This window comes from Oryctolagus cuniculus, chromosome 7 (genome assembly GCF_964237555.1).
Source record: "Oryctolagus cuniculus chromosome 7, mOryCun1.1, whole genome shotgun sequence".
In the NCBI taxonomy this organism is placed as follows: Eukaryota; Metazoa; Chordata; class Mammalia; order Lagomorpha; family Leporidae; genus Oryctolagus; species Oryctolagus cuniculus.
Genome location: NC_091438.1, coordinates 57380973 through 57452316, shown reverse-complemented (window position 1 = coordinate 57452316; position 71344 = coordinate 57380973). Strand labels below are relative to the sequence as shown.

General features: G+C 45.9%; 1 protein-coding gene and 1 non-coding gene across 4 annotated transcripts; one reads left to right on the top strand and one right to left on the bottom strand.

Moving 5' to 3' along the window:
* The first annotated feature begins 6132 nt into the window (after nt 1–6132).
* On the top strand, nt 6133–6239 carry LOC127493789 (U6 spliceosomal RNA). Its single transcript, XR_007924333.1, has one exon. It is a non-coding gene; the product is annotated as a U6 spliceosomal RNA (small nuclear RNA).
* A 12144-nt stretch (nt 6240–18383) lies between these two features.
* On the bottom strand, nt 18384–60888 carry SLC16A1 (solute carrier family 16 member 1). Of its 3 annotated transcripts, none has more exons than XM_070077853.1 (5): nt 60750–60888; nt 33709–33969; nt 27041–27184; nt 22585–23451; nt 18384–20168 (listed from the first exon to the last, which is right to left on the bottom strand). In XM_070077853.1, exons 2-5 carry the CDS (start codon nt 33923–33925, stop codon nt 19891–19893), a joined length of 1506 nt encoding a protein of 501 aa, XP_069933954.1. In that variant the 5' UTR covers nt 33926–33969; nt 60750–60888; the 3' UTR covers nt 18384–19890. The 3 variants fall into 3 exon arrangements, with proteins under 3 accessions (XP_069933954.1, XP_069933955.1, XP_051712112.1); XM_070077854.1 differs by having other exon boundaries at nt 60649–60767; XM_051856152.2 differs by lacking the exon at nt 60750–60888 and adding an exon at nt 60223–60369.
* Between the last annotated feature and the right edge of the window lie 10456 nt (nt 60889–71344).

Below are 71344 nucleotides of genomic sequence, written 5' to 3'. Positions count from 1 at the left end.
CGCCCACCCCTCCTATTTCCTTTTTGGACTTCCACGTGTCGAGAGAGAAAATTACAACACATGTAGTTATAGATTAATTGGTTTTCATTCACAATTCTCGAATCTGGCAACACTCATTCTGTAACATAGGGTGAGCATTCCAGTGAGCTGAGCGGGGAGGCTGCCCTTGTAGACAGACAGGGGCTGGGAAAAGCAGAAATAAAGAAGAAAACGGGGACTCCAGGAGCGAGCGTTTAGCCTAAGAGGATGCCCGTGTCCCACGTGGAGTTACCGGGGGTTCAGTTCTGGCTCCTGACCCCAGCTTTCTGCTAACACAGCAGTCAGCAGGTGTACTCAAGTACTTAGGTCCCTGCCACCCACGTAGCGACCTCGATTCAGTTCTGGGCTCCTGGCTTTGGCCTGGCCTAGTCCCAACTGTTGGGGGCATTTGGGGAGTGACCCAGGGATGGAAGCTCTCTCTGTCTCTCTTTCTGTTTGTCTGTCTGCTTCCAAAGTGAGTTAACTAATTCATTATCTCCAAAGTGGCTGGTTGGGGTGGGTTTTGTGGTGCAATGGGCTAAGCCACTGCTTGGGAACTCCATATCCTATATCAGAGTGCTTGTTTGAGTCCCAGCTACTCTCTATCCAATGCAGCTTCCTGCAGAGAGGATTGGAGCCACTGAAGATGGCCCAACTACTTGAGTCCCTGCCAGCCATGTGTGAGACCAGGATGGAGTTCCTGGTTCTTGGTTTCAGTCTGGCCCAGAACTGGCTGTTTCGGACATCTGGAGAGTGAACCAGCACTCTTTCTCTCTCTCTCTGTCACTCTGTCTTTCAAATAAATAAAGACAACAGTGGATGGTTGTCTCAAGGTTACTTTCCAAAGTGGAAGTAAGAGGGGACTTCCTTATCAAGCAGCCTGTTTAGTGCTGGGCCCTTGTCACTCTCCCGGTCCCGACTTCTTACAAGGGCAGAGACACAGGGACTCCATTTCGGCCTGGGTTCTGGGGCGGGGAGCAGGAGTCCCAGCCCATGGCGCCTACACCTTTAACACCCGGAAGGGCAGACGACTGGTGCTCTGTGAAGGCCCACGGAACCTAGAACTGCCGCTGGCGTGAGAGGTTTGGGTTTTTCTTTTTTTGTCTTTTTCACTTCTTTGAAGAAGGGCCTTTTGCGTGGGGAGGCAGAGAGAGAGAAGCAGGAAGGAAGCTCAGCTAAGTGAACGGCCAGCGCAGCCAGGTTCTCTGTAAGGACGCTCATTCCATTGCCTCGGCACTCACGAAGTCCCCACCACAACGCCAGCAGGGCCCGATGCCCGCACTGTACCGACGAAGCCATGGAAGGCAGTGGAGCCAGGGTGCTCGGGGAGCCGAGGGCGAGGCTGCAGGGCCGCTCCGGCCCACACGAGGGCGCCCCGCGCTGCCGCATCTGGGGCAGGAGGCTGGGGAGAGACCCTCCAGCGCGCCCAGGCTGGCCCCTCTCCCTGGGTGTCCCCCAGGAATGAGGGCCCACCGGCCGCTGGAAACACGGGCGGCTTCGAGGCCTTGCGACGTGCATGGCTCTGAAGGTCAGGGCGGTCTGCGTGGGGAGGGAGGTGGTGTTGGCCACGGAGGCGTGCGCCTCGTCGGGTGTGGCCAGCACAGGGGTGGATACAGTGGCGTGGAGAAGGGTGCGGTGGGCGGGGCGCTGAGGCTGGGGCGGACAAGGAGGAAACCTTAGGCAATGTCCAGCCCGTGGGACTCAGGCCTTCCCAGCAGAGGCAGTCCGGGGCAGACAGAGCGGAGCTGCTGGCGCCCCCCCCCCCGCCCCCCCGCAGCCCTGGCCCCTAGGCGTCGCCGGGGGGGGGTGCCCCCTTGGGTTTGTGCCCCCCCCCCCCCCCCCCCCGCCAGCCTCCAAGTGGTGGTTCCCGTCCCAGCAGGGGTCAGATGTTCAGCAGCAGCCAAGCCCTGGAGCCTGACCATTTTTGTCACTCAAGGATCTGTTGTCACTAAGATTTGCCCAGGGGCACAGCTGAGGTCTTGTGACCCAAGAAATAGCACTGTTCTCAGCTGAGACCTAAACTTTTTTTTTTTCTCCCCCTCTGAAAGCTACAGGAGGAGAGTGGCAGGGAGCCCAGGTCTGGGGGTGGGGAGGCTTCCCCCAGCCTCGCTGCCACAGTGGTCACCAGACAGCCTCTTCACATGAGTAAGCTCTGCAGGCCGTACCCTGGCCTGCTGTCTCAGCCGGGGATTTGAGGGCATTAGACTTGGTGGAAATTAAACCCAGGGCGGGAGCCTCGGGCCTGGAGGCTGAGGCTTTGGACAGGGTCCCAGGGCAGGGGCAGAGGAAGTCCTGAGGCTCCTCACAGCCAGACGGGGAGCAGGAGAGCAAAGCCCAGGAGGCCGGGGGGTTCTGGAGCTTGGTGGGGACAAGAGCAGAACTCTGCAGTGTCCAGGAGAGCTCCTCCCGGGGCAGAGAGAACAGGCAAACAGCCCCAGGAGTCGAGGACTCCCCAGGCTTGTTCCTCTTCCTTGGCCAGACTGCTCCCAGCAGGCCTCCCCCTCAGCTTCCAGTCCTGGGCCCACGAGGGTCACAAGAGGAGCCTGATACAAGGCATCTTCCTGGGACCTGGCTTCTCCAGGAAGCAGCGGGATGGCAGGGAGCCGGGCATCCGGGGAGCAAGTCTTAATGACCGGATAGCCACAGAGGAGCAGCACTGGGTGGCCATCGCGGGGCAGCAGGTTAAGCCACCACGTGTGACACCTGCATCCCACATCGGAGTGTCCATTTGAGTCCCGGTTGCTCGGCTTCTGATCCAGGCTCCGGCTGATGCATCCTGGGAGGCAGCAGAGGATGGCCCAGGTAGCTGGGTCCCTGCCACCCACATAGGAGACCCAGGTGGAGTTCCTGGCTCCTGCTTTCAGCTGGGCTCAGCCCAGGCTGTTGCAAGCACTGGGGAGTGAACTAGTAGACAGAATCTCTCCTTCTCCCTCCCTCCCTCCCTCCTCCACCCCTCCTCCCTCCCTCTCTTCCTCTCTCCTGCTGCTCTGCCTTTCAGGTAGATGAAAATAAACATTTGAAAAACAAAAGAATCTTTGTTATTAGGCCCAGATGATCAGTTCAGTTGCCTGGAGGCCATGTGACCCTGAGGAGCAGGGTTGATTTCCCTCAACCTCAGTTTCATTATCCACAAAATGGAAAGAATAATTTCTTGGCAGAAGTGTGAGGATTCAGCAGTTGGAAGGAGGGGCAAGCATTTGGCCTCGAAGCCATTGGGATGCCTGCATCCCATGAGCGAACCTGGGTTCAGTCCTTGACTCCCACTTCCACTTCCTGCTAACGCAGACCCTGGGAGGCCACACTGAGGGGTCCTTGCCAGCCATGTGGGAGACCTAGATTGAGTTCCCTGCCCCTGGCTTTGGCCAAGCTCAGTCCTGGCTGTTGCAGGAATTTGGGGGAGTGAGACAATGGATGGGAGCTCTCTCTCACTAGCTGTCTCTCTCAAATAAATAAATAGGAAACCCTTGATCGGTGCTAAGTGCTGTCACTGTCAGTTTCTGACACCCAGGCGATGAGAGCAGTCCCGTGTCCCCTCCCTGTGTGACAGCGAGCAAGCCGCTCAGCATCTCTGCTCCCGGGAGACCTCTGGGGAAGTGTCTCGGTTCCAAGATTGCTTACTGGACAGCTGGCACCTGTGTGTACCAGGCAGGCAGGCAGCAGCAGGAACACAGAGCTCAGCCTCCCCGAGCAACATAGGCCGGGGTGGCTGCTCTGGTTCCAACAGGGCTCTGTCGAAGGCCTTGCTGCTGTCGCTTCCTTTTCTCTCTTCTAACCTCGGGGGTCAAGTTCCTCCCATGCTGGAGTCAGAGGGAGAGGGCATGGTGCAGAGAGGTCCAGGCCAAAGCTTGTCCCTGTCCCCTGCCCACCCTGAGCGCCCATCTCTCCCCCAGAGTCCGCCATCCAGGTGAACTCCCCCAGTCCCGGCGCCTACTGATTGCTGGTGCACCTGCAAGCAGGCACGGAGTGGATGAGAAGGAAGGGGCTTTCTGTGACGTCAGTACGGAGCAGGGAGCCTGTGGGTGGGCACCATCCCCAGAGTAAAGAGCCCAGGGTGGATGGGGGCCCCACCCTACTGGGTGTGCCGGCAGCCGAAACCTGGCAGCTGCCCCAGGTCCCTCCCCGCCCCACCCCCACACCCCTCCTGTTGGCTTACTCTGCCTCCTCCTAAACTCCCTGGAATCAGCTCTGCCTTTTCCCATCCTCCCCTAGGCCACTATTATTTCCGGCCCAGATGGCCGAATTACACATGAAATCGTTGCCTGCAGCCCTGCCTCTTCCAGCCTGTTGCACAAACCGCATCAAAGAGACATTTCTGAAGGCAGAGCGGTGATGAGGCAGCTGGGTGCATCATGCCTTCCAAGGAAGGCCTCGCCAGCCCCGCAGCTCTGGGACTCTGAAGTGAGCCCTCCTGCCCCTGCCCTCGCTGGCCCAGCGCCGCCGCGGGCCAGCCCCTCTCGGCTGGAAACCATCGCTGCACACGCACCCCTCGTTCCCCGGCTTACTCTGGCTCATTTCTTCCTTCTCCCCGGAGCCTCAGGCTAGCCCTGCCTTCCTGCAGAGCCTCCGCTCACCTCTTCGCCCCGCCCCAGGCTGGCCCCCGTTGGCCCTCAAGGCTCGGAGAGTTTGCATCAGTTTTTTGAGTTTTTTTTTTTTTTTTAATTTCCCAATTCACTGGAAGCCCCCACTGCGATGACACAGGATGGGGCCCACTCTGCTTGCGGTGGCGGCTCCCGAGGACTCAGCGCCCGGCGGTCGCGGGGTGGGCACGGGGCACGCGGGGCGCAGAACAGCCACAGGTGCTTCTGTGCGCCCGGCTGCGCCGCCAGCTCGCAGGCATGCGCAATGCAACCCTCAGCGACCGAGCCCCTGTTCCGACCACCTACATCCTGTGTTTGAGAGACAGAGAGCTGAAAGCTGCATCTCCCAGGCTGACCCCGTCCGCAGTGACGGTGCGTCCTGGGAGCCCAATGCTTAGACCCTCGACAGTCAGACCATGTGCCACGTCGCTAACAGAGTCCAGGGTTAGCGTTGCTTATCATTAGGTAGTGCTCCTCTGTGGAATAAGCCTGATTCGTTTCCTATCTGTTTTTATAGCAAGAGAGAAGAAACTCTTTTCAGATGTTCAAGGGGACCACCTTGAAAAGTCCCAGAGGAAATTTGGGGTTGGTTAAGAAAAGGACGATTTAGAATTTCATTTTAGAAAGCTTTTCTCTTTTTTTTTCTTAATATTTTATTTATTTATTTGAGAGGTAGAGCTACAGAGAGAGAGAAGAAGAGACAGCAAGGTCCTCCACCCGCTGGGTCATTCCCCAAATGGCCAGGACAGAACTGGTGCCACGGGCAGAGGCTTAACCTACTCTGCCACAGCACTGAGGATATAGAATGCTTTTCAAAAGTATCTAAGGTTTAAAACACTTGATTAAACGTAATCACAGATTATCATGAAACAACACCAGAATGACAAAAGAGCTCAAAAGCAAACACAAAAAGTCACAGACTTTTAAAAAACTTAGCTCTTTTAACACTGAGAAAACTCAGTTCCTAAGTAATCAAAAGACCGTATAACACAATGAGAAGCACAAGAAATTATCCTGATAAAACAGAATTACCTCTTACCCCCTTAGGCTGGTCACTTAAAAAGTATAAGAAACTTTTCAATCTCTTATCAATATGCCAAGGGAATCCTGTTTTAAGGACCAAATTCTGGTTTTGCATCAGTGTAACCTTGATATTAAGACTCACTTTATTTTTTAAAATTTTTTAAAGATTTATTTATTTATTTGAAAGGTAAAGTTACAAGAAGCAGAAGTAGGGAGAGAGAGAGAGAGAGGTCTTCCATCTGCTGGTTCACTCCTCAGTTGGCTGCAACAACCAGAGCTGTGCTGATCCGAAGCCAGGAGCCAGGAGCTTCTTCTGGGTCTCCCACACGGGTGCAGGGGCCCAAGGACTTGGGCCATCCTCTGCTGCTTTCCTAGGCCATAGCAGAGAGCTGGATCAGAAGAGGAGCAGCTGAGACTCGAACCTGCACCCATATGGTATGCTGGCACTGCAGGCGGTGGCTTTACCCGCTATGACATGGCGCCAGCCCCAAGACTCACTTTAAAAGCTCCTCCAGTGCTCGCTTTGGCAGCACATGCAGTAAAATTGGAAGGATACAGAGAAGATTAGCATGGACCCTGTGCCAGGATGACATGCAAATTCATGAAGCGCTCCATATTTTTTGCTTCCTTCCCCAAAGGAAGGATATGGCGCCAGCATCCCATATGGGCGCCAGTCCTGTCTGCTCCTCTTCCGATCCAGCTCTCTGCTATGGCCTGGGAAAGCAGTAGAAGATGGTCCAAGTCCTTGGGCCCCTGCACCCATGTGGGAGACCCGGAAGAAGCTCCTGGCTCCTGGCTTCGAACAGGCCCAGCTCCAACCATTGTGGCCATCGGGGAGTGAACCAGTGGATAGAGAGGACCTCTCTCTCTCTTTCTTTCTCTGCCTCTGCCTCTCTCTAACTCTGCCTTTCAAATAAATAAATAAATCTTTACAATATAAATAAATAAGTAAAATAAACCAATGAACAATAACAGCCAGAGCTGATATTTACTATTTTAGACACACACACACACACACACACACTTGAGCTCACAGAGCCACGTGTGTGTGAATGTAAAACCTGAAAAGATGATGAAGCAATTATAGAGGAGCAGGCAGTCAACCTGCAGACATGAGGAAGCATGCAGAATTCCTTTTGGCTGAGAATGAAAGATTCAGGAAGGAAAATAATGAAAGGTTGAAAAGGCCAGATTTCTACAAGACTCAGAAGAGCTAGGGGTTAGGTGCTTGGTGCAGAGGGTCAAGTCATCGCTTGGCATGCCCACATCCCAACTCAGGGCACCTGGTCGGAGTCCTGCTGCTCCTCTTCGGATCCAGCTTCCTGCTAATGCACACCCTGGGGGGGAGCAGGTGATGGCTCAAGTACTTGGATCCCTGAACCCTTTTGGGAGTCCTGCAGTGGTCCTCAGCTTCAGCCCCAGCCATAGCAAGCATTCGGGAAGTAAACCAGAGGATGGAAGTTCTTTCGATCAGCCTGTCTCTATGCCTCTCAAATAAATAAATAGACAAACAAATAAATAGAGGATCATAGGAGGAGGCAGAAGACAAAATTGTACAGTAATACAGTTAATCCGGGGGAAAAAGAGAAAGATGTGGGAAGCTCCTTGCCGGGAAAATCCCAGAAATGCTCCATCATCTGGCAGATTGAGGAGGAAGAGGCATTGGCCAGACCTGGGGAGCGTGGCTGTGAGATAAGTTGCATATCTGATTCACAAGCTTGAGTGAATGATTCCAACGTGGCAGACACGAAACTCTGGGAAGTTCACCTTCTCCTGATACCAACTGATGGCCTCAGATGAGCTTCTCAAGCTGCAAGTATTTTCCTTAGTGCCCAACTGATAAAGCAAAAAATAAATGATATGGTAGCCAGAGGGTTGCCTTGCTTTTGAGGCATGATTGCTACTGTGAACTGACTGAGTGCATTTGGCTTGTTTAAATATGTACACCCTTATAGATTAAACTGTACTTGTATGTGTCACACTTTGAAGTGCTTATATTGGTAACCTTGGTACTATCAGGGGAAATGTTTAAACTTCTGTTTTATAAGGAAAGGAACCAAATTATTAGTTATGCTTTTAAAAAAGATGTTGCCCAATAACTTTTTTTGGCAATACATTTTATTTTGTTAAAGACTTATTTTGTTTATTTGAAAGTCAGAGTCACAGAGAGAGAGGCAGAGACAGAGAGAGAGGTCTTCCATCTACTGGTTCATCTCCCAAATGCCAGGCTAAAGCCAAGAGCCTGGAACTCCATCCAGGTCTCCCCAGTGGGTGCAAGAGCCCAAGCAGTCAGGCCATCTTCTGCTGTTTTCCCAGGAGCACTGGCAGGGAGCTGGATCAGAGTGGAACAGCCAAGACTCCAACCAGCGCTCATATGGGATGTCCCAAGCGGCGTCTTAACCACTGCACCAAACGCCCACCCCAATTAACGCCACTTAAGAGCTTCTAGAAGTATGCTTCCTCATAGGACAGTTTCTCCCATCCAGGTACTAACCAGGTCCAACCCTGCTCAGCTTCTGGGATGAGACAAGCTCAGGTGCGTTCAGGGTGGTATGGCCAAGGACAGGCCATAACAGACCATAATAGCTTTAGTTCTATAATAACGTCAAAAACAGATACGCTTAAATTTATGTGCAGTTATGAATGTTTCAGCATTTTATATTTTTTAAAAAAGATTCATTTATTTACTTATTTGAAAGGCAGAGTCACTGAGAGAAGGAGAGAGAGAGAGAGAGACAGACAGACAGAGAGGGAGATCTTCCATCTTCTGGTTCATTCCCCAAACCTACACAATGTCCAGGACTGGGCCAGGCTGAAGGCAAGAGTTTCCTCCAGGTCTGCTACGTGGGTGCAGGGCCCATGCACGGGGGCATCCCCCACTGCCTTCCCCGGGCCATCGGCATGGAACCGGACCACAAGTGGAGTCTCAAAGGCAGCAGCTTTATCAGCTGCACCACAACGCAGGCCCCAGCCTTTTATCTTAATTGGGAATGATGTAGACAATTAACACACATCTATAATTCAATTTTAAGTTGAGATAACCTTAAGGTTGCAAATCATGAAGAAAGATTTTTAAAACTATTTTAAATAGCCGGCGCCATGGCTCACTAGGCTAATCCTCCGCCTGCGGCGCCGGCACCCTGGGTTCTAGTCCCGGTTGGGGCGCCGGATTCTGTCCCGGTTGCTTCTCTTCCAGTCCAGCTCTCTGCTGTGGCCCAGGAAGGCAGTGGAGGATGGCCCAAGTGCTTGGGCCCTGCACCTGCGTGGGAGACCAGGCGGAAGCACCTGGCTCCTGGCTTCGGATTGGTGCAGCGTACCGTCTGTAACAGCAATTTGGGGGTGAGCCAACGGAAGGAAGACCTTTCTCTCTGTCTCTTTCTCTCACTGTCTAACTCTGCCTGTCAAAAAAAAAAAAAAGCTATTTTAAATAGCTATGTTTTATAGCATGAGATCATTATTGAAAGTTTCATTTATAAACTTTATCCCACTTACCCTTACCTGATTCACTTCAACTCTTCATGAAAATTTCTTGTGACATTAAACAAAACTAGCCACCACCTCATGTTACTTTATTTTTGTTGACAAATCAGATAACTATTAGGCCGGTGTTGTGGCAAAGTAGGTTAAGCCATGGTTTGTAGTGCCAGTATTGGCATCTCACATTGGAGTGCTTACCAGTAACTTAAAAATTAGCTTTATTTACCAAGAATTACCCATATCATATAAACTCAAAGGCACTTGGGTTAGTTCCTATATTTCTGAGAGCTTTAGGAATTCATTTAATTTGTATGAGAGCTCATTTATTTCAATAGAGTTTTTTAAGGAATTTATTTGATAAAGTAATGCTATTTGGAGTTATAAAATAACACAAACATAATATACATACATATTCAAATGTGTATATACATATAGATAGAAAATAAAGATAGCTTTCATTTTGAATTTTTAAAAAATATTTATTTGAAAGTCAGAGTTGCAGAGAGAGAGGGAGAGACAGAGAGAGAGATCTTCCATTCACTGATTCACTCCCCAGATGGCGGCCACAACCAGGGCTGGGCTAGGCCAAAGCCAGGAGCCAGGAGCTTCTTCCATGTTTCCCGTGTGGTGGCAGGGGCCCAAACACTTGGACCATCTTCAGCTGCTTTTCCCAGGCTCTTAGCAGGGAGCTGGGTCAGAAGTGGAGCAGCTGGGACACCCTCAGTGCGTATATGGGATGCCGGAGTCTCAGGCAGCAGCTTTTCCCACTGTGCCACGCCTGCCCTATCCTTGTGAAATTTTGTTGGGATAGGTGCTGTGGCATAGCCAGATAAGCCACTGCCTGGCACACCCGAATCCTATATTTGAGTGCCTAGGATTGCATCCTGCCTCCAAGCCTGATCCAGCTTCCCCATAATGTGCCTGGGAGGCGGCAGGTACAAGTACTCAGGTTCCTGCCACCCACATGGGAGACCTGGTTGGAGTTCCTGGCTCCGGCCTGGTCCAACCCTGGCTGTTGGGAGCATCTGGGGAGTGAACCAGTGGATGGAAGATCTCTTTCTCTATTTCTATCATCAGCATTTCAAATTAAAAAAAAGTTCAAATAAAAACTCCAGTTATGAATTAGTAAAATGAACTTATTTATATTTTATCCAAATTGTATTTCTGACAAAAATGAGACAAGTTAAAGCCACTGGCTAAAAAGACAAGATTTGTCATTTGCCAGTTTTCACCCTCTCCTGTTTTAGACAGAAAGATCAAGTTTCTAAAGAAGATCTGGAACTTTTGAGTTTACTAATTGAATTAGATAGGAGTTTTCTAACTTAGCTTCTGTTTTTAACCAGATTACTGAGCTCAGGGTGGAGCCCATTACAAACTGGGCTGACAAAGCATTTTCTGTGCCAGGACCCAGCATGTTCAGCCCTGAGCTCAAGAATTTGACGAGGGCGGAAAGATGTAAGAAGCAAACTTGTTGACCTGAGGGTTTAACTAATTAATTTGGAAGGGAGGGAGAGGGGGAAAGAGAGAGAGGAGAGATGATAAGAGAAAGAGGGCTCCCATTCACTGGCTCCTTCTCTAGATGTCTGCTAGGGCCCCTCAGCCCCATCCAAGCAGGAACAGGGAACCCAATCCAGGCCCCCAGGTGGGTGGCAAGCCCAATTGCTTGGACCATGGCTGCTGCCTCCCAGGGTCTGCATTAGCAGGAAGCTGGAGTCAGGAGCCAGACCTGGATATTTTTGTTTGTTGTTGTTAAAGATTTATTTATTTATTTGAAAGGCAGAGAGAGAGAGAGAGAGAGAGAGAGAGAGAGAGAAATAAGTATCTTCCAACTGCTGGTTCACTCCCCAAGCAGTCACAACAGCCGGGTCTGAAACAGACTGAAGCCAAGAGCCAGGAACTCCATTCTTGTCTCCCACATGGGTGCAGGGGCCCAAAGACTTGAGCCATCCTCTGCTGCCTTCCTTCCCACATGCATTAGCAGGGAGCAGGATCAGAAGCGGAGTAGCCGGGACTTGAACCAGATGTGGGCATCCCAAAGGATGGCTCCCGGACCCAAGTATTGAGCCTCGGCACTCCAACATGAAACATGGACGACACCCTGTTCAGTTCCGACGCCAGCCCTGTTCAGCTTTGAATCCTCCTCACGGAGCCCAAGCAGGGCGCATAATCTGTCTTTAACACAGGCTTGGCAGTGGCTTCCACAGTGGCCCTGCACAACTCTCTCTGGATGCTTTTCCCGGGGGACAGACAGCCCGCACCGTGCTACCTGCCAGGCCATTTTTTTATGATTCTGCAGAACCGAAAGTCAACCCGGGGAGGGCTTGTGTCGGTGCACGTCTGTCTGCAGTATGATGCAAGAGGCAAAAGGTTCCTGCCCGGGACAGTGAAAGTGCATTTTGTCCGAGGGAGGCGGAATCTTTGAAAACCTAATTCTCATTTGAAGCAGTTGTAAAATCTTCCTGGTTCCCTTCTTAATGAGTTAAGTAAAGGGAGGTCCATTTTTATACCTGTATGAGTCACGACTTTACCACTTTGAAAAGTACCCTTTAACAGGAGTATCCGTGACAGAGGTAGTAGTAACACTTACTATGGAGCATTTATTCTGGGTCAGGCACTATGCTAAGGGTTCCATGGACTTTAACTTGTTTAATTCCCAGAGCAACCCACGAAGTTAAGGTCTATTACAGATGTAGAAACTGAGGCCCAGAGGTTACACAACTTGCCTAAGCGCCCTATTTTGTACCCAGACCTGGGACTTGACAGAAAGATTCATCCTCTGACTGCAACTGTAGACATAAAGGCAATGGAAATAAAGTAGAGGGGTCAGATAAGGTTTCCTATTAGAGGGGGCATGAGCCAAATTTCAGAGGGTGAATAGGAGAAAGCCAGGTACAGGTCAGCAGGTGGGAAGGCAGAGGGGTCTGAAGCAGGGTCCTGCACTTAAGCAGTTGTGCTGGGCTGAGAGCAGTGTGGGCAGAGGCCTGGCAGGTGATCAGACTGAGGAGGTGAGAGCAGGTCCAGCAGGGCCCCAAGGGTCAAGCCGAGGAGTTTGGACTTTATCCTCAGGCTACAGGATTCTAAGCAGAGGAGCAACCTGACTTGAGTTTTATTATTTTTATCTTTATGGCTTTTGAAGTTATAAAAGTAGCCTAAACTTGTTTGTATTTTAAAGTGATGATGTTGAGATATTTGGTGTTTTTGGAAAAGTCATTTTGGCAGCCGTGAGGTGGGGGTGGATAAGGTGAGTGAGAGCAGAGACGGGCAGGATGTTTTAGAAAGCAGGGCTCAAGGACGGGAGGGCTGGGCAGGAGAGCAGCGTGGGGGCTGGCAGCTGCGGGGGCCAGGGGTGGAAGGACACAACGCCCAGCTCAGAAAACCCCTGCCATGGGCCTGCTTGCTTGTTCTTGGCGTTTGGGAAGCAAAATGGTACCAGGAATTGAATAGGAAAAAGATGGCTATCAAAAGTCTCCCCAGCTCCCATTCTGAAAAGCATAGACAAGTAGTCTCTCTCCCCAAAGGCTGGGAGCTCAAGGTGGCTGGACAATAAAGAGGAGTGAGAAGGGGACGGCAAGGCAAATCACAGTGACGGTAAGCCTTGCCTTGATCATCGTGCACATACAGATTGTTAGCACACCAGGTGACTTTTAATCTCCGGCCAGTTCCCCTCCTGGCCCTCTGGATGGCTTCTGGCCACTTCCTCTTGGGATCTGGCCAGAGCAAGCTCAGGAAACGCAAAGTTTTAATTCTGGAATCAGTAAAGCATATTAGGGAAGGAAATCCACACGTGAAAAAAAAAAATCACATTATGGATTTCAAAGCCAAGGGAAGGGATTGGAGTTAGGCTGTGAACTTGTTGGGGAGGGGGAGCCATTTTCCACATTTTGGTGCAGTGATTGGCTTGGCCACAATTCGCGTTCCCCAACACCCAGGATTTGGCCTCGTCCATCGTCGTGTTTCCAAAGCTACTTCCAGTGCGGCGGGCAGCTGGGCGGCTGGCATTCTTGCTTTGTGGGACGTCCTGCCGGGATGGGTGCCTAGGAAAGGGTCAGGATTTTCAGTCATGTCCACCTGCCTAGGAATTTACACTCAGAGAATGGAATTGAGAGCCCTTTGTCAACTCGATGAGCGATGCCATTGCCAGCTGTTCTTTATTCATTGTCGTTAAGCTTGGTGACTTAACTGGCCCACCGCCCTGCATTGCAGACTGCTCAAGCACAATTCAGATTTTAAAGCTACCGTGCACTCCACAGAACGCTGTACCCTTTCAGATTTAATCCTCGCAATCATTTTTTTCATGTTGACCAAAACAACTCAAAGAAAGTAATTTGCTCAAAAATAGTTTTTGATCTTTTTATGCTTTTCCAAGCAAGCATGCAGTTTTCTCCACACACTACCCTGCTACAACAGTTATGACATAGTCCTCTCCACAAGACCAGAAGCTGTGGGTGCCAGGACTCTAGTTTGTTCCCTCTATCCCACAGAGCCAGGTACGTAGAAGATGCTCCCCAAAATCTTAAGCTGAATGAAAGCTGATATCATATTCCTCACTTCATTCTGAAAGCTCTCTTTCTTCTAACTCAGTAGTCACCACCTATTTTCGCCTATTAGAATGCAGGTGTTCGATGTCTAAGACATTATCGTGTTGAGTTTGCTACTGGATTCTCAAAGCCTAATGCCTGGGACATAGTAAGAGTTCAATAAACACCTGTTGATAGTCATGACAGCAAATTGCACCCTGCCCTTTCGAGTCACCACTTCATGTTTCTTTGGTGCTTATCTGAGATAATGCTTCATTCAGACCCATGGAAGCCCTGCGCGGTTGGTGATTGGGCCAGGGCAGGGACCTTGGCTTCGGGAGTGGCACATTCACCTGCCGCTGACGCTCAGGAATGCTGTCTCCAAGCGCACTGCCGGCTGGAAGGAGAGATGCTGGCGGCTGGCTCAGGGGACTTGTGGGCTCCACACACCGCAGCTTTGTCCAGCACTGGCAAGATCACGACCTGAAACTTCTCTTCTATGTAACACTCTTCTCCTTTTCACCAGAGGGCAGCTCTTTGAGAAGCAGAAAAAGATAACCTGCTTGTAATAATCATTAACTTCATTTTCTTTGGAGACAAGTATCTCTTTCCAGAACCTTCTAGATCGAATGCAGTTTTCCCCTCTATAAGCCATTTTATGCGCTACATGAAATGTTTTCTGTTTGGGGCCAGCCTTGTCACCTAATAGTTAAGCTGATGCCTGCAATGCCAGCATCCCATATGGGCGCCAGTTCAAGTCCATTGGTCCACTTCTGATCCAGCTGCTAATACTGTGCCTGGGAAAGCAGCAGGAGATGGCCCAACTGCTTGGGCCCCGCACCCACATGGGAGATCTGGAAGAAGCTCCTAGCTCCTGGCTTTAGCTGGCCCAGCCCTGGTCATTGGGGTCATTTAAAGAGTGAACAAGGGGATGAAAGCTCTGTCTCTCTCGTCCACCCCACTCCATAACTTTCAAATACATAAATTTTTTCTTTAGTATAAATGTAACCATCACATTAAGAAAATTTAGAATACAGAAATCACCTTTAATTTTACTGGTCACCAAACTGGCACTAGCGTATCTGTATATTTTGTTTACCCATAAATGTACATTATATGTATTTACTCGTATATGTGTATCTCATCATTGGCTCATGTTCCTTTTTCACGTGACATTGTTTAGAATAGAAGTAACTCAGAGAGATATCTTCCATCTGCTAGTTCATTCCCCAAATGGTCACAAATGGCCAGGGCTGGGCCAGGCTGAAACTAGGAGCCAGGAGCTTCATCTGGGTCTCTCACATGGGTGCAGGGACCCAAGCATTTGGGCCATCTCCCAGTGCCTTCCCAGATGCATTAGCAGGGAGCTGGCTCAGAAATGGAGCAGCTGGGGCTCGAACTGGCACTCATTGAGGATGCTGGCATAACAGGTGGTGGCTTAACCACTGTACCACAATTCTGGCCCAGTCACATAAACTTTTTCAGATAAAACTTGAAAAGCTGGATTTTTAGGGGAAAGGATGTGAGTCATAGTGCTTAATGCATATTGCAAAACTGCTTTCCCAAATGTTATGCCAAGGTGATCAGTCACTAACTGATACCAATTTCTCTCTTAAACAATGTCAGTGATGTAGGAAGGGAAAAGGACATTGCTATGGATGAAAGACTTTTTAATTATGGCAAGATTTATTTCTTAAAACTATTTGTTTATTCAAAAGGCAGAGAGATCGTCCATCTACTGGTTCACTTGCCAAATGACCACAATGACTAGGGCTGGGACAGACCAACAGCAGGAGCTCTGTCGTGGTGTCCCACACGGGTAGCAGGGGCTGGGGCACTTGGACCTTCTTTGGCTGCTTTCCCAAGCACATTAGCAGGAAGCAGGACTGGGAGCAGTACAATCAGAACTCAAACAGCTGCGGTTTTGAGATGGTGGGCAGCAGCTTAAACCACCATGTTGCAGTGCCAACCAGGGACAGAGAACTTGCAGGATTAGTTATGAGTTGTATTGCTTCATACAGCACCACAATTACTGAGGGGGAAAGCTTGTTCTCTAGCAGGGCCTCTCTTCCCCACGGAGGATGTGTATTGTGAGAGCAGAAGGGGGCAAGGCCGGTGATGTGGCGCGGCGGGTTAATGCCCTGGCCTGAAGTGCCGGCATCCCATATGGGTGCCGGTTCTAGTCCTGGCTGTTACTCTTCTGACCAGCTCTCTACTATGGCCTGGGATAGCAGAAGATGGCCCAAGTCCTTGGGCCCCTGCACCTGCATGGGAGACCCAAAAGAAGCTCCTGGCTCCGGATCGGTGCAGCTCCAGCTGTTGTGGCTATCTGGGGAGTGAACCAGTGGATGGAAGACCTCTCTCTACCTCTGTAACTCTTTCAAATAAAAGGGGGGGGGGGGACAAGGCCTTTGGGACCCAAATCCATCTTACCACCAGGTGCTGAGGTGTTGGTCTCATCTGTTCACTCCTGGAAAACCAGTGAGTCTGTAAGATCAAAAAGAGGATGCCCCAGTGTCGTGGCATAAAGGGTTAAGCCTCAGACGCGCATATCCTTCACCTCCAACCCAGCATTCCTGCCAGTGCACATCCTGGGAGGCAGCAGATGATGGCTCAAGCACTTGGGTCCCTGCCACCCATGTGGGAGTTCCTGGCTCAGCCCCGGCTTTGGGGACATTTGGGCAATGAACCAGGGGATGGATCTTTCTGTTGCTCTGCCTTTCAAATAAATATACATAAAAACTAAAGAGGAGGATCTGATCAAAACTGAAGATTTGACCACTTAGCTAATATTCGTAAGCATCACCCTGAAACTATCCTTTTGCAAGTTAATGATTAGCTCTGGGAATTCTAACAGCCTAATGTTTTCCCCACGCCTTAATTTGATTAAGCACTTGCTTAACACGAGCTGTCACTTATCAATGTACTAGTCATTAACACCTTACGTAAGAAAACAACCCTGCTGTTAAGGGAGCCTCCTAATTTGGGGTCACACAGCCACCATCTGAACCCAGGCGGCTGACCTTGTGAAGCAAGCAGTAGGCTGGGGCTCCTTTGCTACCTACTGCTGCCTCCTCCAGCAAGCCAGGGGTGATGTAACAAACTGATGCTTAGGAGATACTCAGGCGTGTCTCCTTCCCGGCGGCTGGCATTTGATGGAGTTCACCACCGTGGTCTGGACTGAACCTGACTCTGAAGCTACAACTGGCCACAGGAGTGACAGGCAGTTCCCCAGCCCCTCACCCCCCTCCCACCCAGATGCCGCTCAACTGAAGCAGCTCTGCCTGACTGCTCATGCGGGCACGCCAGGCAGGCTCGGGCCGGCGGTTCCCGTCAGGGACTGAGTGTTCACGGTTACACAAGTGTTAGTAAGCTCTTTCTTCATGTCTTCTAGGCAAGTGCCTGACTCGATTTTTAAAGAAAGCTATGTTGTAAAGGTGGAAATTTACTGTTAATCTCCCATCTTTCCAAGCAAAAGTGTGTGTGTGTACCTATACTGATGATTAAGTTCACTAAAATGCAAACCATTTGCTTAGGAAGGTAAAACCCAGGCATGCGATCAATACCCAAACTCATCAATCTGAAATGTAATTCAATAAAACACTGATTCATATAAAAATATTAAATGGTGCTTAATTCTTCCTTTTAAAAATACAGGGCAAACAACCTTCTTTTATTTATTTATTTATTATTTTTTTGACAGGCAGAGTGGACAGTGAGAGAGAGAGACAGAGAGAAAGGTCTTCCTTTGCCGTTGGTTCACCCTCCAATGGCCGCTGCGGCCGGTGCACTGCGCTGATCCGATGGCAGGAGCCAGGTACTTCTCCTGGTCTCCCATGGGGTGCAGGGCCCAAGCACTTGGGCCATCCTCCACTGCACTCCCTGGCCACAGCAGAGAGCTGGCCTGGAAGAGGGGCAACCGGGACAGAATCCGGCGCCCTGACCGGGACTAGAACCCGGTGTGCCAGCGCCGCAAGGCGGAGGATTAGCCTAGTGAGCCGCGGCGCCGGCCACAACCTTCTTTTAAAAAATATTTATTTGAAAGGCAGAGTTGGGGGCCGTGGGGGTGGGGAAGACAATCTTCCATCCACTGGCTCATTCCCCAAATGGCCATGACAGCTGGGGCTGGGCCAGGCAGAAGCTAGGAGTTAAGGACTATTCAGGTCTCCCAAGTGGGTGAAGGGACCCAAGCACTTGAGCCATACCCTGCTGCCTCCCAGGGTGTGCATCAGCATGAAGCTGGATCAGCAGAGTGGCCAATACTCCAACTAGGTACCCTGATAGGACACGTGGGTGTCCCAAGGGGCAGCCTAACCTGCTGTGCTACCACACAGGCCCCTAGGGTTCACTAGTGAACACAAACAGGGTCTTCTGTTTAGATGCAGTTTTGACAATTGAATCCTTTATTTCCCTCAGTCCCCTCACCAACGGCAGTCCTCACTGTATGGAAGGAAGAGCCGGTACACAGATGCTACAGAACCTGGGCCTCAGCTGCTAATGCTCAGAGCAGGCTCCTCCCCTAGGATCTCTCTTGCACTCAGCTGCCCGGAGCAGGGTTTTCACTGTCTTTCAGAGGTGGTTTCAAAACTCTCTCCCGTTTGTCTTCAAGAGGAAAGCAGAAAGTCAAAATAACTCAAATATACACAAATCTCAAGGCACGTCAGCTGGGTGATTTAATCTAATATTAGCAAGGGCCAAATTGAAATTTGATAATATAAACAAAGACACAACAATATTTGTCCTCAAGAAAATAAACATTTGGAGGAAGAAATATTTTCTAAAAAATGTTTATTTGGAAAAGTCAGCCTCTTACACAAGGTTTTGTATATACTTTCACTCTCAATTACAGTGGTATTTTTAATGCACTGAATATAATTTATTGAATATATCTTTCTGCCTCAATTTAAAAGATATTAGGTTAAAAAATATTTACAGTTTTCATTCTGGCCTACCCTCCTTCCTATCTTCATACTGAACCCATTTCTCTATTTTCCAGGTAGTTTTGTAAAAAGGGTCATTTGTGTGGAGAATAAGAATGTGTTCAATAATTCTAAGAATAACATAATTTTCTTTAAGGCCCTCTCAGAAAAAAAGGAATGACTGATCTAAACTAAGCACATTTAGCAACTGCCCTCAAAATCTTATCTTTATTAGTTGCCTGGGGCCAAATTTTCTGGCCCTCTTCAATCTGCAAACAATGGGAAAAAAAAAACCCAAAAACCACCAGACACACACAGGCTATATTCTCACACAGCTCTCTACACTACAAGCAGGGATAAATGAAAACACTATCAAATATTCCAGGAAGCAGAAAGGTTCTCATGGTCTCACAGTTTAAATGAGGGTCTGGGAAAACAAAAGCTAAATTCAGCTGATGGTGAAGGTATCTGTCTACATTTCATTAGACATGTTGTATTTACTAAGGAGGCACAACGTTATAGAGTTTTGTAGATTTGAACACTAACTTTCACAGGGATTAAAAAATCATATCAAGTGATTTCAGAAAGGGCAAAGATCTATAACCACTCAAAGTATGTCTTTGAATAGGGAGAAAAAGTAGTAATTTAGTGACATCAAGCACTTTGGCTTCTAATACGCATCCCAAGAAAGGTACCCAGGAGGTGTGGACAAGGACCAGGTGACCGCAACAGCCACCCTATTTCCCGAGTTTTCTGCTCAAAGTTTCCTAAATATCTAGCTAATAGGCACATGTGCCAGGCAACTACTGATGCTAGAAAAATATTTTAGTCAGCATTTTATAAAACCTCCGGCTCTCAACTAATATTTCTATTCATAAATGTTCCAGTGACATCATCAATGTCTGAAGCTACATTACAAACAAGGATGAAATAAGATTAATTTCAAATTTGAGATTTGCCTCAGACAAGTTAGTTGCTTTTTCCTTTCAATGTGACACATAAAGTAGATGAAGTCAGCGGAAGGTTTCAAAAAGTTAAGGCTCTCTAAAGAGTTCTAAAGACTAAAACTTAAGGCACGTATCATAATCTTCATGAGAACGTTAAAAGCTAAGATTAAAACAAAACAAAACCAAACCTACTTCCTCCCCTCGTCCTTTGCCAACCCCTCCCTCCAAAGCATATGACATTTTCCACTCAGGCCATTGGTAAGGAGTGAGAACAATTCCATCACTGAACACCTGTTATAATTTCCACACCAAAGTCCACTATCTGCTCTGAGCACCACTGGAGATTGCAGGCCAGCAGAATATCTTCAAACATCTTGGGTCGCAGGCTGCTCCCCAGCCCCCAGCCCTGGGCTCAGACAGGACTCTCGGCTTCCTTGGGGTCTCCGTTGGTGCCCTTTTGTTCCGGGGATTCTGCTGCGTTAGGGATCTCCTTGGGCTTCTCATCAACATCCGCACTGGTCTCCTCCTCTTTACTTTCCTTTTGCTGCTTCTCCTCTGCTTTCTGTTCTTTGGCCAAAAGTCGATAATTGATGCCCATGCCAATGAAGAGAAAGAGGCCTGCAATAATTAGGATCACGCCACACGCCCAGTATGTGAATTTATAGTTTCCATACATGTCATTGAGACGACCTACAGGTGTAAACAAAAACAAAATTATGCAGGCAAAAGTAAACAAAGATACCATTTAGCAAACAAAGCTTTAAGATTCACACAGAAAGATGTCAGTCTAGTTTTCAAAGAGCCCACAAATGTCAAATACATGCAAGAGGAAGTATGAAGGGGCAGCACTGTGGTGCACAGGGTGAAGCTGCAGCCTGCAACACCAGCATCTCATATGGTACGCGGATACAAGTCCCAGCTGCCCTGCTTCCAATCCAGTTTCCTGACAATGCACCTGAGAGGGCAACAGCAGATGGTCCAAGTGCTTGGGCCCCTGTTACCCACTTCAGAGACCTGGAGGGAGTTCCTGGCTCCTGGCTCTATCTCTGTCTTTCAAACAAATAAATAAATAAATATTTTTAAAATGTATATTATTTTCTGTTTATAAGTTTTTAGCAACTTGAAAATAATTAAATATTGGGAAAACTGAGTTAGGAAAGCCCTAGTGACCATCTAGAACCAATTCCCAAAAAACACAGCAGGGAAGGCTGCTCAGAAGAGGTGCAGGTGTCCTGCCAAGGTCGTGGAGCTGCAGCCGCCACCCAGCCCAATGCTGTCTTCATCAGCATTTCCCAGAGTGCTCCTGGGAACTCTTGCCCCATGCTGAGTGTGACCCACAGCAACACCCTGGCACCACTCTAACGGCTCGATCCTCACAGCTGCAGATTCCGTCATCCTTGTCAGGGACAGAAATGAGAACTGCAGCACAGAGACAGTACTAGTGAGCCCTAGGGCCTGGCTTCACACCCAGGAAGTCTCCACCCTGAGCCACTGTGCAACAGGACAGCTCCCAATGGTTCAAACATCCAGTGAACTTGGGAAAGGGCACCATGTTCTTTTCTACTAGAGTCACAATGGCATCACCATCCTAAAACTGTGTATGATCGTTTAGTAAAAACCTTAGTTAACTGGGTGTCTGTACTTTATTTCAAATTTTATTAATTTGTTTTTATTTACTGGAAAGGCAGAACACAGAGATACAGAGAGATCTTCCAACTGCTGGTTCAGTCCCCAGATGCCCATTACAGCTGGTGCTAGGCCAGGCCAAAGCCAGGAGCCAGGAACTCCAAATTGCTCTCCCATATAGAGATCCCCAAGTACCCGAGCCACCATCTGCTGCCTCCCAGAGAACATCAGCTGAGAGCTGGATCGGAGTGGAGATGGGACTCTACCTTAGGCACTCTGATACCGGATACTGCAGTCCCAGGTGGTGGCTTCACCTGGTACAACACACCACCACCCCTCTGTGAAACCTTTATAGCCATGAAACCTTTGGTATGGTAAAATTTATCAGCATCTCATCAAACCACTATCTCCAGGAATAAACTCTGGGAAAGTGTGACTTAATATGACCAATTCCAATACAACCCCATATGGTTTCTGAGCAGGGGTCATCCATTCAGCGACACCCACTGAGCCTCCGTCACATCCCAGGCACTGGCTGTGCTGGCCCTGAGGACAAGGGTGAGTGAGCAGGGTGACAATATCTACAGTGCAGTGGCAAAGAGACGTCAACCAATGACACCAGCTGTGACAGGTGCTACAGCAGGGTTCTGAAAGCAGAAACCAAGGGGTTGGGACAGCTGAGTGGGGTCAAGAAGGCATCCCTTAAAGCTAGCTGAGCCAGGACTGGCAGGAGAATAGGGCTCACCTGGAAGGGGATGGGAAGAGGATCCAGGGAGAGCAGCAAGAGCAAGGCACCATGGCAGGAGGAAGCAGGGCTCGTGACGGGTGAAGGAGGAAGGGCCACGCGTGGGAGCCGAGAGCGAAAGACCAGTGAGGGAAAGGAGGCTGGAGACACAGCTGGGGCTGCACCATGCAGTGCCTGGGAAGCCACCCTAGGGAACTGGATCTCACCACAGGCGGTGGGAAGCAGCTGGGGAGTTCTGAGAGAAGACTGCAGAGCAGCAAGAGTGGGACACGGGCAGCCCAGTTAGGAAGCTACTGTCCAGAGCAGTGCACACGGGAGCAGGTATTTTGGATAAGGGTGGTATTGTGATGGAATAAAACGGATAATTAGAAAGAAAGAAATCTGGGAGATGAAAACCAACAGGACTTGGCACTCTTTGGTACAAGGTGGAAGAGGAGAACAGTAACAAAATGACAGCTTTTTGTTAGTGATGCTCAGCCCCCAACACAGAATTTTTAAAAACACTGACGTTTGGATAGTATACAATTCCCCTTTCAGCTTTAGTGGTTCAATTTAATTCAAATTTAAGTATCTGAGCAATTATACTGTGCTAAGCACTACGCCAGCACCAAGGGCACAGAAACAAGAAAGCTTTGCTCTTGGACAAACAGCTCACTAATCTCTGCTTTCTGTCACCTCCCCCCCAATCTTGTTTGATGACAACAGAAAACCCAGAGGCAGGGGGATGTACCGTACCTAAAAGTGGTGGGCCCAGGAGGACAGGACAGCATTCCACAATGGTCACCAATCCCACGGCACTGGAGAACCTCTGGGGTCCAACGAGGTCCATCAGGGTTTCAAACAGCACGGAGCTGAGCCACCCAAAGGCAAAACCAAAGAATCCAGCGTAGATACAGAACTCTATATAGTTCCTGGACAAAGGTGCTAGCAAATGACACACTCCATTTGCAATGACGGAAGCAGCAAAGAAATACTGAACTCGGGGTCTTATCCACTTTGTGTTGGCTACAAGTCCCATGGAAGGTCTGGCTACCATGTCAACAAAAGCCAGAATGGAAAGAAGGAAGGCAGACTTCTCGTTAGAAAAATGCTGGCTCTTGCCGTAACTACTAAGAAAGACCAAGGGTGTAAAGAGTCCAAAAAACATGAGCACATTTCCTGAGAGGTAGAGCAGAAAGCCTCTGTGCGTGAACAAGGACAAGTCCAGGAACTTATTGATCGTCTGCAAGATGGATGGCTTCTCCTCTTTGCGGCTTCCTCCGATAAGATCTGTACTTGCATCACCTGCACCCTTTTTTGCATCAGATTTCCCAGCTTCCTGAAGGGATTCTTTTGACTTCACCTTCCCTGTCTTGGTTGGCTTGGGCCCTATTGGTCGCATCAGGGACCCAGCTACACAGCAGTTCAGTAGGCAGCCCCCAAGAATTAGGAAGCTTCCTCTCCAGCCAAAGATACCAAAAAAAGCCTGATTGAGAGGGGCCAGGGTAGAGAGAAACACAGGGCTGCCTGCCATGGCCAGCCCATTGGCCAACGGTCGCCTTTTGTAGAAATACTTGCCAATCATGGTCAGTGCAGGATTCAAGTTGAAGGCAAGCCCAAGACCTGGAGAAGACAGAGGAAGAAAATCAATACTGTGACAAATACCTGAAATACACCTTTGAAATTACTTAACCAGCTAAGAAACCAAAATAAAGGGTATAAATAACAGACAAAAATCCCCATTACTGGCAAACATGTCGTATAGTGATTTAAAGCGTGGGTTCTAAAACAGATCACACAGCTTCAAATCTCATCACTGCTGCTTATCAGGCTGTGTAAAATCAGACGTGTGGACCCTTCTGTGACTGTTTCCTAGCATGCAAAGCAGGTACACGACACTGCTGTGAGGAAGAAAAGGTCAGTAAAGCACTCAGAATAGTCCCTAGCGGGTAGGCAGCACTCAATAGAAGCTATTTTTATTACTGTTGTGTTTATTATTTGACGGTGAATGCCTGTTTTGTCAAAGTTATTAAAATCACCTGCGGGACTACTACAACCATGAAAGACCACTTAGTAGATGGCTTGGTTGTCAAGTAGGGACACATAGATTTACCAAAGAAAAGGTAACACAAAGTGACACCTTTCACTATGGCACTAAAAGCTGGAAATGTACAAATTTACAGGGCTTTCTGAGAGGTCAGAGACAATACCAAATTTGGGGCAAACAGAACACTACTGTTAGGCAGTCAGGGCTCCCTGAGTGATTCCACAGAAAATGTCACTGGGTTTTATTTTGAGAAGAGGTAAAGTGACTCTAAGACATATTTGGTGCCAGAGTGGGACTGACCATAACTTACAAAAGCTACCATCATTGTACCAGCAGGGTCCTGACTCAGGAGCAGGTAAATACTGAGTAGTGAGAATGGACACAGAGCCCAGGAACAGAACTGAAACATATATGTCAACACCGACTATAAGATAACAAGAACTTCTTAAATCAACGGATAAAGAAGAAATTATTAAGTAAATAGTGCTGGCGGAAGTGAATGTTCAAAGAACTTCTCGATGTTCTCCCTGACCTTCCCCTGCGCTCTATGACGGTCTGAACCATCCCCAGAGGCTTAAACCAATAAACCAGAGCAGGTCACTCCCCTACTTCAAACCCGGAACAGCTTCCTATCTGCAACCTTTACCCGAGCACTCACTTCTGGCCTCACCGAACGCTGCTGTCTAGGGTCCAAGTTTGCAGACTTTCACAGAGCTGGCTCCTTGTGCTCACTCACATTTCCCTTCGCTGCCACAATATTTCATTTTAAGGCTTTGTGTGGCATTTATCACTACCTGGTGCTTTTCTTATTGATTCACATGGTCTGTGAGCTGTGGGGTCTGCCTCCTCAGCACCCAACGTGGTTCTCACTGGGCCAACCATGTGTACAGCAAGTATTTCATGCATGAGTTAAGAAAAGAGGAAACAAATCACTGATGAACCATGAGGGAACAAACAGTTGTATTTTCTCCTTTTATGTCAAATGTTTTCCATCACCTAGAATTCTGAAATGCAAAAAATGAAGTATACTGAAAAAGAGGAGACAAATATTTTCACAATCCTGGAGTGGAGAACAACTTTCTAAGAATGATACACAAGACAGAAGTCATACTGGGGGTCTTTAATACCTGAAAATTTTAGAGGTTTAATGAGGGGGAAAAGTAGAAAAACATGTAATATTTTCAAGTAAAATTCAAATCAAAAAACAAGGAGCAGGCAGGTGTTTACAGTGGCCTTACTCAGCATACCGAAAATGTGTGAGTAACCCATGAGTTCATCAACAGAAGAACGGATAAGCAAAATATAATCTATCCACACAAGACAGCACTACTGAGCCTTAAAAAGGAAGGGAATTCTGACACAGCATGGTTCCCTTGAAGACATTCTGCTACAGAAAACAAGCTGCTTACATAAACACAAATATTGCATGATCCCAGGACAGGAGCTACCCACAGCAGTCAAATCCAGAGACAAAGTAGAATGGTGGTTACCAGGAGCTGGGGTTGGGAGGGAGGGACAGGAAGTCACTGCTTAATGAGTAAAGAGGATTTTTTCTGTAAGATGAAAAGAATTCTGGAGAAGGGTGGTGGTAATGGTTGCACAACAATGTGAGTGTACTTGATACCACCGAACTGGACACTTAAAATTGTTAAGATGGTGAATTTTTACATTATGTGTATTTATTAAAAATTTTACAGAAAGTTAACAGAAAAAAACTGCATCTCATACAAAGGAATAATCAACTGTTGTGTGAAGCTATTATACATTATTCTTACACCAATAAAAAATGAATATATAAATGTAGCCAAAAAGCATTTGTAATAAAATAAAAACACCTGGGGCTGGCACTGTGGTGTAGCAGGTACAGCCGCAACCTCCACTGCCAGCACCCCATATGGACGCCAGTTCGAGACCCGGCTGCTCCACATCCGATCCAGCTCTCTGCTATGGCCTGGGAAAGCAGTTGAAGATGGCCCAAGTCCTCGGGCCCCTGCACCCCTGTGAGAGACCTAGAAGAAGCTCCTGGTTCCTGGCTTTGGATTGGCCCAGCTCTGGCTGTTGCGGCCAACTGGGGAGTGAACCAGTGGATGGAAGCATGCTCTCTCTCTCTCTGCGTAACTCTGACTTTCAAATAAATTAAGTAAATCTTTTAAAAAATAAATAAAAACACCTAACTACAAACATGAAAAACATTTACTGGAGGGAAGGGAGATTGGGTCACAGGTACCACAACAAAGTTAGGGAAGTACCAAGTTCTAGTGTTCCCCAGCACAATGGATGACAGAAGCTCACAGGAATAGAATATACTCTGTATAAAGAACTGGAAGAGGAGGCCTGTGTTGTGGTGTGTAGGCTAAGACAATACCTGTGATACAGGCATCCTGTATCAGACAGAGCACTGGCTCAAGTCACAGCTGCTCTGCTTCCGGCCTCACTCTTGCTGATGTGCCTGGGAAGGCAGAATGGCTGATGGGCCAGGCTTTGGAGGAAGGGGTAATGAGGGAGAATAATCAACGATCACTCTGGTACTGAGCTGCCACACTCATTCTAGCTACCACCACTGCCTATTAGGACAGGAGATACCATTATCTCCTTCAATTCACTCATTCATTCAACAGATAAACATCTACTGTATGACAGTAAATTTCTTTAAAAGTTTGCTTTTTTACTATTCTTATATTAGTTTATCTACAGCTGATCAAAATAGTTATTTCTCAAAGGACAGAATTTCGCCTAAAAGATTTAAAAGACAAATGCAGCCAGCGCCGCGGCTCAATAGGCTAATCCTCCGCCTTGCGGCACCGGTACACCGGGTTCCAGTCCCGGTCGGGGTGCTGGATTCTGTCCCAGTTGTTCCTCTTCCAGGCCAGCTCTCTGCTGTGGCTCGGAAGTGCAGTGGAGGATGGCCCAAGTGCTTGGGCCCTGCACCCCATAGGAGACCAGGAGAAGCACCTGGCTCCTGCCTTCGGATCAGCGCAGTGCGCTGGCCGCAGTGCACCGGCCGCGGCAGCCATTGGAGGGTGAACCAACGGCAAAGGAAGACCTTTCTGTCTGTCTCTCTCTCTCACTGTCCACTCTGCTTGTTAAAAAAAAAGAAAAAAAAAAAAAAAGACAAATGCAAGTGAACACCAAATACCCAACAGTAAACCAACTGGCAGTGCTCACCTCCGATGACTCCAATACAGAAGTAAAGCTCCTGGACGGTATTGCAGAAGGAAGCCGCGATCAAGCCACTACCCGACAAGCAGCCACCAAGGATCATCACGGGACGGCTGCCGTATTTATTCACCAGGATGCTGCTGATAGGACCTAGCAGAGAACAAAGAATTCAGTGTGCAGTGCATGAATGACAATCAATGACACGTCCTGTAAACAAATAAACAAACAACTGTAAGAATACTGCTTTCTGTAATTAATTCAGAGTCATAAGTATCTGTATTAGAAAACAAAGATGTAGGCCGGCGCCGCAGCTCAATAGGCTAATCCTCCGCCTTGCGGCGCCGGCACACCGGGTTCTAGTCCCGGTCGGGGCGCCGGATTCTGTCCCAGTTGCCCCTCTTCCAGGCCAGCTCTCTGCTGTGGCCAGGGAGTGCAGTGGAGGATGGCCCAAGTGCTTGGGCCCTGTACCCGCATGGGAGACCAGGATAAGTACCTGGCTCCTGGCTTCGGATTGGCACAGCTCCGGCCGTTGGTGGTCACTGGAGGGTGAACCAACGGAAGGAAGACCTTTCTCTCTGATTCTACCTCTCACTGTCTATAACTCTACCTGTCAAATAAATAAAAATCTTAAAAAAAAAAAAAAAAAAGAAAACAAAGATGCCAGGAAAACACATTAATTGTGCATGTTCTATATCTTAAAATACTGAGTGGACTCATACTAAAATATTAAAGACCTGTCTATTCTTAGCCTTTTTCATTTCTAATGCAGGACAGGCTAAAAAATAACACAGTAGTGGCTGTTTGTGGAGTTGTTGATATATCTGGATATGATCAATACATATTTAAGTAAATTTGCTCTATTTTAATTGCAGGAGAAGACTAAGTTAGATAATAATCTATGCAATTTTGGGTCTAAAAACTCAAAGAATATAGAACTGGAATATTAAGCAGGAAAATCAGGTTAAATTCCTCAGCTAAATAAATGTATAGAAAAATACTAGCTTTTCTTGAACATGAAAGAGGGAAATGGAAGCTCCTGGTTTTGGCATGGCCTAGCCCTGACTATTGTGGCCATTTGGGGAGTGAACCAGTGGATGGAAGCATGCTCTCTCTCTCTACCCGCCCTGCCTCTGCAACTCTACCTTTCAAATTAACAAATTTTAAAGAAGAAAAGATTTATATGCATTTCATATATCAATTTTCAAATATAAAAATCCAATGGCCTCTTTTCTCACTTGCTACAAACAGGTGTAATCTGTAAAATGCTGTTTTCAAACTTCTAACTCTTAAATACCCAAGAGTATTTTTTTATAAGCTGGTATACAACTCTTAAAAAACTAACAATGCGGGGCCTGCTAGCAGCTTGGCACAGTAGGTTAATCCTCTGCTTGAAGCACCTGCATCCCATATGGGTGCTGGTTCTAGTACCGGCTGCCCCTCTTCCAATCCAGCTCTCTGCTATGGCCTGGGAAAGCAGTAGAAGATGGCCCAAGTCCTCGGGCCCTTGCACCCACATGGGAGACCGGGAAGAAGCACCTGACTCCTAGCTTTAGGTCACCGCAGCTCTGGCCATTGCAGCCATCTGGGGAGTAAACCAAAGGAGGGAAAACCTTTCTCTGTCTCTCCTTCTCACTGTCTGTAACTCTACCTCTCAAATAGATAAATAAAATCTTTATATATAAAAAAGGAGTAGTTTAAAAAAATTAAAACTGACAGTGCTAATGATAACCAAGTTATAAAGCAGAAGACACAGATCATATTTCTCATCTATTAGCACAATATGTTCTGACTTTATTCTTTTGTATTTAGCTCCCTAGAAAACAGTGTATCTATTTTGAAAAGTATATGAAAAGTACACACATATTCAGGACACACAGTGATTATATGCTGACATATCTACATCCACACTTATGGAAAAGCGCCAGGTTACTTGTCATCTGGGGTTACTGTTCAGAGGTGTAGCATGGTGTGCTGGTATTAAAGGACAGGTCTGGCCCCAAGGAATCCTGACGGACTCATACCTCCATCAGTTTCTTCAGAGGTTATTTACATTAGTCTACCTCCTAGGGTTGATACAAATTAAAAGTGAGCAAATGTACTAAAGGGTTTCAATAGATCCTCAATAAATATTAGCAATGATAGTGATGTACGTGCTTGACTTCTCACTCATATGCTCTTCCTATGGATAGATACAGACGTACACACACACACACAAAGCATGTAAGTAATGCTTTTGAGTATCTCTGTGTTCCAGAGGACCAAGTACTTGTTGCCAGAGATGTGTGTTTGGCACAGAGATTAAGACACCGTCTGGGATGCCCACATCCAAAATCCAGCTTCCTGCTAATGTGCATCCTGGGAGGCAGCGGGTGATAGCCCTGGTACTTGGATCCCGGCCATCCACACAGGAGACGTGGACTGAGTTCCAGGCTTCTGCCTTTGGCCTGGCTCAGTCCCAGCTACTGTGGATATTTGGGGAGTGAACCAGCAATGGGAGATTTGTCTGTCAAAAAATTTTAAAATGCTTCAAGGAAAAACTAAAGACTGAATCAATGATGTACATAAAGCAAACTGATTTGCTACTTTCTGCATCACTGCTATGGTCTGACTGTTCTATGTTGAAACCTAATCCCAAAGTGGTATTATTAAGAGGTAGGGTCTTTAGGAGACGACTAGGTCATGCGGGCAGGGCCATCACGTATGGGATTGGTGCCCTTGTAAGAGAGGCTTGAGGCTTGTCTTCCCTACCGCACAAGGAAGCTGCTGGAAGGCACCATGTATGAAAGAAGCAGCCCTGAGCAGACACTGCCTCTTCTGGCCCCTGGCTCTTGGGTCTCCCAGCATTTATGGGAAGCAATGCATTTCTACTGTTTATAACTACCCTGCCCAAAGTATTTTGTTACAGCAGTCTTATGGACTAAGACAGTTAACTTCATGAAAATATTAGTACACGACTGATTTTAAATAATTTCAATTTGGGGCCTGTGTTGTGGTACATTGGGTTAAGCCATTGCCTACAATGCAAGCATCCCATAAGAGTGCTGGTTTGAGTTCTGGCTGCTTCACTTCCAGTTAAGCTCCTTGCTAACGAGCCTGGGAAAGCAGCGGAGCATGGCCCAAGTACTTGGGTCTCAGCCACCCATGTGGGAGAATCTAGCTGTCTGTTCTCTGTATGTTTTTCAAATAAAATAAATTTTTAAAAACAAGAAAATAATTTGAATTTACAGCTTATGTAAAATGAAATAACTGAATATGCAGAGTATTTCTGAAGTATTTCAAAAATTAGTCATGTGATTTTGCATAGTCAGAATTACAAAGATTAATACTGTCCTACTGTTTACTTTAGGAGGTACAAGTTAAATGTTATAATATTTTTTCTTTAAAGATTTATTTATTTGAAAGGCAGAGTTACAGAGAGGCAGAGAGAGAAAAAGAGAAAGAGAGAAAGAGAGAGAGAGAGAGAGGAAACTTCCATGTGCTGGTTCACTCTCCAAGTGGCAGCAATGACTGGGGCTGCTCCAGCCCAAGCCAGGAGCCTGGAACTCCATCCCATGTGGATGGCAGAGGCCCAAGTACTTGAGCCATAGTCTGTTGCCTTCTCAGGCCATTACAGGGAGCTGGATTAGAAGTGAAGCAGCCAGGAGTCTAACTGTCATTCCCAAAATGGGATGCTAGCAGACAAGTGGTGGCTTAACCTGCTGAGCCACAATAGTCCCTATCCCCTAACAACCCTGAGCATGTTTCTCTGACCCAAACCATTAATAAGGAAAACAAGTAATGCTGCCGCCTGGAGGGCCCGCATCTCATATGGGTGCAGGTTCAAGTCCCGGGTGCTCCACTAACTGAATCTAGCTCTCTGCTATGGCCTGGGAAAGCAGTGGATGATGGTCCAAGTCCCTGGACTCCTGCATCCACATGGGAGATCCGGAAGAAGCTCCTGGCTCCTGGTTCCAGATTGGCCCAGTCGTGGCCACTTGGGGAGTGCACAAGTGATGAAGACTTTTCTCTCTCTCTGCCTCTCTGTAACTCTGCCTTTCAAATAAATAAATCAAAAAAAAAAAAAAAAAAAAAAAAAGGAAAGAAAACGAAACTTCTCATAGCTCAAAAAATTTCTGAGTATGGTCCAAGTCCACAAGTTAAGATTATGATGGTGATGGTGCTGTGGTATAACCAGCTAAGCCACCACTTTGCAACATGGACATCCTACTTCAGAGCACTGGCTTGAGTCCCAGCTGCTCTGCTTCTGATTCAGCTTCCTGCTAACATGCTTGGGAGGGCAGTGGGCAATGGTCCAAGTAGCTGGGCCCTTGCCAACCATGTGGGAGACCCAGATAGAATTCCTGGCTCCTGGCTTTGGCCTGACCCAAACCCAGCAGTTGTGGCCATTTGGGGAGTGAACCAGAAGATGGAAGATATGTGTCTCTTTATCTGTCCTTCAAACAAATAAATCAATCTTTAAAAAAAAATACTGTCAACCAAAATTTTAAATTTTAAAAGCTTTAAAAAATAAAGATTACAACAGCTGTAAAAGTAAGGAAAATTCTTAAGACATTTATTATGTAAACAGTAAAAACAGAATAACCCATTTAGTAAAAATTCTGTTGTAGCTCATGATGGCAATTTATCTTTCAGTTATTTCAGGAAGGACAGCCCTAATTAGCGATCATTAAAAATAGAGAGGAATACAGTTTATAGGCTTATGAAACACGAACTCAGAGAAATGTGCTAGTTATCTCACTAACTGGGTGAGGACAAAGAAGAAACTGTTTCCCGAAGGAAAGTGTCATGTGCAATTAGCACAACTGACATCATTTACTTTTGATACAAAAATGCAAGCCTCTCTCAGCTCTTTGGCAGCTCAGAATTACAACATGTGACTCTCTGGCTTGCAGTCTGCTTAAGGAAACACTCAACACCTGGAGCACCTCTGATAGTACTTACACCCATTTCTTCAAGCCATCATCAAAACCCAATTAGAAACCCTGGCAGATTGGAGTTCAAAGCCTACAAAATCATTGGTCTCAGAAGCAAAGATAATTAAATTATGATTTCAGTTACTTGCTGGTGTTTCATGAGCTCATATTATTAGTGTCTCAAAAGGATTATAAATTTCTCAAAGGAAGGAATCTGAACCAGTGTTCACTATCATTTGCAACACTACTAAATATTTTCTTCAGGCTCAAATACTGGTTGACTGCCACCAGCTTAGCAACCTAAGGCTGAGTTACTTAACAGCTGAAATGCAGAATCTTTATGTTGGCTATTAAAGAGATACAAGCAAGGGGTAGGCATTATGCTGCTTCTTCAAACACCCACATGCCATATCAGAGTCCCAGCTACTCTGTGCCTCCAATACTGTTTCCCAAAAACAAATCAACCAACGAATACAGCTTCCTACTAATGCCCTGTGGGAGGCAGCAGATAATGGATCAACTACTTGGTTCCTACCACTCATGGAGGAGAACAAGATATAGTTCCTGGCTCCTGGTTTCAGTTTGGTCTAGCTCTAGTTGTGGGCATTTGGGGGAGTGAACCAGAGGACAGAAGATCTCTTTCTCTCTCCCTCACTCTGTCCCTCCCTCACTCTTTCACATCCTAAAAAATCCGCTACAAGTGAGAGTAATCTTGAGATACTAAATTACCACCAAATACAAGATTATAGAAGTGAAACCTTGGCTAAAAAGGCAATATGAGACACTAATAATCCCAGTAAGTAAATATACTTAGCTTTAGAATTCTCTGATAAGTAATGTTTTTAGTATATGGTAGTATATATCTCAAGTATATGGTAGGTTTGACTTTTGGCTGTTAAATTGTGGCTTGACGTTCCAAGGTAAAATAAATAGTTTATATTGTATAGATTATTATTTATTTGAAAGGCAGAGCAGTGTGTGTGGGGAGGGGGTTGGGCAGAGAGAGGGAGACAGAGAGGGAAAAATCCATCTATCCACTAGTTCACTCCCCAAACACCTGCAACAGCCAGGGCTGGGCCAGGCTGAAGCCCAGAGCCAGGAGCTTCATTCTGGTCTCCTACATGGGTGGCAGGAGCCCAAGTACCCACCTGCTGTGCAACAATGCCAGCCCCATAAATACTATTTTAAATGATGTTAAGTAAGCAATTTACTCTCCACATTTCCTTCACAACGTGCCAAAGAAAACATTAGGGAAAGAAATGGCAAAACTTAAGAGCAGAGTGGTGAAAATGTTTTCAGGACTCACAACATCACAATGAACAAGGAGGTTTAATTCAGCTCAATTCCAACTCCATAAAAAGATTTTACCTGGGACTGTAAACTATGCCATTCAGGCTAGCCTGATTCAATTCTTCTAACACCAATTTTTAAAAATCGCTATTTGTTTACATTTCAAAAGTCTGGCAGAGAGTAACAAGCAAAACCAGTTGTGCACACATCATTTTTATGAGTTTTAAAAACTCAATGATGCATGAGTTGAAGCTCCTTGCAATTTTTCATTACTGTTTCAAAATACTACAGTGAAACAAAATGCATGAGACTTGCCACTGTTAGCAGGAATGAAAAACATGTACCCAAACACAAAACTTCAAGAGATAACATTTCAGAACATCTCACCAAATAACACAATGGAATAAAAGCTATCTAAATGGACTCCGGCTGCCTACTGAGGACCAAGAGCAGGCTGTGGTGCGCACTCACCGCCGCCATACATGACCGCCAGCATGATGGAGGATATCCACGACACTTCACTGGTGCTGGCATTGAAGATACCTTCAATTTCTTTGAAGAAGACAGTAATAGATTTGGGAAATGCATAAGAGAAGCCGATGGAAATAAAAGCTCCGATGACCACGGCCCACCCCCAGCCTCCATCTGGGGGGGTGTAACCAACTGGACCTCCAACTGCCGGCGGCATTTTAAATGCAGATGGATTCCAAAATGCAGTTCAAATCCAAATATCTGAAAGATATGAAATGAAAATAATATGTCAACAATGAAGCACTCCAACAAAACCTTCTTGTGAGTAAGAAATACCTTTTTTTTTTTATGCATCCCCAGTTCTTAGCAGAAAGTTGCTCTCATACTCTAGGATTTCTGCAGTCCTCCTAGGCGCCTAGAAGTTGCCTAAGTGGTAGAAGCGTCTTTTGTCACCCTAACAAGCTTCTTCATCACACCTGAGTTTATGTTACTGCGGTACCTGGGGGACAGATAGCTTATATTTGATGGCAGTCATCACACAGACCAGTGATTTGAGGATTACAGGGTAGGAACCTTCAGCCCCACCCACCAACCTCCAGGAAAGAGGGATGAGAGGTCAAGCTCCATAAAAACTCAGCTTATTTTCTCAGGGTGGTCTCCACTATAAACTCTTTAAAAACAGATCTATGAACTTCCTGGTTGGAGATGATGGCATTTATATGCACACCCTACTCAGGACACTTCCAGCCCCCCTGCTCTAAGCCTCTTCAAATGGTAGTTCCCCTGTCACATCATTTATAACAAACTGATAAATCTAAGTGTTTTACTGAGTTCTAGCAAACCAAAAGAGGACTGTGACAGTCCTAACTTATGGCTGGTCAGCCAGAAGCACATGTGACAACCTACTGCTTGTGATCGACACCTGAAGTGAAGGCAGAGTGTGGGACCTGTGGGATCTGATCTACCTCCAGGTAGCTATGGTCAGAACCCAACTGAATTACTGGAAAGCCAGCCAAGAGTTGTCTGCAGAAATGTGGTGTCTGTGCGCACATGCTTGCATGCTCCTGTCTCAGGGGAACCCCCACATCCGGTCCCAGAAGGCTTTTGCTTCTGGACTTGTGATGAGAGCTAAGAGAAAGACAAAGTTGCTTTTCCCTCAAGTAAATGAACTGTCTTTCAACAAAAGACATTCTCAGGAAAAGTAATAGATTTGGGAAATGCATAAGAGAAGCCAGGCTGAAGACAGGAGTCATGGTATTGCTCATCACTTTTTAGCTTAAAGGAAAATAGCTCTCATCATTTAAGAAACCATAACTGAAATGAATTCTTTCACTATATGTAATCTTTATACCCCAAATAAGCCTTTTTGTTTTAGCAGTTAATTTCATAATTCCTCGAACTGCTATAGAAAACTAAATGACTCATCAGACATTTACAGCTTTTTTCCCTTTCCCCAAATTCCTCAATATATTTACCTTCTCTTACTAATGGCTGACTTAATATATTAAGAAGTGGGGATATGTCGACATTTACAAAATACAAAATCATACTGAACACATAAGATTTTCACTTAACGGGCTGGAAAAGAATTTCAGCAAAGTTTCCTTTATCTCATTGCTTCAATCAAAGGTATTCCCCACCCCTTATGACAAGAATGCCAAACTCTGAAACAGCTAATCAGTATAGTTAAACTCACCAACTGAATTGTGATGTCAAAAGATAGAAGTTTTAAATAAAAAACTATCCCTTTTTCTTGGAGTTACCTAGTATAAATGAATAGCCTGGCTTAGGACATGAAACTTCCTGTTATATTATGAATAAGGAGCAGAGGAGAGAATGAGCATGTGGTGGCAGCTTGCTTGTTTCCACATGAAAGAGGTTTCCTTTAAGTCAACTTCTACCCTATGTTGTAACTTACCCTGTTTGCTAGCATGTCCCTTCTAGACTGCCTCCACTCAGACTGCACCACAGCAATAAATGCAGGTCGGGATCAGAAACTCACTCTAAACTACCACTATGTTCTTTACACTAAAATACAAATCGCAGCCTCGTGGTCAAAGTAAACTCCCAAATATTTCCAATCTGTCTGCGAACACTTCAAATACAGCTTAAGATACACGGTATTATGGGAATAGGAAGAAATAGCCCTATATGGGAAGCTTCCCTGAAAGCTCAGTATTGTATGAGAGATTCCAGCTAGTACATGCCAGAAAAAAGTAACAGGCACAAAAACTGGAAAGGAAGAGGGAAAACTGGTTTTATTCACAGATGATAGATATCTATAATCAAAGCCCCAAAGAGACATACAAAAAAGGTATTGGAACTTAAAAGCCAATTTAACTAGGTCTCAAGAACAAGATCAATAAACAAAAATCGATTGTATTTTTTTTTAAAGGCAGAGTAACAGAGGGAGATAGACAGACATAGAGAAATCTCCCATCTGCTGCTTCATTCCCCAAATGATTGCAATGGCTGCACTGGGCTGATCCAAAGCCAGGAGTCAGGAGCTTCTTCTGGGTCTCCCACAAGGGTGCAGGAACACAAGCACTGGGCCATCTTCCACTGCTTTCCTAGGTGCATTAGCAGGGAGCTGGATTGGAAGTGGAGCAGCCAAGACTTGAACCAGCACCCATGAGACACTGGCACTGCAGGTAGTGGCACCAACACCAACTGTATTTCTATACACTAGCACTGAGCAACTTGAACTTGAGATTTAAAAAAATGCTATCAAAAATGCCAAACTAATCTGACAAAAGATGTATGAGATATGTACACTGGAAAACTACAAAATAATACAGAAAGATTTAAAAAACTAAATAGATAACCTATTTTCATGGACTAAAAAGTATTTAAATTAAATACTAAAAGTATCTAAACTAGGCAAATAAGGCACAAAAAGCACCTACTATTAACAACAAAATTTATATATCTGACAAAGAAGATGTACTGATGCTAAACAAGCACATGAAAAGATGCTCAAAACTGTTGGTCACCTGTAAATTGTAAACTGAGGGGCCGGGATTGTGGCTCAGGGATTTAAGCTGCTGCTTGTGACACAAAAGTTCTATAGGAGTACTGCTTTGAGTCCCAGTTGCTCCACTTCCCTCCCAGCTCCTTGCTAGTGTGACTGGGGGGCAACAGAAGATGGACCAATTATTTGGGCCCCTGCCACCCATGTGGGAGACCGATGGGAGTTCCAAGCTCCTGTCTTCAGCCTGGCCCAATCCTGGTCATTGCAGCCACTGGGGGAGTGATTCAGTGATGGACGTTTTCTCTCTCTCCCTCTCACCATCCATTCTCTCACTCTGCCTTTCAAATAAATAATCAACTGATCACCAGGCTGGCGTTCTGGCACACTATTGGTTAAGCTGCCACCTGCAATGTGGGCAAAGGTTTGAGTCCTGGCTGCTCCACTTCCAATCCAGCTCCTTGCTAATGCATCTGGGAAAAGTACCAGAAGATGGCTTAGTGCATGGGCCCCTGCCACTCACATGGGAGACCAGGATGAAGCTCCGGGCTCCTGATTCTGGCCTAGACCAGTCCTGGCATCACAGTCATTTGGGGAGAACCAGCAGATGGAAGGTCTCTCTCCTCCCTCTCTCGCTGTAAGTCTGCTTCTCAAACAAATAAGTAAACCTTTTTTTTTTTTTTAAAGGAATCTATTAATTGAGAGTAAAAGCAACACAAATTGGATTAGATACTCAAGAACCCTGGATATTAGAATATGAATATTCAAATGACTAAAGGCATGAAATGAGCATTTAAAAACATTAGGGGGGCCGGCGCCGGCACACAGGTTCTAGTCCTGGTCGGGGCGCCGGATTCTATCCCAGTTGCCCCTCTTACAGCCCAGCTCTCTGCTATGGCCCAGGAGTGCAGTGGAGGATGGCCCAAGTGCTTGGGCCCTGCACCCGCATGGCAGACCAGGAGAAGCACCTGGCTCCTGGCTCCGGATCAGCGCGATGCGCCAGCTGCAGCACGCTGGCCATTGGAGGGTGAACCAACAGCAAAAAAAGGAAGAGCTTTCTCTCTGTCTCTCTCTCTCACTGTCCACTCTGCCTGTCCAAAAAAAGAAAAAAAAGGGGGGGGGGAGGACCAATAAACTTGAAACAGAACTTCCAAAACTAAAGTGTGGTCAATGAAGTTAATAATAAGTTAACCAGCAGACTCAACACAGCTGGACAATCAGTAAACCCGCAGGGTAGGTATGAAAAAAAGTCATATATATATATATATATTCAAAATAGCTAGAAAAGAGGATTTTGAATGTTCTTGCCACAGCAAAATGATCAATGTCTGAAATGAGGATATGCTAACTTCAGTTGCTAAGTCTGACCACTACACAGGGTGTACTTGTCTTAAAATATCACACTGCACCCCACACTAATACAATTACATCAGTTTAAAAAAAATTAAACAGATAACTGAAAATTAATCAGAATTCAGAGGAGAACTTCATTTAGAATCAATGAGAAAAGATGTTAGAAAGGGAGGCTCTGACATCTATCTAATGGGACTTAGAAGATGAGCACAGAGAGTGGAGCAGAGGCAACTTTCTCAGGTTAAAGGCTAAAGGAACTTCAGACTGGATGAACAATATGAATCCTCATTTGAGGAAACAAAGAAAAACCTTAAAAAGCAATGATTGGGAAAATATGTATTATTTGACTAACAAAATCATGCTGACAAAACAGATTTCTCATCAGTTTTGAAAAAATTCTAAGGTACTATCTTCAAATATTACTTCTTCCCATTCTCTTTCTACTCCCTGAGATTCCAACGGATATGGTATTTATTTACTCTTTTTCGTTTTTTTTTTTTTCCATCCTTTTGTTTCTTTGTAATTCCTTCTGGATGGAGTTTTTTGTTTGTCTTTCTCTGTAGCAATGTTTGGCACTAAGGATTTAGATGATTCTATGGAAAGCTAATCAAATAAAACAGTTCTATGAAACAAAACCACACTTCATTTCTTTTTTTTAAAAACAAGATTTATTTATTTATTTGAAAGTCAGAGTTACAAAGAGAGGAGAAATGAGAGAGAGAGAGAAAGAGAGAGGTCTTCCATCTGATGGTTCACTCCCCCAATTGGCCACAACAGCCGGAGTTTCGCCAATCCGAAGCGAGGAGCTTCTTCTGGGTCTCCCACAAGGGTGCAGGGGCCCAAGGACTTGGGCCATCTTCTGCTGCTTTCCCAGGCCACAGCAGAAAGCTGGATCACAAGTGGAGCAGCTGGGTCTCGAACTGGTGCCCATATGGGATGCCAGCACTGCAGGGCAGCAGCTTTACCTGCTCCGCCACAGCGCTGGCCCCCACACGTCATTTCAATTTAAGTAAATGTGTTGATAATCATCTGAATTTTTAAGTTTTAACTTTTTTTTAATTTTTAAGTTCTAACTTAGAGCAGAGAAGCCAGGAGTTTGTAGTCCAGATGTAACAAAGTCATGACTCCTCAAATGTTTCTGACCTAACTTCTCTTTGGATTCCTGCCACAGGACTCTCTCTAGGACCATGTATTCTGGAATGTTCCCCTCCTGTGTGGACCCAGAGATTTTTATTGCCTAGAGCAGTAAATCACAGTAAGAAACAGGATTAGTGAGAGTTACACCTTCCTTTTGTAGTGGGGGGAAGGGCTTTTGGATAAGACAACAGAAGTAGAAAGCCTCAAGTTTCCTTAAAAAATAAAAAAAGGCTGGCGCCGTGGCTCAATAGGCTAATCCTCCGGGTTCTAGTCCGGGTAGGGGTGCCGGATTCTGTCCCGGTTGCCTCTCTTCCAGGCCAGCTCTCTGCTGTGGCCAGGGAGTGCAGTGGAGGATGGCCCAAGTACTTGGGCCCTGCACCTGCATGGGAGACCAGGAGAAGCACCTGGCTCCTGGCTTCAGATTGGCGCAGTGCGCCGGCAGCAGCGGCCATTGGAGGGTGAACCAATGCAAAAGGAAGACCTTTCTCTCTGTCTCTCACTACCACTCTGTCAAAAAAAAAAAAAGTTAATTCTTGGGGTAGGTGCTGTGGCTCACTTGGTTAGTCCTCTGCCTGCGGCACCGACATCCCATGTGGGCGCCAGGTTCTGTTCCCAGTTGCTCCTCTTCCAGTCCAGCTCTCTGCTGTGGCCCGAGAGGGCGGTGGAAGATGGCCCAGGAGCTTAGGCCCCTGCACCCTTGTGGGAGACCAGGAGGAAGCACCTGGCTCCTGGCTTTGGATCGGTGCAGCACCAGCTGTAGCAGCCATTTGGGGTGTGAACCAACAGAAGGAGGACCTTTCTCTCTGTGTCTGTCTAACTCTATCTGTCAAATAAATAAAAAGAAAAAAGTAATTCTTAGGAAAAGTAGTTTTTAGTTAAGGCTACATCTGAATCCAGGTCTGGAGAATAACTGCCTTAAATATATAACCCAATTTCAAAGTTAATGATCTTTGTCCTAGGGCATTTTACATACCTATGATTCAGGCAGGAATACAAGATATTTACAAGTTAAGGTTTTCTAAAATTTCTACTGGAATGAGTATAACAAAAAGCTATTTAATAGCTCAGCTCTGCTAATGGGCAACAAGACTATGTTAAACTGAACTGCTCTGGGCATTAATCTTCAGAGTTTTGCCTTCATGTAAGTCTGAAAACAGAACACTTGAAATTTTTTAATCAAAGAGCCACTAAAAAGATTAATTCATCTCAGGAATATTTACACACACAGAATGACAGCCACAGACAGTAGAGCTGTTTGGCACATCAAGCTCCGACTGGAACAGCTAATACGTGCTGGACGTGATTAAACTTCAAGCTTAGCTGCCAGCTATGATTTGTCGTTCCAATTAAAGCAGTTACAATTTTTAGTCACTAAGACTTGCCTCATCAAGTTAATAATACCTTATTCCACAGTACCAACATTAGACTTACAACTTTAAGAGGAGTTTCAAAGATTCAACAGGAAATTTTAAAAGCATAAGAAATGAGAGCATTCAAAATAATTTTGAAAAAAGAACATAAAAAAAACTACACACAGATTCAACAATCTGCCACCCTGACAAAGTTGTCTCTGTTAACTTAAAAATTCTGTTGGAATACAATACCCCAAAAAATGGTTAATACCATTATCTAAGCATACAAGTATTATTTCCTTCTAAATTGGCAAATCTCTGCTATAAACAAAAGGTTCGATCAGAAAGCAAATTGTAAGAGCAGGCCCTCTCACACAGCTTTCACAGACCTGATGAAAAGAGAGAGCGCATCTGCTCTTTGTATGCTAAAGTCCAGAGGCTAAAAGGGACTAACGCTTAAAAGAGTTTAATCCTTAAAATGTGCCCAGTGGCCTAACTACCAGCCTAGCTATTATGGCCCAAAAGTGATAGGGGGATTACAAAAACCAGTTGACAGGATGGTGAGAAAAGTCTTTCATCAATTTCCCTTGTAAAGGATGACAGGAAACAATAATACTAACTATTCTTGGCAATGACAGTGGTGACAAGAATAACTTTTCCAGATTTTTTATCTACCTCTCCCTATAAGCCAAAGTTGTGCTTCCTATTCCCATGCCCCCCCCCCCCTACCCCAGAAAAGAGGGACTACAGAAGCCCTTGGAGACAGTCTTCATTATGTTCAGAGTTTACTTTCTCCATCAACATTTAAAACAAAGCCACTGTCATTTCTTAAAATGACAATGGCCAAGTTTGTGAATTAAGAGGCAGAAAGTATCTAAAACCAATAATCTTCAGAGAATTTGTTACTAAAGGTAAATTACTTTCAGGTTTCACAGTCACATGGAGACATTCAAACCCCAAGAGGAGGACTCACTGAAAGACTGCTGACCTTGCAAGCCTCCAGCTCTTTGTAACTGGCCCAATTCAAGTCCATGGCTCGCAGAACTACCAGCCCCAAATTAACTTCCAAGATTCAAGGGCTAGGAAACCTCACCTTCTTTTCCACTCTGAAACTTAACAGAGTGAAGAAACTAACCAACCAAAAAACAAAAAAAATCAAACAGAAAACATCAGTGAGAGTAGAATAAAACTAGTGGACTCGGCTAACCAAACACTCAGTGATTGTGAAATGCAGTTTTTAAGCAAGCTGCATATACAGAACCTAAAAAAATTGAAAATCTCTCTCTCCAAATTTCCAACTGCCTGTGTATCTAACTCCAACATTCAGGGAAAATCCTATCCACATGACAAGTAGTTAAATGAGTGAGGGGACTTTTTAGTTTGTGGAAAAATGGAACTAAAAGGTAAGTTAATTTTGGTGCAAAAAACTTTGAAATGAAAGCATAGTTTTTTAATAATGGGCATTTTCTATATTAGTAGGGCTGGCGCTGTGGCGCAGTGGGTTAATGCCCTGGCCTGAAGTGCTGGCATCCTATATGGGCGCCGGTTCTAGTCCCAGGTGCCCCTCTTCCGATACAACTCTCTGCTACGGCCTGGGATAGTAATAGAAGACAGCCCAAGTGCTTGGGCCCCTGTACCCTCGTGGGAGACCCAGAAGAAGCTCCTGGCTCCTGGCTTTGGATTGGCGTAGCTCCGGCCGTTGTGGCCAACTGGGGAGTGAACCATCGGGTTGGAAGACCCCCCACCCCGCCACTGCCTCTCCTCTCTCTGTGTAACTAACTTTCAAATAAACAAATTTTTTAAAAAAAGAGAAATTAGTAACTTGCTAGCTAAATTGCTTAAAAAAGATTGTAGGTCTTCCTGAATATATGGAAACTGATCCTAGATCTTGCTTCCAACTTACACTCCATAAAAAATTCAACATTTCAGTCAATAGTTTCTGGAGTTTTTCTTTTTAAAGATTTATTTATTTACTTCAGCCGATGCTGTGGCTCAATAGGCTAATCCTCCGCCTTGCGGCGCCGGCACACCGGGTTCTAGTCCTGGTCGGGGCACTGGATTCTGTCCCGGTTGCCCCTCTTCCAGGCCAGCTCTCTGCTGTGGCCAGGGAGTGCAGTGGAGGATGGCCCAAGTGCTTGGGCCCTGCACCCCATGGGAGACCAGGAGAAGCACCTGGCTCCTGCCTTCGGATCAGCGCGGTGCGCTGGCCGCGGCGGCCATTGGAGGGTGAACCAATGGCAAAGGAAGACCTTTCTCTCTGTTTCTCTCTCTCACTGTCCACTCTGCCTGTAAAAAAAAAAAAAAAAAAAAAAAAAAAAAAGATGTATTTACTTGAAAGGCAGAATGACACAGAGGGAGGGATAGAGAAAGAAAAAGAAGAGAGAGCTTATGCTCTTCACTCCCTCACATAAGACTGGGCTGGGCGAGGTTGAAGCTAGGAGCCAAGAACTCCACCCTGGTTTCCCACACAGGTAGTGGGGGACCAAGCAGGCAGGCCATCTTCTGCTGCCTTCCCACATGCATTAGCACAAAGCTGACTAGAAGTACAGTAGCTAGATCTCAAACCTCAACACTCCCAATATGGGAAGCCGGTGTCTTAGGCAGTGGCCCAAATCCACTGTATCACAACGCTAGTCCCAATTTTGTAAAGAATTTTTACATGGTCAGACAATGTTACTCACTTAAAATAGTAACAGAAGCGACCCTAGAATGGTGATTGCTTGATGTGGATTGGGGGCAGAGAAGGGGAAGTGTTGGGCCTATGATCAACAATATTGTATTGAATATTTCATTTGCTAAGTGCAGACCTATGTTAGGTCCTCTTAACACACATACACACACAACAAAGCAAAACAAACTTCCCAGATAAACAAAAGAGGCAGGAGGAAGCGCTTAGCTTAGAGGGGTAAGTTTACAGCATTGATAGTGCTGATGACTGCAGGGTTATCCTTGTCTCCACACTCATCGAGTTGTATACATTAAACATCTACACTTTTTTCTACATCAATTATTCCTTAATAAATCAGTTTGAAATGACAGTATGTAGCCAAAGATCATGGGAGAAAAATATTAGAAATATACTGAGAAATTCATAAAATTATGAATTGCTCTTAGTTATGCTGTTCACTGTAGCTGTCAGCTTTTTTATAAGGATTTATTTACTTTTTTATTTCAAAGGCAGAGCATCAGAGACAGGTTCACTCTTCAACTACCCTGAACAGCCAGGGCTGGGCCAGGCAGAAGCTAGGATCCCTGAACTCAAATCTGAGTCTCCCAATATAGGTGAACTGAAACCCCATTACTTGGGCCATCACTTACTGCTTCCCAGAGCATACATTAGCAGGAAGACTAGGTCCAGGAGGAGCAAGGACTTGAACCCAGGCACTGCAACATGGGGTGTGGTGTCCAAACCTGCAGCTTAATCAGTAAGCCAAATGCCTACCCTTAATGTGCAACAGGGATGTGTTAATTATAGAAAAAAATGGATGCATTAGGAAAAGGGTAGTAGAACATTGTGTAGAATTATAAGTGATTTAAGTTCTACTTAAACTACATATCTTTTATACTTTTATAAAATTGTGTGTAAGGGGGCTGGCACTGTGGCACAGCAGGTTAAAGCACTGCCTGAGACACCAGCATCCCACATTGGAACATAGCTGCTCTGCTTCCAATCCAGCTCCCTGCTAATGTGCCTGGGAAAGAAGCAGAAAATGGCCCAGGTACTTGGGCCACTGCCACCCATGCAGGAGATCTTGATGAAGCTCTTGGCTCCTGGCTTCAACCTAGCCCAGCCCCAGCTGTTGGAGCTATTTGGCAAGTGAACCAGGGGATGTACGATCCCCACCTCAGTAACAATTTTATTATAGAACAAAATAAATTTGCTTCCCTTTAAGAGTCCTTTGGCTTATCAGGTTTCTTCCTCATAGCCCTCACATTTTCTCATAGTTCTAAACAGCCCATGTATTCTTAGCACTCGCCACCTCAAACCAGCGATTTGTTTAAAGTTTTTCCCAACAAGTCGCTCACAACGTATGCATCCTTGTCAGGAGCCTAGAGTACTACAAACAGATAAGCAACTGCACTGTGAACTACAAAAGGCCTGCTCAGTTTCAAGCAAATGTATCAAATAAATGCTAAAGAATACTTGATGAAATGCAAAGCATTCACCAAGTCTCAGAGCCCTTTCCCCACCTAAGACACAAGGGGAGACTGAAGAGGAAGGTGTCTCCAGGATAAACAATTAAAACGCCTGGTTCCCTGACTCCTCTCTGTCCACTGCAGTCCACTTACAGACTGTTCAAGGATGACACTTTGCTCCCTTCCCAATGACTTTCTAGGAAGGATCTTTGTCCAATGCTAGTCCAACTAGACTTGCTCAGCTCAGCACACCCTCAAGGCTGAAGTTTTTTGAAAAAGCAGAAACACAAAGTTGCAAGTAACATGGAGGCATTGGACACACACATCTGGTCTTAAGAAAGATTTTTAGAGAAGGAAATTTAGTGCCAAATGACATGTATTATTAATATTTCTGGATTGTTTGGCAAAATGTCACAAGGCTTCCTGGCAATCAATATTTTACCTAATCAGTAATTAGAGCTACTTCTGCTGTACCATGAACAAAGCCAGGTAAAGTTATTTCAATGAATGACAAAAAAATGTTTTTGGTTTTCAAGTTGAAATTTCAATTCAATTTCATTAAAATACAGTACACCCAAAGAAGAATCTACTTTCACCATGTATTTCCACTCTACGAGGCCTATACTGGTGTACAATTCCAATGAATTTACCTTGGCTTTAGTGTAATACTCGACAAAACCCCCATGAGGCTCCTATCATGGGCTTAATTTTACAAATGTCAATCCTACTTTTGTGGTTGTTTTAGAAAGGAGGAAGATTAAAGTAGAGCTGAAGAAACTGATCATACCTGCAAATGGACAAACCAGCAGGCAAATTTAAAGGTAAGTGAATGTAAGTATACAATGTGTGTGTATATCAACTTATTTTGCCATTCTCAGCCAAAGTCATTTTCATAACCTGAAGCTGCAGCAAATACTTAGTTATCCTTGAAAAACTTTATTGACCTATGGCAGCTGATCACCCATGTAAGCATGATTTCATACAAAGAGGGTGTAGGGAGGGGCTTCAGTAACATGTAGAAACTCTGAAATGTGGGTTCTAGTTTCTTTATTGAGGGTTAATTTTAATTTTTTATTTATCTCCTCCTCCCCCCCCCCCCCCCTTTAGTACAGTCTTTCAAAAGTAAGCATTCCAGGCCCAGCATCGTGGTGCAGGAGTTAAGCTGCTACTTGTAAAGTGGATATCCCACATCAGAGTGCCAGCTTGGGTCCCAGCTGCTCTACTTCCAAACCAGTTTCCTGCTGAAAGGCCTAGGAAGGCTGCAGAACATGGCCCAGTACTTGGATCCTGCCATTATGTGGGAGATCAGGATGGAGTTCCTGGTTCTTGGCTTGGACCTGGCCCAGAACTGTTTTTTTTTAAGCCATTTGGGGAATGAACCAGCACAAGGAAGATATCTGTTTTTCTCTGTTTTTCCCTCTCTCTTCCTTTCAAATAAATAAATAAGAAAAACTTCTACTTACTTTTTAAATCTGATTTGCAAACTATAAGCACAAACAAACTCCAATTTAAAAAATCTCCCTTTAGGCCTGCACTGTGGCTCACTTGGCTAATCCTTCGCCTGCAGCGCCGGCATCCCTTGTGGGCGCCAGGTTCTAGTCCCGGTTGCTCCTCTTCCAGTCCAGCTCTCTGCTGTGGCCCGGGAGGGCAGTGGAGGATGGCACAAGTGCTTGGGCCCCTGCACTCACATGGGAGACCAGGAAGAAGCACCTGGCTCCTGGCTTTGGATTGGCGCAGCACCGGCCATAGTGGCCATTTGGGGAGTGAATTAATGGAAGGAAGACCTTTCTCTCTGTCTCTCTCACTGTCTATAACTACCTGTCCAAAACAAAAAAAAAAACAAAAAACAAAAAACAAAAAAAAAACACAAAACAACACACACAACAACAAAAAACCTCTCTTTAATAATTCAAATTCAAGCTCATAGGCCGGCGCCGCGGCTCACTAGGCTAATCCTCCGCCTAGCGGCGCCGGCACACCGGGTTCTAGTCCCGGTCGGGGCGCCGGATTCTGTCCCGGTTGCCCCTCTTCCAGGCCAGCCCTCTGCTGTGGCCAGGGAGTGCAGTGGAGGATGGCCCAGGTGCTTGGGCCCTGCACCCCATGGGAGACCAGGAAAAGCACCTGGCTCCTGGCTCCTGCCACCGGATCAGCGCGGTGCGCTGGCCGCAGCGCGCCGGCCGCGGCAGCCACTGGAGGGTGAACCAACGGCAAAAGGAAGACCTTTCTCTCTGTCTCTCTCTCTCATTGTCCACTCTGCCTGTCCAAAAAAAAAAAAAAAAAAAAAAAAAAATTCAAGCTCATGCATGGAAAATTGTGAAATAGCTACTAAAATGGTTACTATAAAGGTTTCAAAAAACTTTACTGCAACTAACAAATGGCAAAACAAGAGAACAAAATAACAATGAAATCCAAGTTAGTAATTTGTCATTTCTAGCAATAAGTAAAGTACTTTTAAGGGTCCGGACATAGCACGAAACACTTCACAATAAACTCAATATCAGTTAAATAAAACATCCAAGGTAGCATGTAATAGTTTCATAGTAGCAGTTTAATTCTCTGGTTTTGTCTAAAACATGCCTTGGCCATTTCACCCTTTCTACTAATCAAGCACAAACTGTGGAATCTTTCTTTGTAAGCCCCATAATCCCAAAGAACAAGGGTTAGTTTTTATTAATGCATAGGTATACATATACGTATTTGTTAGCTAACAAAGATGGATAAAAGAGCACGATTTTAGAATTATGACAGCCAAAATTATACTGTCATAATCCTAAATTAACGAATTTCATCTGGTTGCTTTTGCAATTATCATATTAAAGATTACACATCACAGAACTGTATAATCATGTTTTATAAGTTTTAAGGTTTTTATTTTACTTATTTGAGACGCAGAGTTACAGAGAGAGAGATGGAGAGAAAGATCTTCCATGCGCTGGTTCACTCCCCAAATGGCCGAATCTGCCGGAGCTGCACTGTTCTGAAGCCAGGAGCCAGGATCTTCATCCAGGTCTCCCACCTGGGTGCAAGGGCCCAAGCACTTGGGCCATCCTCCACTGTTTTCCCAGGCCATAGAGGAGAGCCGGATCGGAAAGGAGCTGGAACCGGATCCAGTGTCCATATGGGTCGCTGGCGCTGCAGGTAAAGGCTTATAGCCCACTAGCCACAGCACCAGCCCTTCATTTTTTATTTTATCAGGGGCTGGTGCTGTGGCGTAGTGGGTAAAGATGCAGCCTGCAGTGCCAGCATTCCATATACGCGCTGGTTTGAGTCCTGGCTACTCCTCTTCCGATCCAGCTCTCAGCTATGGCACAGGAAAGCACTGGAGGATAGTCCAAATGCTTGGGCCCCTGCACCTGCATGGGAGACCAGGAAGAAGCCCCTGCTCTTGGCTTCTAATCGGTGCAGTTCCGGCCGTTACAGCGATCTGGGGAGTGAACCAGCGGATGGAAGGTGGATTGGATCTTTCTCTCTCTGCCTCTGCCTTTTTAACTCCCGCCTTTCAAATAAATAAATCTTTTAAAAAAAAGTTTTATTGGGATACACACAGAACTTTTCTGCCATTCATTCAACAAATTTTGAGTGTCTGGAATGAAAGCAGTAAAACAAGCATGGTCCCTGCCCTCATGAGGCTTAGATTCTTGGGAAAAGAAAAAATAAACAGGTAAGTAAACTAACACTGATAAGTACACACAATACATTGTTATGGGTTGGAAGGGGAAACAATATTCACTTTTCCATAGGTTTTAACAGCACAAATTATACATATTGATCATAGAGAAATTAGAAGATATACATGGGTGAATAGAAAATTTGTTCATTCTACCATCCTTGTAAGTTATTCACATTTTGGTTGAAATTCTCTTAAACTTCCTTCTAAGAGTTATGCATAAACATAAATGCCATTGCATTACATGCTGCTTTATTGACTGTGTTTTCGATTTAAAATTGGAAATACTTGTTTTTGTGTCTAGTTCTATGATTTATTTTTGAATGGTTAGTATTCTACTCTCTGGATGAACCATACTTTAAAAAATTAACACTGCTGGGGGCCAGCGCCATGGCTCATCTGGTTAATCCTACACCTGCAGCACTGGCATCCCGTATGGGCGCCGGGTTCTGGTCCCAGTTGCTCCTCTTCCAGTCCAGCTCTCTGCTGTGGCCCGGGAGGGCAGTGGAGGATGGCCCAAGTGCTTGGGCCCTGCACCCACATGGGAGACCAGGAGGAAGCACCTGGCTCCTGGCTTCAGATCAGCATAGCTCTGGCTGTAGCGGCCATTTGAGGGGTGAACCAACGGAAGGAAGACCTTTCTCTTGGTCTCTCTGTCAAATGAAAAAAAAAATTAATACTGCTGCACACTTGTTGTTACTTTCCTCCCTTCCTACAAACAGGGTGATGAGCTAGACATTTAATTAATGGGGCCGGCATAGTGGCGCAGTGGGTAAAGCGCCTGCTCAAGTTCCACCTGCTCCACTTCCAATCCAGCTCCCTGCTAATGTGCCTGGGAAAGCAGCGTAGGATGGCGCAAGTTTTTGGGTCACTGCACCCGCGTGGGAGACCCAGATGAAGCTCCCAGCTCCTTGCTTATTTAAGCCTGGCCCAGGCTCAGCTGTTGCAGCCATTTGAGGAGTAAACCAGCAGATGGAAGACCTCTCTGTCTCTCCCTCTTTCTCTGTAACTTTTTCAAACAGATAAAACAAATCCTTAAGAAAGAAAGAAATTTAGATTAATTTTTTAGACACAAATGTCTGTGAAATTCTAAGGTTATTGCCAATTTATCCTTAAGATTCTATCAAGTTCTACTTCCTGTTACAATGTTAACAAAGGGTGTGTTTTTTCACTCTTTTATAGAATTTTTTTTTTTTTTTTTTGGACAGGCAAGAGTGGACAGTGAGAGAGAGACAGAGAGAAGGGTCTTCCTTCTTCCGTTGGTTCACCCCTAAATGGCCGCCACACTGCGCTGATCTGAAGCCGGGCCAAGTGCTTCCTCCTGGTCTCCCATGTGGGTGCAGGGCCCAAGCACTTGGGCCATCCTCCACTGCTTTCTCAGGCCATAGCGGAAAGCTGGATTGGAACTGGAGCAGCCAGGATAAGAACCGGTGTCCATATGGGATGCTGGCACTGCAGGCAGTGGCTTTACCAGTTAGGCCACAGCACCGGCCCCACTGGTGGGGTTTTAAAGAAAGATAATAACCAATATCTACATTAAAACTTTACCAAGTATTAAACTTACCAGACGAATAAAAAATTGGCAAACCCTCTACTATTACAGGAATGAGAGTTACTTAGGGTTGCATAGTAGGATTTGGGTAAATTCAGATACTTAATTAAAAGCAATAGCAAGTTCATTTTTACTTTTCACTGCAAATCCCTGACTTTCAGAGCATTTTCCTACCTCAAGCACCCAGGATACTCCTCGAACTAACACAACAGATAAATTAAAACACTGTATGCCTATATTATATTATAGAAAACAGCAGAGTATGGCCGGCGCCGTGGCTCACTAGGCTAATCCTCTGCCTGCGGCGCTGGCACACGGGGTTCTAGTCCTGGTCGGGGTGCCAGATTCTGTCCCGGTTGCCCCTCTTCCAGGCCAGCTCTCTGCTGTGGCCAGGGAGTGCAGTGGAGGATGGCCCAAGTGCTTGGGCCCTGCACCCCATGGGAGACCAGGAGAAGCACCTGGCTCCTGCCTTTGGATCAGTGCGGTGCGCCTGCTGCAGCGCGCCGGCTGCGGCGGCCATTGGAGGGTGAACCAACGGCAAAGGAAGACCTTTCTCTCTGTCTCTCTCTCTCACTGTCCACTCTGCCTGTCAAAAAACAAAAACAAAAAAACCCAGCAGAGTAACTAAAACAAAACACGTGAGATCAAGTCACATTAGGTCTCTTTATTAGAGCTAAAGCATAAGTAAGTGCACCCACTTATGGGGATAAGGAAGCAAATGAGGATGCCTGGAGAATAGTGAATAACTTCCATGGATATTTCAAAGCTTTAACAGTAGAACCAATTCTTTATTACGGCAATCACAAATAAAAGGCACACTTACAAGTTTTTTTCTTGAGAGTAGATTTCTCGTACTTACTAGCAGAGATTGAGACCTTTTGTCTTATAAACCAGAGGAAAGTTATGGGAAAAAGAAGAGATAGTCTAATAAGTCTCACCACTTTAAACAGTCAGAAGAGGAAACAAGAAAAGGAACTTTTAGGGGCTGACATTGTGGTACAGCTGCTCCACTTTTGATCCAGCTCCCTGCTAATGGCCTGAGAAAGCAGTAGAAGATGGTGTCCTGCCACCCATGTGGGAGACTGGATGAAGCTCCTGGCTCCTGGCTTTGCCCTGGCCTAGCCCTGGCTGTTGTGGCCATCTGGGAGTGAACCAGCAGACAGAAGATCACAATCAGTTGATCTCTCTTTCTCCCTGTAATTCTTTCAAATAAATAAAATCTAAAAAAAAGAAAGAAAGGGGGCTTTTTAAGAATGCATACACAGTACATAATGAATGGGCAAGGATGGGAGGAGAAAGTCAACTGCAGACTCCCTGGGGAGAAAAGGCCACTTAGGTCATCAAAGGGATGTTTTAGGACACATTAGTTTTGTTTTTTTTTGTTTTTGTTTTTTTTGACAGGCAGAGTTGACAGTGAGAGAGAGACAGAGAGAAAGGTCTTCCTTTGCCATTGGTTCACCCTCCAATGGCCGCCGCGGCCGGCGCACTGCAGCCGGCACACCGCGCTGATCTGATGGCAGGAGCCAGGTACTTATCCTGGTCTCTCATGGGGTGCAGGGCCCAGGGACTTGGGCCATCCTCCACTGCACTCCCAGGCCATAGCAGAGAGCTGGCCTGGAAGAGGGGCAACCGGGACAGAATCCGGAGCCCCGACCGGGACTAGAACCTGGTGTGCCGGCGCCGCAGGCGGAGGATTAGCCTAGTGAGCCGCGGCGCCGGCCAGGACACATTAAAGACCAAGTCAAACAGAGGCAAAAGATAGTCTAAGTTTGGTCTAAATCTACAAATTGACACAACACATAGAACCATTTGGTAATTTGCAGAAATGAAATAACTTTTCATTTTTTAAAAAAGATTTATTTTATTTTTTATTTGAAAGACAGAGTTCCAGAAAGAGGTGGAGACAGAGAGAGAGAGAGAGATCTTCCATCCGCTGGTTCATTCCCCAGATGGCTGCAATGGCTGGAGCTGTGCTGATCTGAAGCCAGGAGACAGGAGTTTCTTCCAGGTCTCCTACGTGGGTGCAGGGGCCCAAGGACTTGGACCATTTTCTGCTGCTTCGCCAGATGCATTAGCAGGGAGCTGGAAGGGAAGTGGAGCATCCGGGACTAGAACTGGCGCCCATATGGGATGCCAGCACTTCAGGCCAGGGCTTTTAACCTGCTGCGCCACAGCGCTGGCCCCTATAACTTTTCATTAACTAGTGACTTTCCCAATTCTAATTTCATCCAACACCCAGGTTACTGATTTTCTGAAGTCACCTTTGCTTATGCAGTTACTTCTCCCTGTGACATCTTACTCAATGCTCCCTGGGTAGCACTTTGAAAACTCTAAATAATAAGCTGCTATTTTTTTTTAAAAACTTCCCTACTATTTTTAGTTATATGTTTCCTGATCTAATGAAAGGCTATCTTTCTACTTTTGAAATATTAACACCAACCCCTCATGACCAAATGTTAACATTAGATGAAGTTTGAAAAATCTGATTTCCTCGGTTTTTGAGAAGTAGAGAAAACTGTGAAACCGGGGGGGGGGGGGGGGGGGGGGCGGGGGCGGGGTGGTGTAAAAAAGAAATAACCAAGATTCTTCAGTGATAATAGGATTTTTGGGCCTAGTGCCCTCTACAGTCAGAGAGGTAGAAAAGTTTCTTTTTTAAATTAAAAAATTTGTTAAAAACAACTTTTGTCATACAGAACTTGTCTGACCAGCCTCACTTGCTAGGTAAATTACTATTCCAGCAAAATCTGCCTTCTTTAATGCTTTACTTTTGCCTTTTTACAGACTGAAAAACTGGCTGTTGTCTATGTTGACAATGTGACCATTATGAAGAAAGGGAAGTTGGATGTTATATCCATTCATACACACCAAAGATATATTTTAAAAAGCATTATTACCTCCAAATATAATACAGTAAAACTTCGTGTTTTTTTTTTGTTTTGTTTGTTTGTTTTTTTGACAGGCAGAGTGGACAGTGAGAGAGAGAGACAGAGAGAAAGGTTTTCTTTTTCTGTTGGTTCACCCTCCAATGGCTGCCACGGCCGGCGCACTGCGCTGATCCGAAGGCAGGAGCCAGGCGCTTCTCCTGGTCTCCCATGCGGGTGCAGGGCCCAAGCACTTGCGCCATCCTCCACTGCACTCCCTGGCCACAGCAGAGAGCTGGCCTGGAAGAGGGGCAACCGGGACAGAATCCGGTGTCCCGACCGGGACTAGAACCCGGTGTGCTGGCGCTGCAGGCAGAGAATTAGCCTGTTGAGCTGCAGCGCCATTAAGATAAGTGTTGGTGGGGCCAGTGCTGTGGCACAGTGGGTTAATGCCCTGGCCTGAAGTGCTGGCATCCCATATGGGCAGCGGTTCAAGTCCCAGCAGCTCCACTTCCAATCCAGGTTTCCGCTATGGCCTGGGAAAGCAGTAGAGGATGGCCCAAGTCTTTGGGCCCCTGCACCTGCATGGGAGACCTGGAAGAAGCTCCTAGCTTCGGATCAGCACAGCTCTGACTGTTGCGGCCAACTGGGGAGTGAACCATCAGATAGAAGGCCTCTCTCTGTCTCTGTCTCTGTCTCTGCCTCTCCCCTCTCTGTGTAACTCTGACTTTCAAACAAACAAATAAATCTTTTTTTCTCTCTCTCTATTTTTTGACAGGCAGTGTTAGATACTGAGAGAAAGAGACAGAGAAAGGTCTTCCTTTTCCATTGGTTCACCCCCCAAGTGGCCGCCGCACCAATCCGAAGCCAGGTGCCATATGCTTCCTCCTGGTCTGCCATGCGGGTGCAGGGCCCAAGCACTTGGGCCATCCTCCACTGCACTCCCGGGCCACAGCTGGCCTGGAAGAGGGGCAACCGGGACAGAATCTGGCGCCCCAACCAGGACTAGAACCCGGTGTGCCGGCGCCGCAGGCGGAAAATTAGCCAAGTGAGCCGTGACGCTGGCCTTAAATAAATAAATCTTAAAAAAAAAAAAAAAAAGATAACTGATATTTTTAGTAGAAATACACAATTTTTAAATAAGTGTCTTTTTCCTGGAAAGAACTTTAACTGTTAAACCACTCCCCTTCCAACAACTCCATCAAGTAGTTTTATTGCTAACAGTGGCACTATACAACCACAAGTGAGGATGTGCACTTTGAATCTGCAAAGCAGAAATTTCAAAACTGTGCTTCACAGACTTGGTTAGGGGCTCTCTACTTGAGCAAAACAAAGGCCTGCACTAAAACAGTGAGCCACTTGACAAGACTTGAAGCAACTAAGTACATTGGTTGATGTGAATATACCCAAAATGGAGCAAGTGAATCGCTCAAGTTCATGAAGACACCCACTTCTCCACTCAACTTAAGGCTATTTAACAGACTCCTTCGGAAACACAAATATACTTCCTGAGCACAAAAGGACACTATACTGCCTACATTTGTGAAAGTAATTTTGTTCTCCCTTAGCATATACTTAAGCATTTTGTTCCCTCTCATTTGTGAGGTCAGCTTATGGTAATTAGTAAACAAAAGTAAGTCACCAGCCAAAGACTTTACTTAACCTGTGATGCTGTGATCTGAGTGCTGTGCTGCCTCAAAGGCTCTGGTTACTTCACTCTCACATGGGGACAGAATGAGCCAGGCATAGGAGATCCCTTAACTGCAGCTTTTAGTGCCAGATTCTCCTAGCAGTTGGGCAAAGCCTATGGAACCCTTGTCACAGTAATGCATTTAAATGCGCAAAATAAAATGCAAAGGTAGACTGTGTCAAATGTTTTTAATTGGATACAATAATGTGCTTTTTAAAAATAATAGCTAACAATGAGTATAACTACAATACTTTTGAAGTAATGATGAGCTTGCAATTTTAAGATAATTATAACTGTATTATAATGTGAAATAGTAATTTCTATTAATAACAAAGTCACAGGTACTGATAATGCAATATTTTGTTGCCTACATTCACAGCTTCCGTAAAATTCCGAATTTTAGTTACAGATTAATTCAGAAATTTAATTTTTTCCCTCCAAACAAGTTTACTGACTCTCTGAATTCCATGCACTTTGGGGGTCAACCTGCAGACCCCCAAGTTAAAAGCCTCTGATAGGAGAAACAGAAGAAAAAGTTAAAAGTAAAAACTCAAAACCCAATAAAGGCAACTTATAGTCACTGCTACTCTCCAAAGCAGTCTAACACAGCAGGGCAGTGTCCTCGGTATTCATTCAAGTCTTGAGAGGATTTACAGGAAGAGCAAATCGCAGAAGGCATCTTTCGACCAACGATCAAATATGCAGTTCACAATACCAGCACTATTTGAGGAATTTCTCCCTTGTATGAAGGCTGTTTCTGTAATCACATCAGATTCAATAATATTATGAGTTCTTGTGACTAGCATTAGGGTAGTGTGGACAACAAACAGACTGGATCCTACTGCAATATAAATAGTCACTGCTGGTCTCACAGTTGTGGTGGTTGTGAATCCATCCTGTCATTGTGGGTACTGGGATCCTGGAAGACCCTAATCCTAAGGAGGCTGTTCACTGTTTTAATCCCTTTTCTTAAGGGTACTAGGGCTCAAACCCGTCACCTACTTTAGTCGCTCTGCCAGAGTCATTATGAAATCTCCTATGACCTACTGCCCCAAAAGAAAAAAAAAATATATATATATAGGGAAGAAAATGTCCGTTTGTCAGAGCAATCTCAAGAAAGAGTAACATTTGAACTCAAAATGGTAACTCAGAGCAATACACTGTAGAAGACTTACTTCTATAAAGACAGATACTTATTTTGGTTGGCCCTGGAGAGCCCTGTGATATTTCTGATTACAGCTATGACATCACCAGGAAATGGCAGCACATGGTAGGGCAGACTGGAGAAGGGGTGGTGTGACAGTGCTGGAAGGTATAAGGTAAGCTGCTTGCACGCGTCGTGGCTGCTGCGGAAGCTAGGTAACCACAATACAAAAGAAAAAGCAGTGGGGGTGGGGGATGGAATGCAAGAGACAACAAAGGGGGAAAGGAATTAGCACCTAACTGCAGCCAGCAGGGCAAGGGGCCCACCAGGGGAGCTACTAACAGGACTCAGAATTTAAGCCTGGTTACCTGGAAGAATGGTAGTTATTAGACCAGGTCTGGGTGATGAAGGGAAGTTGAGAACAAAGATGGTGAGCTTTAAGCACCAAATTAAGTATGAAACGTCCAGGAGATGACCAGAATAGCAAATCATCTTAAGAGTAGGCAACCCCTGTCCTCAAGGAACCTAAAATCTGGAATCTGATTACAGCTAGATTCAGACTTCGTAGCAAGTCTACCAAGTGTTCCTCAGAAAGCTGTAGGAACAGATAAGCTCTCCAACAAAGGGGCAACAAAGACCAAGAGGAAGCCCATCAATTTAAGAACAGAATATTTAAATATTCCAAATACTAAGGTCCACTTGAAAAGCTAACATCAAGTGCTAAAAAAAAACAAAACATTTTTTTGTTTAAGTAACTTGATACATTTAAATACATTTCTGCAAAAAAGCAAGGACTAGTTGTAGCCCATTATTGAATTAAAACACACAAACTCTGATTTGCCATTCCTATTCAAACTGTGCTTCTTTGTACAGAGGCATTCTAGTAAATAAATTAAGAAGGAATGGTGGAATTAAAGGTACAAATTACCGCTATTTGCAAACCACTACTGAATTAAGGAAACAGGCTGTTATTACAGCAGAATGGACAACTAAACATCAGATGCTGCCAGATACAAGTACAGACCACTACCTTGGAATTAGACTTGTCCTCTCTTCCCAGTCCTCCACCTAGAAATCAAACCTGAACCCATCTGAGCTGTCAGAAAGTCCCCAATCTAGCCACCTAATTTAATTAGGAAATACAAAGGATAGATGGACATGTTAAAACCACACCAGAGGAGGGATGGTGCCGTGGTGCAGCGGGTTAACCCTCCTGCAGCATCCCATACAGCCACAGGTTCTAGTCCCAGCTGCTCCTCTTCTGATCCAGCTCTCTGCTGGGAAAGCAACAGAGGATGGCCCAAGTCCTTGGGCCGCTGTACCCACGTGGGAGACCAGGAGGAGGCTCTGGACACTGTGGCCATTGGGCAGTGAACCAGCAGATGGACGACCTTTCTCTCTTTCTCCCTCTGTATTTCCACCTCTCAAATAAATAAAATCAAGACAGAAAGACAGAACACCAGAGAGATACATCCATCAAAATCCAGAATGAAGGAAACTAGGAAAAATGACCTGGTTCTCTCAACAAATAAATTACAAGGAAAGTTAAGAGAAAGGGGACAGGAAGAATCTATAGATTGAAAGACTGAAGATACATACTATTCAAATGTAATATGTCTTTAGATCCCAAGTGAAACCAACCAATTATTAAAAAAAAATTAGAAAAATTTAAATACTGACTGGATATTTGGTGATGTTAATTTTAAGGTAAGATAACAGCAGCTGTAATTATGACTTAAGAGTTGTACCTTTTTTTTTTTTAAGATTCATTTATTTATTTGAAAGGCAGAATTACAGAAAGACAAAGGCAGAGGAAGAGAGATATCTTCCATCCTCTGGTTCACTCCCCAAATGGCTGCAATGGCCAGAAGCCAGGAGCTTCTTCTGAGTCTCCCAACAAGGGTGCAGGGGCCCAAGGGTTTGGGCTACCTTCAACTGCTTTCCCAGGCCACAGCAGAGCACTGGATTGGAAGAGGAACAGCTGGACCCAAACCGGTGCCCATACGGGATGGCGGCACTGCAGGCTGCGCTGTGGCAAAGGGGGTAAGGCCGCTGCCTGCAGTGCCAGCATTACAATAATCCAGTAGAGGCTGAGTAAAATAGGTAGCAGTAAAGATAAAACAGTAGCTCAACTGTGTTTTGGAATTTTCCTTGTTAAATTGTTTAGAACTGAAAAAAATTAAAAAACACACTTTCAGTGTCACCAAGAAAAACAGGGCAGAAATGGCTGTGAATTTTATCTCCAAGCTTTACAAGCTGAGCAGCCTGTTTAATCACACAGCCTCTTGGTGTCCCCACTGGTTAAATGGAGGCAAGCACCACCTAATTAGCAAACACTTGCTCAAACTAGGAAGCTGGTTGATACCCTTCAGCCCTTTGGCTTCCCCATCTGGTCGAACATCAAATCCTGTTTCTCCTTCTCTTCCGTCCCCCTTGTCTACTTTGTCTATCACTGCGGTCTCATCTCACTCCAACCGCCTCCTTGAACCAATTTTCCACACTGTATACAGAATGATGATCCTAAAATGCAAAATCTGATCAGGCTATCTCCAGCTCCAGTTAAAAATCCTCAAACTGCTTTCCATCCCGCCTTCAAGACAACAGCGTTCCTTTAAGCCTTCCACCTAGACTCCTTCTGGATTCCTAAAGTGACTTATAATGTCCTCCATGATCTGAATCTCTTCCCATTCTCTCTGCTTTAGCTTTGGGGACATTCTCACAGGTCTTGCACTGCACCTTGTACTCTGACTGCAGCTCCAACACCCATGTCCTGAACGCTCTTTCTACTGCCTAGCTAGCTCCCAGTCATCCTTCAAGCCTCAGGTCAAGCAGCATTTCCTCAGAGACCTACCCAGATTGCTTCTAAGTTGGGCTCTTCTCACACCTACACACGACAGCATTCATTCCCGTAGGAACCTACACTTGCCCCCGCCATCATAATTCTCAATACTTGTTTATAAGAAGTACTGGTACTGAGTGTGGGAATTATATATTTAGCTATTCTCCAGTTAAGACTATAAACTCCACGAGGACAAGTGCTGGAATTTGTTCCCTGTGGAACCCTGCCTTTCATAGTGCCCAGCAGCCAATAAATTGCTGAGTGTATAACATTCACAGCTTTCCAGACTCTTTCCCTCTTAACCAAGTTGCGTCTGCCTAGACCTCATCAGCAACAGAAACAGCCAGCCATGTGGGCATTTGTCCTGGGATCTGAATCCTGCATAGGAATGCATATTATGAAGTGAACTGAAAACATCATGGGAGCGAAGGGCACAGGTGTTAGGAACAGTTATTAACCTCAAAATCTGTTTTCGGTCCGAGATAATTTTGTGCATACAATGAACAACTTTAGAGAAAATTCAGGTGTGACAATCTGACAAAAATGGAAGCCAGAATACACACACAATTCCCACCAATCACTAGCGAGTTTTCAGACCTAAGGTGTTAAGTCACTACCCTCTCCAGCCTCAGTTGCATTATAAGTAAAAATCAGAGAAGCTGAAGAGCCAGTCTTTAAGCTCCATCTCAGAACTAATATTATATTCCTTAGTATGCAAAAGACAAAAAAACAGAACACCAATCAGATGGTCTCATCCTAGGGTGGCATGATTTTTTTCCCTCTCAATCTGTTTAGGGACATTACAGCCTCTTATGTTAAGCTTACAACTAAATCTTTAAACCTATTCAGCTGTAAAACCCTCACAAACTGCTGCTCAGAACATTAACTTCCATATTTAACAGGGGTCACTGCAATCTAATAAAACAACAGCATCTATTTAAACCCAGAATGAATTACTCAGGGATAGTCTACTTCTGTATATTTAGAAATCTTCCCCATTACCGACTTGAAGGGCTGAATGTCTTGAATTCTTGATCATTTCTATGGCAATCTGAAGGCAAAGTAGTATAAAGCTTGCATGTATACATACTGTTTAACACCAAGCTACAAAACTGAAGATACGGCAGCTCTGCTTGATCTCACGGGCTGGTAGCTGAGGTCTAAGTGTTGGTTTACGGCTTAATTCCTACTCACATTCTTCCAAACTCACACAACTCGCAGTTCAGCCCATCACGGAATTCCAGGAGTCACTAATCTCACACTCTTATCAAGGCACCGACTCACACAATGTCGAAATCGGAGTAATTTTGGAAAAAATTTTTTTCCCAGACCTTCTGACGGTAAATAAAGTAGCCTGAACCAACACATTTTACTATTATCAGTCAGCCGCCGGGCTTGTAATCAGCCACTGGAAACCCAGGGAAAGCCTAAAGTAGTAACACGTTTGTTTCCTGGTTTCGATGAGTGGCACACTCGATTTAGCAACTGCCTGTCGCACCAAATATGTCACGTCAATGAAACGAAATGAAAACGCACGTGGAAACGAGGATGTTCTTGGGACACAAAGCGTGCCTCTGAGCCGGCGCCACGCCATCCTCCGACTCCACTCAGCAGGGCCGCCTGAGGCCCTGGGCCCAGGGCGCCGTGCGGCCCACGCGGGCGGCCACAGGTTGAACGACAAAGACCCCGGCAGCGCCCACCGGCTCCCGCAGCCTCCCGGCTGCCCATCCCCTCCGCCAGGTCCACTGAAACCCGGCAGGCGCGCACGCCCGGGCGGCGGGGAGGCAGTCCCGCGCGCCCCGCCCGCCACTCACCAGGTGGGACACGGAGGGCAGGCCAGGGAGGTTGGGGCGGGCATGCCACGACTCCAGAGGAACTCCCGCCCGAGCGCCTTCCCAGCTAGCAGGAGGCGCCCCGGAGTCCCGACGCACCACGTGAATCGGCCCCGGCGTCCCTTTTCCGGACCAAAGCATCTCTCCAGGAGCCTAGAGGCGCTGCTCCAGAAGATCCGAGGGGAAGCGACTTCCCCAAGGTCACCTGGCACCACGACCCAACTCCTCGGCCAGGCTGGTGGCCGACACCTGACTACGAAGCCAGCGGCTCGGCTGCAGAGATGTCCCCAGCGCCTCAAGGTCCCCTCCTTCATCAACGCTGCGCTCCGGGACCACGCGGAAACCCGCGGCCACGATGCCCTCGGTCCCGCCGCATCCATTCCCCAGCACAGCCAAGGGCTCCACTACCTCGGGGGTCCCCTCGGACCGCGCCAGGGCAGCCAGAGCAGCCAGAGCAGCCAGAGCAGCGCAGCGTCCGCCCCGAGCACCGCCAGCCGCGACCCACTAACCGTTATGCGCGCGGCTCGAGACTCCCAAGTGTGCGTGAGGCGGCGCGGCGGGCCGGAGTTCTGCGGGCCCGGCTTCCAGCGCGCGTCCTTCGTCCGCGCCTCGCTGGCTCGGCGCTCCGAGCACCCACGCGGCCGGGAGTCACGTAGCACCTCACCACTTTGTCTGGCGGGGCCGGAGCGGCCGCCTTATAACCCGCCGGGGCCGGAGCATGCGCACAGGGGGCGGAGCCGGCCGCCCGGCCGCCGCCCCCTCCCCGCCATACATACACACGCACTGCGGCTCGCGCCACCACACGCGCGCGGCCGCGCGCTCCCGCCCGCCTGCTCGGCCGCGCGCGCCGGCGCCCCCTCCCCGCCACGTGACCGGCAGCACGGCGAGACCCGCGCGCTGTGTCCCCCGGCTGTGTGGCGCGAACTCGGCCGCCGCCGCCTCAGCCGCCCAAGGCGCTCGGGCCCAATCAGAAGACCTCGCTGCCACCTCGTGTCCGGGACACGGATGCCGTTGTCACCTTTCAGTGTCTGCCAAAGAGAAAGGAAGAGCCGCCTGGGGGCCTGGCCCCGAGACGCTGGGAGGCGACTGGAAGCCGAGGGGCTGGGCAGCGTTTGAAGGGACGCGGGTGCGGCAGGGACCCGGGAAGCTCCCGGATAAGGGCGAGGCTGTGGCCTCGGAGAAGTAAGCAAAGCCCCTGGGCCTGTTTTCTCCTCAAATGGCAGCGGTAGTGAAGCCGACTTGGTAGGTTCCTGAGGTGGTTCTGATGGGAGAATTTGTGGAACTTTCCAGAGCCTGGCCCGAGGCCCTGGCCAAATGGTAGGTATCAAGGACAATTCCGGAGAGAAGAGCAGGTAAGAGGTGGAGAGACGGCCAGGAGAAGGTAGAGACCTTGTTTCTGCAGACCCCGGATGTTTGCGACAGGGAAGAAAAGTGGCGTGCTGAGCCTGAATGATCTTACTGCTGTGGAGACTTTGTAAATAAGAGGCCTGAGGCTCAGAGAGGGTAAGTAATTTTCCAGAGGTCACACAGGTAGTAAGTGGCCGACATCTGAAGCCTGAGTCCATAGCCTGATTCTGTCGTAAGAGCCCCAGTTACCAGTGTATGTTGAAGTGATCACATTAAAGAATCAGCAGCTCTGAGGCTTGAGAAATACCCAGAAAGTCTGAGTTAAGGGCCTTGCCTTCAGAGAACTTGCATGGGCCCTGGGGAGACTGAGTCAGGCGCAGATCAACTGTTGAGCACTTGCTGCCTGCCAAGACTCTGCTTTTCCTCCCAGTTTTTTTTTTTTAACTTTTTATTTTTATTTTTTGCCAGGGTGGACAGTGAGAGAGAGAGAAAGGTCTTTCTTCCATTGGTTCACTCCCCTAAAGGCCGCTACAGCCGGCGCTGCACCGATCCGAAGCCAGGAGCCAGGTGCTTCCTCCTGGTCTCCCATGCGGGTGCAGGGCCCAAGGACCTAGGCCATCCTCCACTGCCCTCCCGGGCCACAGCAGAGAGCTGGACTGGAAGAGGAGCAACTGAGACAGAATCCGGTGCCCCAACCGGGGCTAGAACCCGTGGTGCCGGCACCGCAGGTGGAGGATTAGCCTAGTGAGCTGCTGCGCCGGCCTTTCCTCCCAGTTCTGGCAACAACCCTGTGAGGTGGGCCCTGCAGTTTCGTTTTGCAAATGAAGAACCTGGGATTGAGGAAGATCAGCTCCTAAGAGGTCCCATGTGCTTTCCCCTCAACCACTGTGCCTGTTTCATACAAAATGAAGTTTCCAGTAACATTAAACATGTTAGAAGACAGCACGGAATCTGTGGCCAAGGTGTGCTTTAATATTTGTTGAATGCAGAGAGAGATGATCACAGCAGGTTGCTGGGACAGCCAGGACTTAGATCAGCCACACTTTACTGCTGTTGAGTGGCAGCAGCCTTCAGGTTGATGGTGGAGACCTGGAGAGCCGGAATAGGAGACTCTGGTTCAAGTGTGAGTTTACAAGGGTCTGCTGTATGGGATGGCACTGGGAACTGGGGGTGTAAGATGATTCCTAGAAAACCTCAGAAGAAGGCTTTTTGAGCAGCATAGTGAGGCAGATTCACAAGATGGACTTGGAAGCCAGATCTCTTGAGTGCCAGCATTAATAGTTGGCACTAAATGGCACCGTGTCCTTAGGCAAGTTATTTTCTGTCTCTGAACCTCATTCTCCACTCCATAAAGCAGGGATAATACTTGCGTCAGCGAGTTATTATGGTGATAAAACTAGCGTTTATTTCAGTGTGTGGCATATAGTAAGTACTAAATCTGAGAAACCAGTGTTCAGTGAAACTGAATTTGAAAGGGTGGTCACCAGAATCATACTTTGTGTTGTAATGTAATTTTGTATTCTTTTTCATGAAAATAGCCACCAAATCCCAGGCCCTGTAAAACCTGGGTCTGGGGTAGGTGTTGTGGTGCTTGTAATGCTCACATCCGCTGTTAGAGTGCCTGAGTCGAGTCCCGGCCACTCCGTGCTTCTGACCCAGCTACTTGAAAGGCAGCAGCAGATGGCCCAAGTACTTGGGTTCCTGCCTCTCACACAGGAGATCTGTTGGGAATTCCTGGCTTCAGCCTGGCCTAGCCCAGGCTGTTGTGGTTATTGTGGGGAAGGAGGGCCGGGGAGGGTGAACCAGGGGATGTGAGATCTCGGTCTCTTTCAAAGAAATAAATATAAAGAAAAAGAAAAGACAGCTTTGGAATCAGAAGATGTGGTCCCATAACTTATCTCTGTTAGTCTGGGCAGTTAAATCACTGAACTTTTCAGAATTTCAGTTTCCTCACCAGGTAAATTGAAGATAACACACAAGACTGAACTGTTCTGATGATCTGATCAAGTGAGATAGTATTTGTGACAGTAATGGGAAAAGCTTAGAAAGTGCTCTACACGTGTTTATGGATTAATATTATAATTTGTCTATAAAGTACATAAGAGGGGAAGTCAAAAGCAACACCCAAGTTTCTTTGCTGGAAAAATACAAACAATGGGTGAGCACAGAAAAATAATGAAATAGTACGGCTAAAATTCTTGCTCTTGGAGCTGCTGTTGGGGCATAGTAGGTTAAGCTACCACCTGCAATGCCAGCATCCCACGTGAACACGAGTTTGAGTCCCAGACGCACCACTTCTGGCTCCCTGCTAGCGTACCTGGGAAGGCAACAGAAGATGGCTCAAGTGCTTGGGCCCCTGCCACGCATGTGGGAGACCCAGATGTGATTCCAGACTTGGCTTGGGTCTGGCTAACCCCAGCCGTTGTGACCATTTGGGGAGTGAACCAGCAGTTGGAAGATCTGTCTCTCTCTCTCCCCCTCTATAACTCTGCTTTTCAAATAAATAAATATTTTTAAAAATTTTTTGCTCTTCTGATAGATTTTTCTCCCTGGTTTAAGCTATGAGACACTGAAGAAATAAATTAGCAAGTGTAGGATCAGAAATTTAGAGCTGGAAGGAGATTGGAGGTCATCTAGCACACTTCTCACATTTTACAGAAGTAGAAATTAAAGTCCAGAGAAGCCAAAAGACTTTTTTAAGGCCACCCATCTAATGACTGTCATAATCAGAAGAACCAAATCCCTGTATTCCAAGGTCCCTAATCCAGAGAAGCCATGATGCTCTCTAGTGGCTCTTAGCTTTATAACAGAGTTCTCAGGACCCCAGGATTCATACTTGTTTTGTAAGGGTTAATAGACTGGATGATGCTCTGGTAATCCATGTCAAGGAGATTCTGTATTGTACTGTTTTTAAGTGGAGATTTCAAGGTAAGAATTGTAACTTCAGAAATTAGTGATGAGATCAGAAATGCAAATGTAGAATTTGAGTATTTTAACAGTATAGGTACCCTTGAATCTGAGTAGGTTACTCAGTTGCTTTATCTGGAAAAGGACACAAATAAAATTGCAGTGTGTTTTGTCTGGAATTCACCTACGTACATTTTCTCAATTATTCCATTATTTTGCTGTGAGGAAATAGGAAGGTGCTGGTATCCCCGCATCACTAACAATAAGCAATACAGGGCAGGATTCTTTTTAAACAGTATTTGGTCAGTAAAGAACAATAACCCAGTCATAATCAGTTCATAGGGAATATAGGAAACAAAAAAAATACACTTTTTAAAACCAGGTATGAAAAGTTTGCTAATTTCATGTTGTATGTCAAGTGTAGTCCTGCTGCGTCCCAAGGTCTGAGTCTGGATCTAAAATGAACTTGCCATTTTATAAAGAATTAACTGAATATGGGTAAGATGCACTCTAAGTGACTCCCTGTCACGCCCCAGCTCTTGCCTTGTTTTGACCCTTCGTTTACCTCACCAGTCTGTACCAGTTTGGCATCCTAATCAGTTGCTTCTCAGGCTCCCTGCTGGCATGAGATAATTTGGTCAAAATAGTTTGGTAGAAAACAAATTGCTTGCAATAAAAATTTCAATATAACAAGTTAGTCAAAAATTATTGCCACTTCTGTGTGTGTGTGTGTGTGTGTGTGTGTTTCCAGTCATTTTAGTGGCCAAGGATTTCCTCTATTACTTTTTTGGGTCTTTGAGGAATTTTTTGTGCACATATGTGTACTTTAAAATGGAATTAAAAGGTAAGTTTATATTACTGCACAGAAATTTTGGAATCCATGAGGTTTCTTCATAATAGGCATTTCCTGTAAACTTTTTGAAGACCCTGTGAATGTATGATTTCAAAACATTTGCACCACATTTTCTACTATTTGAAGTATACTTACAAATCATTATTTAAGGGATCGTTACAAATACTGCTTTCTACATTGTTTAGTATTTGCAATGGCTTGGTAGTATGGAAAGATCATTTACATTGTATTTAAGATTTGCTTTATTTATTTTGAAAGGCAGAGTGATAAAGAGGGAGAGACAGAAGATCTTCCATCTGCTGGCCACCATGGCCAGGGTTGGTCCAGGCTAAAGCCAGGAGCCTGGAACCCCATCCAGGTCTCCCGTGTGGGTGGGGGGCCCAAGAACTTGAGCAATCATCTACCTTCCCAGTCACAGTATCAGGGAACTGGATCAGAAGTGGAGCAGCCAGGGCTTGAACTGGCACTCTGATACGGGATGTCAGCCCCTACATTGTGTTAAGGCTAGTTTAAAAAGTTAGATTAAAAAGCACAAAAAGGTTTTTTTTAGAAGCCTTAACAGAAAAAGCAGAAACTGATAGTAATGTTGAAGACTTTAAAGGTGGCAAAAACAATTCACATGCAAAATAAGAGCTGAGTCTATTCCTTTTTGACCTATTTATCTTCCAATCCAATTTGTTTTCAGCCACATTACCTGAGGCCCTTGTTATCTGTGGCAGTCTAATCCCCATGCATCCATTCTGTAGTATGATAGGACTCATCTCCTGCTCTTTGTCTTTGCCAGCACTAGATAGTTTGGGTCCAAGCTCTATGTAACCTACAGCATCTATGCTTGGGATCTTCCCTAGTAAACATTCTGTACATAACCCTATATTTTTACCAGACCTGTTTTTTTCTAAAGTTCAAACCCTGAGCATCCTTTTGCCTCCCTTCCTGATTTTAGTGAAGTATTTTAGGCAGACGGAATGAGGGGTAAACTAAACTGATGACAGCTATTTGCCTGGCATTGCTCTGAGCACATGTATTAACTCATTAACTCCTCACAAAAGCGCTATACTATTAAAATCTTCATTCTACAGTCAGATACAGATACAGGAAGGTTAAATGGCTTTCCCAAGATCACATAACCAGATTGTCTGGAGTCAACAGGAAATAGTCATTTTGTCACCAAAATATGGGTAAAAAATTTCATTTGTAACTTTTTTTTAAAGAATTATTTATTTGAAAGAGTTACAGAGAGGTAGAGCCAGAGAGAGAGAGGGAGAAGTCTTCCATTCTGCTAGTTCACTCCCCAAATGACCAAAACGGGCAGAGCTTAGCTGATCCAAGTCTCCCAGGCAAGTGCAGGGGCCCGAGGAATTGGGCCATCTTCTACTGCTTTCCCAGGCCACAGCAGAGAGGATTGGAAGAGAAGCAGCCAGGACAAACTGCGCCCATATGGGATGCCGGCGCTGCAGGCTGGGGCTTTAACCCCATGTGCCACAATGCCAGCCCTTCATATGTAACTGTTAGCATCATAGGAGACTCCTGCGTAGAGTTTGACACTATCTTGACTTTTTTTTAAAATTTTTTGAGAGGCAGAGTGGACAGTGAGAGAGACAGGGAGAAAGGTCTTCCTTTGCCGTTGGTTCACCCTCCAATGGCCGCCGCGGCCAGCGCACCACGCTGATCCAATGGCAGGAGCCAGGTGCTTCTCCTGGTCTCCCATGGGGTGCAGGGCCCAAGCACTTGGGCCATCCTCCACTGCACTCCCTGGCCACAGCAGAGAGCTGGCCTGGAAGAGGGGCAACCGGGACAGAATCTGGTGCCCCAACCGGGACTAGAACCCGGTGTGCCGGCGCCGCAAGGCGGAGGATTAGCCTAGTGAGCCGTGGCGCCGGCCTATCTTGACTTTAAAATGCCTGATTTAGGATTCTTTTAACCTTGGTAGAGCTAAATAACTATTATGAAAGCTGTTGGACGTGAAAGCTTCCTTTGCAACTAGAAGGTGCACTGCAGGGTACCACCCACCGCTTATCTGAATTTGGGGTAGTTGTAAGTCATGGGTATCTAAGTTGAGGGCAGAAATATTGGGATATACTTTTTTCCAGCAGCCGAATTTTAAGGTACGTATATTCCAGCAAGCTCTGGGTATCCTGGTGCTTATGTTCAGTACTGTGAGATCTTTCATTGTAAGAACTTGGAATTTATGGCCATCACCCAAGAACAACAGCAGCAGACAGTAGAATTCCTGAGCAACTGTATCAAGCCCGATGTGACCGGTGGGGGTGTGTGCATGCCCTGAGGGAAGCCTCTTTGATCATAATGGCCATGTTTATGGATCTAGCTGCCTGGAGAGTTGGATTTGGGTATTATTCTTGGACCTAGATACTGGTGAACAATATGAGGCTTAAAGAAAGCACAGATTTCAGTTTATAGTGACCTCTGAGAGCCCCAACTCTGCCATGAAGCCCTGTACCATGGTACCTGTGACATCTGTGCCCAGGTGAGGTCAAGGAGCTGCCAAACCTACTTGTGTGCATTGATCAATGGAAGCCACCCCACCTTAAGTTTTACACAAATTGTGGGTTCAGATGTTATGCCTGCTTTTGCACTGTGATGTGATTATATTTGTGGTCATACTCCTATGGGTAGGATATAAAGGTTTCCCTAAATAAGGTAGATAGTATTCTCACCAGTCATGCAAAGAAGAGAATTCTAACCCAGAGGAACTTGGAACATCTGAGAGGTGGCACTTCCGGATACACTGTTTTAGGGTCTGAACTTAGAGTAGTAAGAAATTTTTGAGAGCCCTTCTCACTGGTATGGGGAAATGGCCTCTGACACACAACTGCCTACTCCTAGAGCCCCCAAAATGAAAGAAAACATGTTTTCTAAGTCTTTGCATTACTCCAGTTATCCCTGAACTTTGAAATGTAATCTAAGTCAAGGATCCAAACTGAAAAGCTTTCAAAGATTAGGAGTCAATCAGCCCAGTATTAGGATCATGAGTGATGAACAGTGTAGGGGGAGTCTATACCCTTCTAGATATCCAGATCCCAGCATCTCGAAGGTAATGCATGAAGTTCTTCCCCCTACAACACTAACTGTAGTCCAAGTTTGCTCGATATCTCTACATCATGTTATTCCATAATTCAAAGGAAAACAGTTCACAGAACCCCTAATTATAGCTTTCATTCATATAAGATTGTATGGGGGTTAAAAAATGAGGAGTGAGTAGGCAGGTGGAGTAACTTAAATGACCCAGTTTACCTTTTGCAGTAGGCAGCCCTCAGCCCCAGATTCCACAGCTAAGTAGACCAATGCTTTGTCACTTGTGTCTCAACTCCTGGTTTCAGACTGAGGGCTTTTGTTTTATGCAACAGATCTGTCTGCTGTAGCATGGTCTCTGCTGCAGTATTTAACAAATAGGCAAAAAGTCCTTGTGGTGCTGGTGGTGGTATATGAAAGATCCCCAAGGAAAGGTTTAATCTCAGACTAAGGGTCATAATAGCAAGATTTGGCAGTGCCTTCCCTGTATGGAGATTATTCTGTTGTCACCTTTCACAGATTTGGATTCAAGCTTAGGTGAGCTGGTAGATTTCCTTACAACTTCACAATTTTCCCGTCTTTGGCCCCTGGTTCAGTTTTGGTCACCATGACCTCAGTGACTGAAATGACCCACTTCACATTTCGCAGTAAATATAGATAGCCTTCAGCCCCAGACTCCACAGCCAAATGGGCAAGTTATTTTCTCTCTCGTGTCTTAGAATTCATGATTTCACACTGGCAGCTTTCTTTGTATCCTGCTTTGGCAGAGCACTGTCTAAAATCGTCAAGATGTGCATAATATACCATCACTGTCTACCACCTCTAATTTAGTAGCAAGAAATAAATGGAAATTTTATAGTAGAAGAATGCCCTTTGTTCTGTACTATCTATCCCTAAGACAACTGGTCTAGTCAGTTACCCCAAAGTCAAAAGTATGGTAACTCAGTAAACAAACCATAAGGTTCTACTGCAGCCACTGCTTTCACCACTCCCTCATTCCCCATGCACATAGGACTTTTTCGCATGTACTTTTGCCATCGCTGCAGTAGGAGCCAGAATGTGGAGAGTTACATGCCACACAAAAGGTCATTGAGCTACACAAAACCGTAAATTACAAATGGACATTACACGCTAGTGTGGTCATCCAAGTAGAGAACTAGATGCAGCCTTCACCTCATGCTCATGGACGCCCAGACAGGTTTATATTTTTCATCTTATTGCCAATTCAAAAATTAGCCTGGGAAACTTAGTTGTGTATCGCCTCTGTTTCAGTAGTCATTCATTTGATCAACCCAGAGGAGACCACATCACCCACGAAACACAGCCCAAGTGGCCAGTGTTGTGATACACTGGGTTGAACTGTTGCCTATGATGCCAGCATCCCGTTGGAGTCCCAGCTGCTCTGCTTCCTATCCAGCTCCCTGCTAATGTGTCTGGGAAAGCAGCAGAGGATGACCCAAGTGCTTGGATCCCTTCTGCCCACATGGGAGACCCAGATGCAATTCCTGGCTCCTAGTTTCTCCCTGGCCCAGCCCATCCCTTATAGACATTTGGAAAGTGAAGATCTCTCTCTTATTCTCTGTCTCTCCCTCTCTCTCTACCTTTGAAATAATAATAAAAAAAAAATCTTTTAAGAAACAACAAAAAAAAAAATACAGCCCAAGTATGTTCTAACCATGTCATGAGAATATATACTTCAGGCTCCTATGACTTATGAAGACCACTTACAGAATCCAATGAAATAAGGAAGGTGTGGGCTCCAAGAGTTATTGGGAGATGTCCTAGTCATTGCCACCATATCTTCCAAGAAGAAACTAAAATGATCCACTTAGAGGTGTGTTACCAAGCTGTTAATCCTTTGTAATGCTTTCAGATAATTTTTAACTTATGAGAGCCTACTTAACTCATAGCCTGTGTTCTTGCTAGTCCATTTTAATTAATTTATTTGATTCAAAACCCTGACATCTCAGGAAAGGATGGAGATGAAGAGGATGTTAAGAGGCAGGAAAATGCAGGGCTGCTTCATAGTTCCAGCCCTGAGCCTCCAGCCTTGGTACATATAGCCTTTTCATAGAGTCCGTCTTTCCTTTAACTGGTGAGTTTTGTGCACAATAACATGGAAATGAAGGAGAGGCAGGTAGATTAACAAGGGAACAGTCTGAGTAATTCTATTGTATAACACAAAGTTCTGCTTAATTGAATTTAGCTTTTCTGCTAATTAACGTGAATTAATAAGACTTTCTTTCTACCTAATTATTGTTTGCCCTCTGATAAAATGCTGGGAGGACCATCTCCAAATCCAAATTATGTGTAATATGTTTCATTTCCTATTTCCTGCCCAGGGGTTCATTATTTTAGAAGATGCATTGGCTTGCAAATTTAATTCTTTATCTTGCCCTACCTCCTCTGGGAGACCTACATCTCTTTTCCTGATTTTTTTTGAATATTACATATTCATAGGCCTCACCAGTCCATGGGAAGAACTCCTCTAGGCTATTAGTGGACCTGCTGAAGTATTAAGGACTGCAGGCAATAACATGCAATCACTGTGCTTTAAAATTCAGGCATTAGGGGGCCAGCATTGTGGTACAGTGGGTTAAGCCACTACTTGTGACACTGACATCCCACATCAGAGCGCTGATTCAATCCAGCTCCCTGCTACTGCCCCTGGGAAGGCAGATGAAGATGGCCCAAATTCACGGGGTCCTGCCACCCATGTGGGAAACCAAGATGAAGTTCCTGGCTCCTAGCTTCAGCCTGGTTTAGCCCTGGTCATTGCAGCCAATTGTGAAGTGAACCAGTGGGTGGAAGATTCTCTGTCTCTCCCCCTCTGTCACTCTGCCTTTCAAATAAGTAAATTAGGGGCAGACATTTGACCTGGCAGTTAAGAAGCCATTTAGAACACCGGCATCTTATACTGGAGCATCTGGGTTCAGGTTCCAGTTCCACCCCTGATTCTAGCTTCTT

What these genes read in the sequence shown, in the direction of transcription:
- SLC16A1 (XM_070077853.1), bottom strand. Translation starts at nt 33,925, where the DNA reads ATGCCGCCGGCAGTTGGAGGTCCAGTTGGTTACACCCCCCCAGATGGA. An exon ending in CTGTATTGGAGTCATCGGAG is followed by an intron (nt 23,452 to 27,040) that starts GTGAGCACTGCC and finishes TGTCTTCTCCAG; the next exon opens with GTCTTGGGCTTGCCTTCAAC. An exon ending in CCTGGGCCCACCACTTTTAG is followed by an intron (nt 20,169 to 22,584) that starts GTACGGTACATC and finishes TTACACCTGTAG; the next exon opens with GTCGTCTCAATGACATGTAT.